The 72089-nt window shown below is 36.3% G+C and overlaps 1 protein-coding gene and 1 pseudogene across 7 annotated transcripts; one reads left to right on the forward strand and one right to left on the reverse strand.

Annotated features, from left to right (window-relative positions):
* Positions 1-23138: 23138 nt before the first annotated feature.
* On the forward strand, positions 23139-23653 carry LOC132609027 (LOB domain-containing protein 21-like; annotated as a pseudogene).
* A 2163-nt stretch (positions 23654-25816) lies between these two features.
* Positions 25817-32840, reverse strand: LOC132609026 (trihelix transcription factor ENAP2-like). 7 transcript variants are annotated; one of them, XR_009570648.1, is made up of 4 exons: positions 31978-32839; positions 27378-27484; positions 26841-26888; positions 25817-26215 (listed from the first exon to the last, which is right to left on the reverse strand). XR_009570648.1 is itself a non-coding variant. In XM_060322861.1 (3 exons), the coding sequence occupies exons 1-2, from the start codon at positions 32609-32611 to the stop codon at positions 26878-26880; spliced, it is 645 nt and encodes a 214-aa protein (XP_060178844.1). In that variant the 5' UTR covers positions 32612-32838; the 3' UTR covers positions 25817-26215; positions 26841-26877. The 7 variants fall into 7 exon arrangements, 4 of the variants coding, with proteins under 4 accessions (XP_060178844.1, XP_060178845.1, XP_060178842.1 ...); XR_009570649.1 differs by having other exon boundaries at positions 27378-27525; positions 31978-32838; XR_009570647.1 differs by lacking the exon at positions 26841-26888.
* Positions 32841-72089: the final 39249 nt, after the last annotated feature.

A 72089-nucleotide genomic window follows, 5' to 3' on the forward strand; every position in this document is an offset into this window, starting at 1 on the left:
GCGAAACCATAAAACTGGTTTCTGGTGTCTGTTGCAGCGGCACCGCTGGAGCGGTGAAGTGCATTTTTTGTCTAGACCGCCATAGCGGTTTGGGCACTGCTGGTGCAATACCGCTGGGGCGGCGCGATGGTCGCTGCAGTGGTATCGCTGCACCAGAATACATTTATATTTGGTAAAACCCTTAGACATTTCCCATAACTTCTAAACTCGTTGTAAGCACTCTTGGAGGCGACTTGAAGGTCTATAGAGCCATTTTCTTCCTAGGGTAAGTGTTCTAACCTTATATCTATCCATTATGATCTTCTAAACATGATTTCAACCTTGTAATGACTAGAATCAAAGGAGAGTCTATGGGGTTTTCATGAAAGAGTTCTAAAAACGAATTGGCTTCCTAGATTGTGAATGAATGATGTTAATGTTGCTATTTATGCTAGATAATGATATATCTAGGCTTGTTAACCAACAAGCTTCCATGCTAGAGTTGAATTTATTAAAGTTAGGGTTCTTAGACCCAAATTTGGGAGTTTTCATATTAATAATGATTTTGAGAATTAATTGAGTATTCCTATGATTAAAGTAATGGGTTTTGACCTTTTAGTATTGAATTTGGTATTTTGGTCGAAAAAATCCTATTTTGCCCTTGAGACCTGTTTTTCCTAAATTAAAGGTTGGAATTTGACCCGAATAGAAAGTAGCCAATATGGGTATAGAAAGTAGAATTCATATGTGATAGAGTTTGACTATTTGGAGACACTTCGAAAAACAAGGCAACGTGTGGGTTCGTGGCACATGTTGGGCTGCTAGGTAGGTTATGGCTTCCCTTCGGTAGACTCCGATTAGTTTCCCATACTTTTGTATTAGAAGGAACGGAGAATACATATATAGGAAATCGGAGATTTGGGATGCAATCCCAGGATGGTATTGTTGTGTGACTTGTTTGTTCGGGCTTGTGGCCTGTAGATTCCTTAGGTTGTTTGATGTGGTTTTTCTTGAACATCGGTGGATTTGTATGACTTGGGAGTGGCCGACGAAACTTAATTTTGTGCCTAATGATGATAATTTCCCATAATATGTGATTATTTGTGTTATGCCATTAAGACTGAATCTAATGGATAAATGGGAGGATAAAATGTACCAACGGTTGTGACTGAATTCTAAATGAATTGTGACGAAGGATTTTGAGAGTAGGGTGAGATTCGTGTTCTAAGCTAATAGGTTGATTTAAGGAAGTGGTAATAATGTATATCGATTGATTGACCTGTTGTGTGTTGGGACTAGCCACCCCGTTGTGTTGTGCTTGACAATTCTGTTGTGTAGCCATCAAGCTTTCTTCTCTTTTTTTCCCAAATATCTTTGGAATCTTAATTAGAATCATTAAGTACCCCTTCTTACTAGTAGGGACGCCATAACCACCTTAACTTGCGTTAGTCTGCTTACCGCGCAACAACCTGAATTCCGAGGCGTAACATTGCCCCCCCCCCCCCCCTAAGAACATTCGTCCTCGAATGTTAAGTTCTCGGGGATTCTACAAAAATTTTGCCAGAGTTTCCCCTGCAATATGGCACTACTGTCCTATCACAACAACCCATAATAACATCGTCTCACCGGGCTACAATACAATGGCAAGAAAATATGGCTACACACACAACCAAAAGCATTAAAAAGAAAGTATTACATACCTTTTGATAATGGTGTCTCGTCTTGAATCTTTTTCCGGAGGTGGAAATAAATGCGGATATTTGGACTTCATGTCTTCTTCCACTTCCCAAGTCATTTCTTCTCGATTATTGTTTCTCCACAAAACCTTGACTGAAGCCACCTCTTTGTTCCTGAGTTTCCGCACTTTCCTATCCATTATGACAATGGGCACCTCTTCATAAGCCAACTTCTCAGTAATCTGGACATCATCTATCGGCATAATTCTGGAAGGATCTCCAACGCACTTACGGAGCATCAACACATAGAAGACCGGGTGGACTGATTCAAGTTCTAGAGGTAAATCCAGTTCATAAGCTACTTGGCCCACTTTGCGTACATTCTTATAAGGTCCGATATATCGAGGACTCAATTTTCCTTTCTTGCCGAATCTCATTACGCCTTTCATCAGTGATACCTTCAGGAATACCCAATCATCAACTTGGAATTCTAAGTCTCGCCGACGGTTGTCCGCATAAGACTTTTTGCGACTTTGAGCTGCCAACAACAGTCCCTAATAAGCTTGATCTTTTCCACCGCTTGCTGGATTAATTCTAGACCTATTAATTGTGTCTCCCCGACTTCGAACCATCCAATTGGCGATCTACACTTCCTTCCATACTGAGCTTCGTATGGGGCCATCTAGATGCTGGAATGATAACTGTTGTTATAGGCAAATTCAATAAGTGGCAAATGATCATCCCAATTTCCTCCGAAGTCTAATATACATGCTTGTAACATGTCCTCCAAGGTTTGAATAGTGCGTTCAGCTTGCCTATCAGTTTGTGGGTGAAATGCTGTGCTAAGCCTCACTTGAGTACCCAAACCTTCTTGGAAAGACTTCCAGAATTTAGCAGTAAATTGCGCTCCTCTATCCGTGATAATAGATATCGGGACACCATGAAGTCACACAATCTCTTTAAAATACAACCTTGCATAATTTTCTGCCGAATATGTGGCTCTGACTGGAAGAAAATGAGCCGATTTTGTGAGTCTGTCCACGATCACCCATATGGAGTCATACTTGCATCAGGAACGAGGCAACCCTACAATGAAATCCATGTTGATCACTTCCCATTTCCAGGCTGGAATTTCCATGGCTTGTAACAACCCTCCTGGCTTTTGATGCTCAATTTTCACTTGTTAGCAATTTGGAAATTGAGCTACAAATTCTGCTATATCTTTCTTCATTCCATTCCACCAATATATTGACTTAAGATCATGGTACATCTTTGTCGCCCCTGGGTGAATAGAATACCGGGAATAATGAGCTTCTTCCAGATTCTGACGACGTAGCCCTGCCACATCTGGCACATATAGCCTGCCTCGATACTTGAGAACTCCATCTGCAGAAACTTCAAATGGAGATTTCTTTTTCTCAGAAAATGTATCTCTATAGTGACTCAACTGGGGATCTTCATATTGGCGCTCTCTCACCTCTCTGTCTAAAGACGAAATAGTTGGGTTACGAAGAGCAACCCCTGCATTGCCTGAATCAATTAAACGAACTCCTAGGCTGGCTAATTGATAGAGCTCACATGCTAATGCTTTCTTCTCTGGTTGAAGGCCACACAAACTGCCCATGGATTTGCGGCTAAGAGCATCGGCCACCACATTTGCTTTTCCCGGATGGTATAGTATACTTACATCATAGTCTTTCAATACTCCAACCATCGCCTCTGCCGAAGATTCAACTTCTTTTGCTTGAAAATGTACTGGAGGCTTTTATGATCTGTATAAATATCAACGTGGACGCCATACAAATAATGTCTCCATATCTTCAAAGCATGAATAACCGCCGCCAAATTCAAGGTCATGAGTTGGATAATTTTTCACATGTTTCCGCAACTGCCTTGAAGCATAGGCAATGACTTTACCGTGCTGCATCAACACACAACCTAACCCAACACCATAGGTATCACAATACACAACATAACCGTTTGGTCCTTTTGGGAGTGTCAGGACTGGGGCTGAAGTTAGTTTATCCTTCAACTCCTAGAAACTATGTTCACAAGCATCAATCCACTGGAATTTTACCGATTTCTGTGTTAGCTTCGTTAATGGTGCTGAAATAGAAGAGAACCCTTCCATAAATCTTCTATAATAGCCTGCCAATCCTAGAAAGCTGCGAACCTCAGTAGGTGTTGTAGGCCTCGGCCAAGTCTTCACAACCTCAATCTTTTGAACATCTGCTCGAATGCCATCAGTTGAGATAACATGGCCCAGAAAAGTCACAGAATTTAACCAAAACTCGCATTTTGAGAATTTTGCATACAATTCTCGAGTCCGAAGAATTCCAAGGACGATACGCAAGTGTTCTGCATGCTCCGTTTCTGACCGAGAATATACCAAGATATCATTGATGAACACGATCACGAATAGGTCTAGAAAGGTCCTGAGTACATTATTCATCAGATTCATAAACACCGCCGGAGCATTAGTCAACCCAAATGACATCACCCGAAATTCATAGTGGTCGTATCTCGTTCTGAAAGCTTTCTTGGGAATATCTTCTTCTCTAACTCTCACTTGGTGATACCCCAATCTTAAATCAATTTTGCAAAACCATTTGGCACCCTGCAATTGGTCAAACAAATCATCGATCCTTGAAAGCGGATATCTGTTCTTTATCGTCACCTTTTTTAGCTGCCTATAGTCAATGCACATCCGTAGGGAACCATCTTTCTTTCTCACAAATAGGACAGGTGCTCCCCACGGTGATGAACTGGACCTAATAAATCCTTTCTCGAGCAAATCTTTCAATTGTGCCTTTAGCTCTTTCAATTCTGCAGGAGCCACTCTGTAAGGAAGAATAGATATGGGTTCGATATCCGGCAACACATCAATAGTAAAATCAATTTCCCATTCCGGGGGGAGTCCTGGAAGTTCATCTGGAAATACATCTGAAAACTCATTTACTGCCCGGATGGATTGAAAAGTCGACGGCCTAGCTTCAATGTTATGAACTCAGACTAGATGCTAAATATAGCCTTTGGCTATCATCTTCCTCACCTTGAGGTAGGAAATAAACCTACCTCTCGGGGACGCTGTATTACCTTTCCATTCAAGCATGAGTTCTCCCGAGAATTAGAATCGAACTATTTTCGTTCTACAATCCACATTAGCATAACACGAAGCCAACCAATCCATGCCCATAATCACATCAAATCTAGCATTTCCAGCTCAATTAAATCAGCAATAGTCTGACGATTACATACCACCACACCACAATTCTTGTATACTTGTCTAGCTATTACGGGATCACCAGCCGGAGTAAATACCTCAAAGGGTTTAATTGGCTCGGGTTTCACCCCAATGCGGCCAGCAATATAAGGAGTAATATAGGACAACGTAGAACCTGGATCAATCAATGCATAAATGTCATGAGAGAATATAGATAGTATACCTATAACCACATCCGGGGAGGACTCAAGATCTTGACGTCCAGCTAGAGCACAAATACGGGGCTGGGTGCCACCTGAACTGGACGCTCCCCCTCTGCCCCTACCGCAGCCTGCTGGATTCTGGGGAGTCTACCCTATAGGGCGCACAGATGAAGAAGAATCGGCTACTGATCCTGTGGACTGAACCTTACCTCTACCGTACCTCGAGGGACAATCACACATCACGTGCCCAGTCTATCCACAAACATAACAACATTCTGAACCTTGGTGACACGGGACCGAATGTAACTTTCTTCACTGACTACATCGTGGAACCAGTGATCTCCTCTGGCTAGGATCACCTCCAAACTGGGAACCTGATGTTATGTCCCGTGTTTTCGTATAAGTGGAAATCGAGAAATAATTAAGATTTGTGCCTTATGAGGAAATATTTTGATTTTAGTGAATATGACCATGTTGGTTATGGAATCATTAATGTTAAGACATCGGGGAAGGCCGAGGGTAAATTTGGAATTTCGGAAATTAGTTTCGGGAATTACAAAACGGGACTTTTAATGGATTGGGCCAAGAAAGGATAGATCCTAAACTAAGGCCCAAAAATCTTGAAGTGGCCGGCCAAGGTAAAGGTCCAAGCCCACATTTTAAAGGTCATGTGATATACACAAGACCTATGGATGGATATATATCAACTCCACACTTAGTAATTATCAAGAAAAAGAAATTAGAACTCAACTTTGAACCAAGAACACCTCTCGGCCGAGAATAGGAGAAAGGGAGAAAAAAAAAATTCCCAAGCTTGGTTGTTGATCCAAAAATCTTAATTTCTACATAGTTGTGAAGTACTCAAGGCCCTCTTCAACGGGGTATAATTAGTTTGGCACAAGAACCTCATTTGCGACAAGTCGGAAATTCAAGAAAAGGTAAGAATTTTGCCCCTCTAATGTTATAGAATTGATATGAATGTGTTAAGGATTGGGAATAGACGAGAATCCCGTAACTTTGGTGTATATAGAAAGCTGTGGGTGTGTGTGTATATTGCATGTTGGCCGTGAGCCCTAGGAAGAAGAAAGTGATGTGAATTGATCTTGTTTAGTTTGTATAATGTGTTGTTGTGATCTTTATGTCGTAAATGATTGATTGATGAATTAAATTGGCGTTGGAAAATGATTTCGGACATTATCGGAAAGTGTATACCTTTGGTATAATTGTGTATATCATTGTATATTTAGGGTGCTAAAGACTTTAAATATGAGTTATAGTTGATATTAATGAATTCGGAATGAAACGACGCAAGTTAGAATGTTCGTCGTGAATTTTCGTTGTTTTGAAGAATTATGGAAAGTAATGGATTTTGGGGCAATTTCGTGTATGGCTTGGATTGTATTTGGGATGTGATTGTATAAGTTTGAATGAGGAAATGAATACAATTATGTAGACATAGAGTTGGAGTTTTGGAAGTTTGAATGAAAGTTGCCAACTTAGGTAACAAAGTAGAACTTTGAAGCTAGAGTGGTTTGATTATTACTTGTGTTGTTTGATGATGTGTGGGCTGTTGTTGTTGATATATTTTGGACCGAGCTAAGTCTCGGGGAGGTTAGATTATAGAGGAAATGCTGCCGAAATTTCGGTAGGCAAAAATGAAGTTAAAGGCATTCTTAAGCCTAAGAATCTCAATTGGTAACTTTGACCATTTGCAGATTTCAGACGAAACGGGACTTGACTTTTGGGAGAGCGTAAGACGTCTATAAGGTATGTAAAGCTTCCCACTTCTTCATTTGGCATGTCTTAGTGTGATAGGCGAATATTGGAACTTCCGGAGCATTTCTGCTCCTCGAAACCCGATCCACAGAAAAGTTACTATTCATTCAATTCAATTGAAGCCTAAGGGCTCTATTTTGGCTAGAACGCCACCACTCGTCCGAAACCTATCGAAATGTGGTCGGGTAACTTAGAAATGATTATGTATGACCCTTTGGCCTATAAATGTTCAGAAAATATGTTCGCCACCTCAATTTGACTCGAGGTGGGCCTGCTAACCCCGAGACGCCCTATTTGTCTTATTGGGCTGTCCTTTTGAATAAAGTTTGAAATGATACTTTCGATTTTGGAATTTCCTCCTACGGGATATGTTTTGAATATTACGATACGCTAAGTTACGTTTTGAGCTATACGTACTATTTTGGAAACGTCTTGTGAAATGAAACCTTATATCGACTAAGTATTCGATTATTTTGTATTATGAAACGACTTATGGGATTACTCTGTTTTGAAAGACTATTTTGAAGAATGATTTGCATTTGTTTGCTCACGACTCCGCTCGTGCCTTATTATGACTTCGTTCACCGGTTCCCGGGCCGGTTTTGATTCGTGCGCCTTATGATAATTCGGCTGTATGCTGTGTTACGGTTCCCGAGGCTTCGCCATAGGTCCGGGTTCCGTTCGGAGTTATGCTGTGATATGGCTCGTGATGCGATACTCTCACCTATGATTATGTTTGTGTTCGGGGATGTACAGAGATTTGAAACCTTCTGGTGTTATGCTATGTGTGGCACCAGCGTCGGAGTGGCGACCACGTTCCTAAGCGTTTGCATGATTTCGTTTGCATTATATATACGTATATGATTTTGATACGGATTTTGACATACCGATTTGTATTCCACTTTGTCATCTGGTTTGCTTTCGGTTTTGACCCATATTTCTGTACTCCGTGCTTTACATACTCAGTACATATTTCGTACTGACCCCCTTTCTTCGGGGGCTGCGTTTTATGCCCGCAGGTGCAGATATCGGTGATCCTCCACAGTAGGCTTCACTCCTTTCTATTTCGGAGTACTCCTCTTTGATCCGGAGTCCACTTTTGGTACAGACTCCTTTTGCTTTGTATATATATTCGGTATATTTGACTATTTGGGTACGGCGGGGCCCTGTCTCGCCATATGTCTTTGTTTTGAATTCGTAGAGGCCTGTAGTCATATATGTGGGGTGAGGGTCCTGTATTTGTTGGTTTGATTTCGTTTTCTGGTCTTAAAGCGGTCTGTTGGTTATGATGGCCCCAAATGGCCCTTAGGCTTATGTTTGCACTTTTGACCGGTGATGTCTATTCCGCCGCTCAGTTTGTATTTGATATGGCATTTTGATTTGGTGCGACCGCTTAAGACATATTTTGATATAAATTACGTTTGATATGATTTCGTAAAATTCGGAAATAAGTTTGGACTTGATAATGAATGTGTGATTCGGTCTGGGTACCCAGGTAGGGTGCCAGTCGCGGCCCACGGGGCTGGGTCGTGACACCTGAGACCCTCGAACTCTGATCAGGACCAAAATAAATGGGGTGCTCAAATCTCTTATCCGCGAACCGAGGAGGTGCACTAGTCGCGGACTGGACCGAATACCAAGAGTATTGTTGCTGACCCCCCCCCCCCCCTCTATACTCACTACTAGCAGATCTGGCCCTCTTTCTGCCCTCTATCAATATCACGCTCTCCCCTTTGCGGATGTTATTGCTCTTCTAAGTTCTGGGCATGGGCTTGAATACGGGAAATATCCATCCCCTCTTGCAATGAAGCTGTCAGGAAATCTTTGAACAAATGTGGCCCTAAGCCACTCACAAATCTGTGTACTCTATCTCCCATATCGGCTACCATAGTGGGAGCATACCGGGCTAATGAATTGAAACGGAGACTATACTCTCGAGCACTCATATTCCCTTGCTTCAGATTCAGAAACCTGTCAGCTCGGGCCCTTCGAACCTCAGGTGGCAAATAGTGACGAAGGAAAGCATCTACAAATTCCTGCCAAACCAGGGGAGGTGCATTTTCCTTTCTTGAAGCTATCCAATTATTATACCATAGAATCGCCACATCACAGAGCCTATGAGATTCAAACTCCACGGACTCCATATCGGAAGCATGAATAATCCTCAGTGTCCTCAATACCTCATCTATAAAACCTTGCAGGTCCTCATCCGGCTTTGACCGAAGAATTCTGACGGATTTAAACTTATAAAATCACGGGCTCTGGTACTAGTGGATCTATCACCCGGACCCGCACTTTGCCGCTTAACCTGGGAGGACACTAGCTGTGTCAGCAACTGAATGGCCTCGGTCATCTGCTGACCCGAAGCAACTGGTGGAGGAACGGGAGTTACTGGAGCTGGAGCTGAGGCCCGTTCATGCTCCTCTAAAACAGGTGGGGTGCGAGAGGTGTGAGATGGAGCTTCATTATGGGACTCACCTTCCTCTACATGTACCGATGGCTTCTGTTCAACCCGCCTTCCTGCCGCGGTCTTGCCCTTCTGGGCGGCTGTCGTTTTTCTCTTTACCGGCATCGCGAAAATCATAACGCACAATTAAGGAGGAGGAAATCTTATAACATGGCTCTATGGCACAATCTAATAAGAAGAAGGACAATCATTTTTCCTAAATGCCCCGCAGCCTCCTGTTTATAAGTGTGGCCCGCTTCACACCCATAAACAAGACTCTGCTAGACACAGCTCGTAGACATACCTTAGGACGGAACTGCTCTGATACCACTTTTGTCACGACCCAACTAGGGGGCCATGATGGGTACCCGGAGCTGACTACCGAGCACCACTCATTATGCTAATCATCATACCCAACCTGAGCATACATAATCTCGGAGGCAACACATACATATATATATAAGCCCTCACGACTGAAAAATGATATACAAAAATATACACTAATGTATCCATGAGATGACTACTACCCACGCAAATGTATCTATGAGCCTCTACTAGAGTACTGAGACATAAGGACTGGACAGCACCCCGTCATACCCGAATATGAATACAAAACAATATAACAAAACTGCACCTCCGGAGTAGCGGGGTGCTCCTGTAAACCTATTGAGTAAGCTCCTAAGCGTCTGCTCCGTCTCCCTATCTACCTGTGGGAATGAACACAACATCCATAAAGAAACGTACGACAGTACGAACAATGTACTGAGTATGTAAGGCATACACGATAACATCATAAGGAAACATAGAAGCATAAGAAGAAAGATAACTGTAGCTGCTTGCCCCTTGGGGCGGAATCATGCATGCTCACTTTTACCTTTCAAGCATATACATACATAATCTCTCTGAATCAGTAACATCATTAGCCCGCATCCGGGGTAATCATATCACGTCGCCCACTAGTGGTGTCATGTCCGGCCAAATAGGTACGGTGTTATCATAAGCCGCCCACCGTAGCGGTGTCATGTCCGGCCAAATAGGCACGATGTTATTATACATATATGTTTATCATGAAGCATGCATAAGAGCTTCAAATAAAATTTGTACTCTATCGGAGTAACGTAAGGTCGGGAACCTCCGATTACATTATGGAACATCATCATCGCTATGCCTCGCCTTGAAAGAACTAGTATCATGAGGTGAGGTAACCTCAAGGATTATACATCAATGAATCGTAGACATAGGATTCTTAAGCTCATGAAGGCATCATTATCATCGTCACTATCATAGAGCATGTCTCATAAGAAGCTCTTAAAAATCTTTAACTTTCATATTTAGAGATGTTAGAAGGTCATGGGAATATAGGGGGAATAAATTCACAATGTAAGAGTCATGCCTTTGAAAGAAGGGGAATAGCCTTACATACCTTTACATCTCCTCAACTTTATCGTCTAATTGTTTGCCTTTCAAGCTCGCGATTCTACCTTCAAGGGAATTCGTACAAAGATTAGACAACCGGAACATACTTAAGCTTAAGCTAAAGCAATTAAAAGAATATGGAAATTCGGTGACACTTCCTTTGTTTCGACAATTTCTTCCATGAAATAAGATAACCCCCAAACATTCATAAGAACACTCATGATAACATAATCAATAGGTTCCTTAAGTTAAACATCGTTTACTTCTTAAATCCACCTTCAAGATCATCCATAACCGCACCTATATTACAACATCATACTCACCCTCATAAAATACTCCTTTAATATCATTCGTACCATTCACCACAAGTTTGTACTAATAACATGTCAAGAACTATTATTCAAGTTAAGTCATTAATCAAGAGTATCACTATTTTCATATTTGTACTCCATATTCTCCTCCATTTCATAATCCAAATCTTTTCACCTCTCAATACTCTTAATAACATGAATTGAACATAAAGCTTACCTTTGATAATGTAGGAATGGACTTTGAATGGAATTACTTCACTTGGAGAAAACCCCACTTCAACACCAAAGAGATTCTTGGTTTCCACAAACCCTAGAGAGTATCCTTGCACTTGATTCCACAATTTCTTGGTGTTTACTCCTTGATTTCCCTTGGATATATCATAATATAATGTGAGGAATGTTCTAGGGCTTTCAAGACTTAAAGAGAAAATGAAATCTGAAATTTTCAGACAAGGGTTGTCTATTTATAGCTGGAACTGGAAAGTTCCAGATAAGCCGTTCGACGAGCGGATCGACGGTCACGTCGACGTGTTGACGATCCGTCGACTTGCTTCGTCGACCTGCTTCTGTAGACCAGAAGTTGCAGGGTCCTATTGACGGCGGAGATCGATGGCCCGTCGACGTATCCCGTCGATCTGTTCCTGCAGATCAAAATTCTCAGAACATAACGACGGTGCATATTGACGGGTCCGTCAACATGATCGACGGTCCGTCGATAATGTCTGGTGTCTGCAAACTTCCCTGAATCTGCTCAGCCTGCATCGGTTCAATCCGTTCAACTTCTAACCCCGTATATTACCAGGAATACCTGCTGGTACACTGTGTTCAATATTCTCTACCTTAACTTCCTCCATCAAGCTTTCTTCTCTTTTTTTTTCCCAAATGTCTTTGGAATCTTAATTAGAATCATTAAGTATCCCTTCTTACTAGTAGGGACGCCATAACCACCTTAACTTGCATTAGTCTGCTTACCGCACAACAACCCAAAATTTTGAGGCGTAACATAAACATTGTCGGCCTATGATACTTACTCAGTACGCGTGGTTTGTACTGATATTGCACTTGCTACACCCTTTTTGGGATGTAGATTGTTTCAGGTGATTGATCGAAGCATATGTGGAAATACGTAGTGCCTATCTGGAAGGCCTCCTCCCATTTCATTCTGGGACGGAGGTTGAGTTTTAGAATGTAGTGGTAATCTGAAATCATTAGTCGCTCTTGTACCAGTCTAGACCAGGTCATGGGAAGATGGATTGAGTCTGTAATCATGTATTTATTCTAATCATATGAACAATTGAGTTTATTACATAAATATTATGATATTCCACTGTTATTTCTAAATATCTATTGGTTTAAATGATCGTCCTTATTTAATTGATGTGTATTCAATGAGAGGGTTCGCCTACCGAGGTGGGAAAGGTAGGTGCCCGCGCGACCCCGAATTGGGTCGCGACAGAAAACGAGTTTAATTTTTATTTTTGGTTTAAACATTTAAGTATGAATATGAAAACAACGTTTGCTATTAAATTTAAGATATTTGGTTGTACGTATCCAGATAGGAGCAGCAAGATTTTAGGCTAAATTGATGCTGCCAGCATGGGAAAGGATAAATCAGGGGCTTAACCACAGTTTGAGATGCTTCTTTAGTTAATTAAATGCTGCCCATTAGATTAAAAGGTGAACAGATGTCTCAATATTAACTGTGCACTGAACCCACTGAAGCGGATTAGTACTAGAGATGAGTCGGCTCCATTACTATCACAGTAGTGTTGACCCTATACTTGAGAATATATTCTCATTCTTTTTTTAGGTTTAAATTAAATCCCACATCTTAAGAGAAAATAAATTACTAACAGGAGAGAAAAATTAGATGCAACTAATTAGGGAGTGCCACAATAGAAAAAAAAATGTTTAAATTTAATTGAAAAAAGGAAAAAAAATGTTTAAATTTAATTGAAAAAAGGGGAAAAAATGCTTCAGATGAAACTCAATCTTGAGCTTAATGAGGTCTAAGACTAGCTCACTTGATTAACTCCCTGTATTTTTCACACGATTAAATTTCATGAATGGTCACGTAACTATCAATTTTTTTCACCAAAGTCATTTAATTATATTTTCTAACACAAAAGTCACATAACTATCGCTTTTTTCACTAAAGTCACTTATCTATGTTTTCTAACACAACATCACATAACTATCACTTTTTTCACCAAAGTCACTTAACTATGTTTTTTAACACATAAGTCACACCTACTGAAAAATTCAACTTCCGATGGGTAATATTTTTAGGAAAAATTTCAGAAATATACAAGTTGGTCACTTACATTGCAAAAAAATAGCTCAAAACTTACATTACAAAAGATAGCCCAAAATATACAAACATATACAGACATATACATACACTTATACCAACATATATAAACATATAAGAAGGCATATAGAGAGAGAGAGAGAGAGAGAGAGAGAGAGAGAGAAGTTTGGATCTTTTTTGTAAGAATTAAAAAAATGGGTCAATTTTGATAGCATTGTTACCCCAAGTAACATACGGTGTAATTTTCTCATATTTTTATATTCTTTATTATTTTTAATCTAATAGATACAAACTCAATTAAAAAGAATCGACCCGATCCAAAACTCATATGTAGATGTTAAAATACCAAAGGGTGAATAAATTTGATTTTTTTTTTTTATCATGAGGTTATTTTTTCCGATGCAAATAAGAATAACTGTTACTCTGTATAATTCAATTTCCTACTATCCAACAACATGTAACACTTTTCAATATATATTGCACGGCAATAAAATACACACAATTTGGGCTTGAGAGCTCCTAGAGAGAAGGATCGTATATTTAGTGAAGGATTGGTTTTGTTTCTTTAATGTTTTAATAGTTGCATTAGTTTTGGATCGGGTCAGTTTGTATATATTAGATTAAAAATAAAATAAAAATTAAAAAATATTACCCATCGGAAGTTGAATTTCTCTATAGGTGTGATTTTTGTGTAAGCAAGCTAAAAGTTGTCACTTTTGTGTTAGAAAATATAGTTAAGTGACTTTGGTGGAAAAAAAAAGTGATAGTTATGTGACTTTTGTGTTAGAAAACATAATTAAGTGACTTTGATGAAAAAAGGCATAGTTAAGTGACCATTCATGAAATCTACCCTTTTTCACAGTTGAGGTGCCTGGTTTTAATTCCATCATCATTATAATATCCGTTTCTCCTTTCCCTCCTTCTCTTCCCTGATGTAATAAAAAAATCTTGAGCTAAATTATGAAATCAAGAATCTCACACTTGGTATTCAAACCTGCAACCTGCAAATGTAGATAATTTTTTAGTCACTTGGGCTACTACGAAACTTTCACATAAAGGTTTAAATTCCATCAATAGTATAATATCCGTTCCCTCTTCTCTTCCCTGATCTAATAAAAAAAATCTTGAGCTAAATTATGAAATCAAGAATCGCACACTTGGTATTCAAACCTGCAAATGTAGATAATGTTTTAGTCACTTTGGCTACTACATCACAAGCTTTTCTTAAATAAAGGAATTCAACAAGTTATTATATATGTATATATAAGGGGAAATTTTAATAATGTACAATCTAACATATAACATTATATTTGTGTAGTCATATTTTTAAATTACACCCCGCATAGCCATTTTTTCACAATATATAACATTATAAAACAATATATAACTTTATGCATCTGGAGTAGACAATGTATCAACCTTGTATAATAATGTATAGAGTGTATAATATTGTATAAGAGGTGTTTATATCCAGTGGCGGATCTAGAATTTTCATAGAGGGGGTTCAAAAAATAAAAATGTAGTGATTGGGTTTTGAACTTGGAACATCAAGGTGAATTTTGAACACCCTGAACCACTGAACCAACCTCTTCTCTTATTTTTTAGGGTATTTAAAATCAATATATCTACATAAAAAATGAAAAACTACCTTATATATACGGTATAATGTTTTGCCGAGAGTATACGGGTGAACACCCTCGGCGGGTCCTAGATCCGCCCCGTTTATATCCAAGAAAATTCAATTGTATACAACAATATACAACATTGTTTTTTTTCAATTATATTATCACTTCTGTTATATCCAAGGTATCCCAGCCTGATGGAATCACATTCCATTTGGGGTAATATTACAAACATGAGTGTAATTATTTTTTTCTAAATAGTCCTAGATGGTTATTTTCCCTATATAAATTACTCTATTAATATAATCCTCTGATAAGTGAACTCGATTGAATGTCCTTTGAACCGTTTTAGCTTCCGCACCTGCTCATACCAAGTACTTGACGGAGTGCTGAAATATATTTTAGGAAACACACTAATTTTTCTTAAATAGAATCTAAAACGAACTTAGCGAGTAGTAAGTTTTTTTTTTTTTTTCAAATGGGTCCAAAGCAAATTAATTTGTTTAATGAAGCATGTCTACTTAACCTAGAACTAAGCAAAAGTTAACTAGAAAACAAATCATCTGTAACTAGGTTACGAAAGTTGAACATTATATTTATGTAGCTCAATTCTTAAAGTTGCCAAAGAAAGTAGTGATAAATGAATTGAAAGAGTGATTGACCGATTGACAAAAATGATACCATGCGCCCGATGTTGTAAAGCAATTTAGGTGGTGGAAAACGAAATGGCATTATATTGATTAGAATCGTTCCTTTTTGAAGATTGAGAACATGATCATTATGATAGATTTGGCTTATCCCATTGTATATAACCTTCGGTCGTTTGGTTTGGAAGCAAATTATTCTATGATTAGTTATATAGGAATATAGAAGAGGTAGTAATATGAAAATTACAATATACTTTCTCCAGTTTATTTCATGTGAAAGTGTTACCGTTTGGGAAGTCAAATAGTTTTTTTAAAATTATAATTTCTTCAAATATTTGTAGATATTTTGAATAATTAGCTACATTGATGTGTAATACTTTTCGTGTAGTTTTTACATATGTAAATTTTCATTTTAAAATTTTGAAGAATCTCTACTCGAATTGATAGTCAATACTCAAAATCAAGTTTTTTGATCCTAGTACTCGGTTCACATAAATTTGGGCAGAAGGAATATGAATTAGTAATGTAGGAATTATGAATAAATTGATTATAAAATTGATGGTGTAATGTAGGAACTTTATTATAAGTATTTGATTTATTGTATAAAACTACATTTATAGTGTATAATTAAAAATATTACACAATTCCTTAACAAAATTGTTTACTATATGAAGGTCATTTTTTTGTCATTATTAGCTTTAATTCATGTATTGTTAATATATGCATTTTCATTTCACATTCTATTTTGCATAAAATAATATGTAAATTTCCGCATGACTTATATGTGTATTAGTTGTGCGAAAAAAGAAAAATGCCAAGAAAACATTATTTAAATAAGAGCAAAGGGGCAAATATACCCTTCAACTATGGGATATGAGGCAAATATAACCCTCGTTAAAAAAGTGAAGCAAATATATCCTCGTCGTTATAGAAAGGGCGCATATATACCCTTTTGTTAACAGATCTATATTTATTGAGATAAAAAATTCTAAAACTGATTTGTTAATCCCAAAAATGCCACATGGCATTTAAAATATCACAATACCCGTTTTTTACTTTCCTATACCCGACCCAGACCCAACCTGACTAAAATAAAACCTAATCCCATAATCTTCAATTCGGTCATCACCCAGATTACTTACAATCAAATAGAGAACCTGAAAACTCTAGTTCCGAAATTAATCAAAATTTAATTAATTGTACAACTGATTAATCATAGTAATTCTTTCAACGTTGGAAGTCTGTTACAATCCAAACAAGTAAACAAAATTTGGTGCTTCGAACAAAGGCTAAAGTAATTCTCATTAAAGAAGGCATCCAAATGATTACAAAGTTAAGCGATGCAAGTTCCTTTTCTGTTTTTTTTTTTTTTTCCTTTCTCATATTTGTTGTACAAGTGATTAATTCTGCATAGCTAGACGTGCTAGCTCTAATTTGATGACGGAAATTTACCATATCTAGCCAACTTTTTTTTTCCTTTTTTTCCCTAGTTGAAGTGAATTGTTATTCTCCTAGTCCAGAATCTCATACACAAAGCCAAATCATCAAATTAGTTTCAGCTTGTAGCCTCAGATATGTTGTGGAGTTTGGGATGCCATGTTCTTGGTTTTGCACCTGTGAAGTGAATCTTACCTCGGGTTTTTCGAAACCAGTAGAAATGGGTAAAGTCGTAACCCTAAGGATGGGTAAAGACAGGCAGATTTTTCTGGCTTTGCGCTTGTTCTGCATAATACAATGAAGAATTCGTCGATCTCTTTCTTATGTTGATCGGTTTGGGATTAGGTTTTATTTTAGTCGGGTCGGGTATGGGGAAGTAAAAAAAAAAAAAGGGTATTGTGATATTTTAAATGTCATGTGGCATTTTTTTAACTAAAAAAATCAATTTTAGAATTTTCTTTATCTCAATAAATATAGGGTTGTTAACAAAAAAGTATATATGCACTCTTTCTATAACGGCGAGGATATATTTGCTCTGCTTTTTTAACGAGGAATATAGTATATCCCATAATTGAGGGGTATATTTGCCCCTTTGTTCTTTAAACAATGCGAAGTTTTATGTGGAGAAGGAAAAAAGTAACCAAACATGATATATACAATGTTATATTCTGTTTGGAGATTATTTCTTCCTATTTTGTAACCAAGCGATACCTCCTAACATGGATATGTTCCACATAAAATCATTTATGATAGAATAATTAGTTGCATAAACATATTAAATAGTACTTCAAAGATGTGAAGAAATTAATATTTATTCATAAAAGGGAATGATAAAAACGAAAGGCACAATGAACATGTTTTCACATTATTCCACGTAACTAAAAGTTCAGCTCCATATACCATAGTGCAATTCAATTCTTTTGAATCATTGTGGAGGCTGTGAAGCCATAGGGTCTTAGATTTCCATATTTAGGATAAAATACAACTTTCTCTAGAAATAGGCTGTGAATCCGTAGTTTCTTAGGTTTCCATATTTTATTTAGGAGAAAATACAACTTTCGGTAGGGATTTATATTTTTGTGAAACCTCTTTTCTTTAATAATCAGTTGGAACATCTTATCTTTGCTTTTGCTGAGGAGCCATCTTGTCCACTTCCCCCCACCTCAATCAACTTATCAGACATAATTGTCTCTTCTTTTTCTAAAACATCACTGTTTAAAACCAAATTATAAATGAATCACACTTAATTTACACATACACTTTTTTAACTTAATTATTTTTAGTAGTATATATAATTTTACCTTATTAGATCAGTTAGTCATAGTAATTTGATACGATTTGGTGTAATCACTAAATTTCACTTGAATTGATATGCATGTCTCATGTTAAACTTGCAAGCAAATACATCGACAACTCTTAAAATTTGCTAGCAAATTTCATTTAGATACTTGAACTACAACTTGTTCTAATTGAACACCTGATGAACACATGATAAAGTGTTTGGATTAGACACTTTCGGTTCAAAATTTGAATTTTTTTACGCATGTTCTCAAGTTCCTATCATGTAGATAAGTTGATCACTGAAAATATGTCATCTTCATTAATTATACGAATTAACCTCAATAAGCAGTGAACCTCAGGCTTGTTCCAATTGAGGATGATGTGTATAGTTAAAGACGTTTGAGAACACACGTAAAAGTTTTTTTCAAAATTTGAACCGAAAATATCTAATAGGAACAACTTATCATATGTTTTAGGTGTTCAACTGAAACAAGTCGTAGTTCGAGTATTTAAATAAAATTTGATGGCAAGTTCAGGGGTCTATTTATTAGTTAAGCCTTCATGTACGAATACACGAATACATACATACCCCACTATTTCCTATCCACTACCCATCGTAAGCTCAGCAATGGATCAGTGTTTTCATCTGCATTGACTTCTTTTCAAAAAATAACAAGAGAAGTTGTTGCTACTTCATGGAATGACAAAAATATGGCCTATGCAGGTCTCGAACCTGCGACTTTGGCGTTATTTGCACGACACTCTAACCAACTGAGCTAATGAGCCTGATGACATTTCAGTGCAAGAGATATCGAAATATTTAATTTTGTGTCTTATTTGACTAACCACGAAGGAAAGACTTTTGAATAAGTAAATATGTGTCTAATTTATCAAAATATTCTTTGAAATTTGTGATCCTAAATGTGCTATGTGGGATATTAGAATTAAAAAAAAAAATTATCTTTTTTAAACATACTAAAAGAAAATTTTTAGGCATAAACAGAAATAAGTATCTATTAAGTTAAGATATGCTTAGGCCTACAAATAGGAAGAGCCAAAACGGTGTTAGAGTGAAGTTTTTACTACTATATAGAAGCACCAGTTGGTGCCTTCGTCGTCCATTTTTCGTCATCCGTTTGTGGGCAAAAAAAAATAAATTGCGGGCTCACATATTTTAAACAACTACTAATATTTTTTTTTTTAAATTGTGGGCCCACATATTTTAAACAACTACTAATATTTAAAAAAAAATTGTGGCCCACATACTTTAAACAACTACTAATATTTAAAAAAAAATTGTGAGCCCTATATTAAACACCAACCAGTAATAAAAAAAAAAAGTGAAACTCATCACATCCAAACTCATGGAAAAAAAAAAGTGGAAAAAAAGTGGAACCCACCACATCCAAACTCACGGGAAAAAGAAAGTGGATCCCATATTAACAAAATCAAGCAATATTAAAAAAAAAAAAGTGAATCCCATATTAAAAAAACAAACAATGTTAAAAAAAAGTGCTTAGAAAATCAAACAATTAAATCAATAATGATGGATTCATTGCCACATGTGTATCAACCCATTAGAGGGAGCAAATGAAATTATTGTACAGCAACATACTTAAAATACAAAAATGCTTAGAAAATCAAACAATTAAATCAATAATGATGGATTTATTGCAACATGCGTATCAACCCATTAGTGAGAGTAAATGAAATTATTGTACAGCAACATACTTAAAATACTTATATATATATATATCCGTTTTCTCCACATATTTTAAACAACTACTAATATTAAAAAAAAAATTGTGGGCCCACATATTTTAAACAACTACTAATATTTAAAAACAACTACTAATATTTAAAAAAAAATGTGGCCCACATAGTTTAAATAACTACTAATATTTTTTTAAAAAATTATGGGCCCCATATTAAACACCAACCAGTAATAAAAAAAAGAGGAACCCACCACATCCAAACTCACGGGAAAAAAAAAGTGGATCCCATATTAACAAAATCAAGCAATATTAAAAAAAAAAGTGAATCCCATATTAAAAAAACAAATAATGTTAAAAAAAAAAGTGCTTAGAAAATCAAACAATTAAATCAATAATGATGGATTCATTGTCACATGCGTATCAACCCATTAGAGGGAGCAAATGAAATTATTGTATAGCAACATACTTAAAATACAAAAATGCTTAGAAAATCAAACAATTAAATCAATAATGATGGATTTATTGCAACATGCGTATCAACCCATTAGTGGGAGCAAGTGAAATTATTGTACAACAACATACTTAAAATACTTATATATATATATATATATATATATATATATATATATATATATATATATATATCCGTTTTCCAATTTTTGAAAAAAATAAAATTGTGGGCCCATATAGCCTGATGGATTCATTGCCACATGCGTATCAACCCATTAGAGGGAGCAAATAGAATTATTGTACAGCAACATACTTAAAATACAAAAGTGCTTAGAAAATCAAATAATTAAATCAATAATGATGGATTTATTGCCACATGCATATCAACCCATTAGTGGGAGCAAATGAAATTATTGTACAGCAACATACTTAAAATATTAAAAAAAAAAGTGTGGTCCCCATATTAAACACCAACCAATATTAAAAAAATTCAAAAAAACACCAACCAATTAAGCATTTAAAAAAAAAGTGTGGTCCCCATATTAAACACCAACCAATATTAAAAAATAGAAAAACACCAACCAATATTAAAAAAAAAAAAAAGTAAATAAAGTGGAACCCATCATCTCTAAACTCACGGGAAAAAAAAGGTGGATTCCATATTAACAAAATCAAGCAATATAAAAAAAAAAGTGAATCCCATATTAAAAAAAACAAACAATGTCAAAAAAAAGTGCAGACTTTGTATTCATAGCAAACACTAATATAATAAATTTTTAGATACGGAGCACGAACTATAATGTTATATTAATCGTGTTTTGAACATATATATATATATGCATAAAAATAGTGCAAACTAATAATGTCCAAAAGGATGGGCCACATACTAAACAATACCAAGCAATATAAAAAAAATAAAAAAATAAAAAAAATTATATAAAGCATGGGTTTAGACCCATCGTCCGTTGTCCCTTAAAAAAAAAGGGGGGGGGGGGGGGGGGGGGGGGGGGGGGATACTAAATAACATCGAGCAATTAAAAAAAAAGAAAAAAAAATGGAACTCACCATCTCCAAACTCATGAGAAAAAAAAATGGACCCCATATTATCAAAATCAAGCAATATAAAAAAAAAAGTGAACCCCATATTAAAAAAAATATACTGTTAAAAAAAGTGCAGACTTTATATTCGTAGCAAACACTAATATAATAAAGTTTTAGATACGGAGCACAAACTATAATGTTATAGTAATCGTGTTTTGAACATAGTATATATATATATATATATATATATATATATATATATATATATATATATATATATTATGCATAAAAATAGTACAAACTAATAATGTCAAAAAAAAAAAAAGTGCACCCCATAAATGGTGGACCCTATACTAAACGACATCAAGCAATATAAAAAAAAAAAAAAAAAAAAAGTGGATCCTACCATCTCCAAACTCACGATAAAAAAAAGTGGACCCCATATTAACAAAATCAAGTAATATAAAAAAAAAGTGAACCCCATATTAAAAAAATAATGTCAAAAAAAAAGTACAGACTTTATATTCGTAGTAAACACTAATATAATAAAGTTTTAGATACGGAGTACAAATATATATATATATAGGCATAAAAATAGTGCAAATTACTAATGTCAAAAAAAAAAAAAAAGTGCACCCCCTATTAAAAAATCAAATAATATTCATGTAATTTCCAATGTATCTCATTAAGTCAATAATGATGAATTCATTACCACGTGCATGTCAATCCATGAAATTACTTTTCTTCAAAAGGTTAAGTAATCAAACCATACAATTTTTTTTTTTATATTAACCTGAGATCTAATCTAGCTATTAAACTGTTGTATTTGCTATTCCGCCATGTCATTTATTTGTTATGTTTACTAAAATAAATATACTTAAAATATTTATATTTTAAAATAAGATAGAATTTAATTACTTTTTTATTTTTATTCTTACTCTAATAAATGTGAAAAGAAATTAATGTCGTAAAAAAATATATATATTAAATGCAGATCAAATAATGAATAAGGTAAATTAGTCAAATTATAATTCTAATCGACGTTTTCTTAAAAAACCATGCAAAAGACAACATGACAAGTAAAATGAGCTAAACCGAGAATATTTACTAAAAATTAAAAAATAGTATTTTTTCGTTTAAATAAAAAATAAATTTCTACTTTGTTTCGTTTTAAACATGTAAAATTAATTTAATAATTTGAATTAGAATTGTCCAAATCAAAATTTGATAAAAAATAATAAGTATTTTACATCTTTAAATTAGTCGAATTAAAATTGAAAGTATCAACTGATGCTTAAATATTGCTATTGTTTTATCTCAAATAGAAGAAAATAGTTTCCTTTTAAACAAGTCTTCTCTTTTAAAAAATATTAATAAATTTGCCGATTTTGTGTTCATAGCAAACATTAATATAATAAAATTTTAGATACGGAGCACAAACTACAATGTTATATCAATCGTGTTTTGAACATAATATATACTTTATATATATATTATTACTATTTAAAAACAACTACATATATATAAATGCACTATAATCTAAAGTGTTGGGCCCGTGCGCAGCACGAGCATAGGCCGTCTAGTAAAGAGAGAAAGAGGAAGGCATGAAGAGTCACGAGCCACGTTCAAGCTCTTCTTGTGCAGCTTGCAAGTTCTTAAAGAGAAGGTGCATTCCAAACTGTCAATTTGCTCCATACTTCCGATCCAACGAGCCCAAGAAATTCGCCAACGTTCACAAGGTGTTTGGGGCTAGTAAGGTGAGCAAGATCCTTAACGAAGTACCCGAGGAGCAACGAGAAGATACCGTTCATTCTCTCGTTTATGAGGCTGAGGTGAGGCTGAGGGACCCTGTTTACGGTTGCATTGGTGCCATAGCTTCGTTACAGCGGAAGATGGTGAGCTACAACATGATCTGATGCTTGTTCGAACTCGCCTTGCTTATTGTGCTGCTAACCAAAACATAGCCACTAATTGTTATGACCCTTTCAATCCCAAAATGCCTTGCGATTTTCTGGACGTTCCTGTCTCCAATAAGTACTTGGATTGCTATGCTCAAAGTTCCTTTAGCATGGACCATGGTGGATCTACTAATGAATTTGGCCAAGTTCCATTTCCTTGATCACTACCCCATGTCTTTGCTTCTGTGTCTAGTGTTATTATTAGTTCTATTAATAACTTCAAGGACCTTACCAGAATGGTAATAGAACTCCATGCTATTCGTTGTAATTATTAAAACAGACGTGATGGGGATAAATAAATATAAAAGAAAAAAACAATTTTGCTGACACATGGAAATTTAGCGTAAAATTCCAAATTGGGTAATTGATTGTATTAGATACTTTAAAAACTCGGTAAGCTGCTAACTTTCAGCTTTAGCAATAACTACGTTTCTTTTGAGCCAAGGGTCCACAAATGGTGTTAGTGTTTCAATGAGTTGACTTCCTTTGGTATAACACGGTCTACAGTTCACACTGCACAGCTATGTTACTCGGACTATTCAAAAATGTCGACGGGTATATGTCGGATTCTCCAAAATTAGTGCATTTTTAGAGAATCCAACATTAGTGCGGCGGTATTTCTGCGTACTATAATGTAGGTTCAATACATCAAGGATACGTAAACGTTCGGATCATCATTTTAGGGGTTGAAAAGGTACCCGAAGTAAGTTTTGTTTAAGGTTTAAGTGTTTTATTTTTTAAGGTTTTGATTTAAGCGTGTTATTTTTTAATCTAAAAAATATAGGGGGAAAAACTAGTTGTAAAGTAGTCAAACTTTAGATGGTCATAACTTTGTGCTCGGACGTCCGTTTTACGCGTTTTTTTTAACTTGCGTAGTTTTTCGAGATCTACGCGGACAAACCGCCTTTAGCCGAGCCGATTTTAAAAAAACACCTTTTATCCCGTTCAATTTCAATTTTTCCCTAAATTGGCGTGAGATTTTCAGTTTTATTTACTTATAAGATGATGATACGCAGTAGATTTCAACGTTAAAATCCCGGGGTAATGTAGCTGTGAATGTCAATTTCACTTCTGCGGTTTCAATTTTTGAAAATAAAGCTGACTAATTTTCTCGACATAGAAAGTTGACTAAAATAACCTTACAGTCAAACACTAAGTTTTTTCAAACAAAACTTAATTCGGGCGCCTTTTCAACCCCTAAAATGACGATCCGAACGTATACGTATCCTTGATGTATTGAGCCTACATTATTGTACGCAGAAAAAATATCAGGTTCTATATAAAATATTAACATTTCGGAGTCTTGACACACGACTAATCATTAGTCAAAGTATGGAAAAAAACACTAAGTGTTGAAAAAAATAAATTTGGCCAATTTTTTTTTTAGTGCTCGCTATTTTACTGCGCTATACAAACAAAAAAAAAAATCTTTAGCGCAGTAAAATATTGCGCTAAAGCAGTTAAAAACCTTTTGGCAACGGCTTTATTTTCAATAAATCTAAACCCTAAAAATAAAAAACCTTAAGCTAATGACAACAAGTCTTCAAACAAAAATGGACGTCGATGTATATAGAACATTTAAACCTAAAGTTTACAAATAAAACTTACTTCGGGCACCTTTTCAACCCCTAAAATGACGATTCGAACGTTTACGTATCCTTGATGTATTGAGCCTACATTATTGTACGCAGAAAAAAATATCAGGTTCTATATAAAATATTAACGTTTAGGAGTCTTGACACACGACTAATCATTGGTCAAAGTATGAAAAAAAAACACTAAGTGTTGCAAAAAATAAAGTTGGCTAATTTTTTTTTTTTTGGTACTATTTCTATAACGCAATATTTTACTGCGTTATAGATTTTTTTTTTTTTAACAGCTTCTATAACACAGTAAAATACTGCGCTAAAACAGTTAACGGCTCCGTCTCCGTGAACTGCTTTAGCGCAGTAAATTACTACGCTAAAGGTAGTTTTGTAACATTTTTTTTTGTTGGGGTATTTTGGTTCAAAGTGATTTTTTTGGGAGCATTTTGGTTCCGAACTCTATTTATGACGCGTGACCCAGGATCTCCAGCCTACGGTTTCTAGTTGAAATGCTCCAGTGATGTGCCAACAACAGCAAAAACAAAAACGACATATCCAATATAATTCCACAAGTGAAGTCTAGAGAGAATATAGTGTACGCAGACCTTACCCCTACCTTGAGAGGTAAAGTAGTTGTTTCCGAAAGAAATACGGAAGTGGAGATCCAGTGATGTGCGATGACATAGAAACCTGCCAGAGCTTCTGAGCTCTGCCCCAACAATACCCCAGAGGCCTGGGTTATAATAGAGCAAATAATGCAAGTACGTACATTAATCATTCAAGAGAAAGAAGCATCAATGCAGTTGAATGATTCACACAGCCTCAATACTCCGAGAGAAACCCAGTCATTCTTTAGGGGTACTTATCAAGACGTCATAAAACATCAACTAATATGAAACCTACTTAAAATTAAGTGCAACTTCACCCTAATAAATATTACAACTAACCTTGTAGCATAATAACATATAATGTACACAAACATGGCAGATCCAAGTACAAACACACTAAAATCTTAGTTTCTTGAGCTTCTTCTGTTAACTAGACGGAAATTTTACAAGAAACTTCCGGGTGACTTTAGCCCTTGGTCAGCAGCTATTAATTGCCCTAGTAGATGTAACCGCTGCAGAAACTATTTTCCTGTGAAAAGTACATGAAGGTTAGCAAAAGGAACATCTTTCTAGAAAATAGGCAAGTAATTAAAGCTTCGAGTGTATAGCAACATCTACATCATTCAACAATACAAACACATGTGACTTCCAATCATTAGGTAAAGACCAAAAGTAAAGAGGAAGATTTTCTTACCAATATAAAAGCAAAGGGGAATATAAAAAAAGCAAATAGAGAAACAGCTCAGTATGTGTCATATGTGGGTGAGAGAGAGAGGAGATAGAATCCTATGCTAAAAAAGTAGTGCAAAAATTTGCATTACTGTTTCCAAGTCAAATTTTCATAAATCTTGTGCCTCAGATGGCATACAATCAGAGAACATAGAATCTCACACTCTTACCCTGGCAATTCATATGCACAGCAATGAAAGATAAGCATGAATCTTTTTCCACACCATATGACAATTTCGTATCAGGAATTCTGGCAATTAGTCATGATTATGTTCAATATAAAAAGTAAAATCAGAAGCTCCGTTTCATAAGGATGATAACTGTTTTCAAGTAACCCTAGCTTATCCTAAAGATCCTGAGTAAAATACGGCAGTACATTATACAAGTCCATGAAACAAAGCAATGTGGCTCAAGAGTCGCACAACCTTCAACATAACGATGTGTCTTCTTCCTTTCTCTGTCTTAAACACTCACTGGAAGAAAGAGGTAAACTAATTAAAACAAACATCATCAAATAGGATGACAACAACTTGCAACTCCCGCCAAACACAATAAGAAAGCAAAAACTTCAGAAAAATGCAAAAGCTGGTACTTACATTTATTAACAGTAGATCCCTGTAGATTTTCTTGTTATTAATTTTCCCTTACAATTAGCCTGCTCGCAACTAATCACATTATCTTTTGAATAACCAGAGTAAGTATGAGGCAAGTTTAGCCAGAAATGAAGCACACCACTTTGCTCATATCACTCTTAGCTCAGACAAGCCAATGCTCTCATATAGCCACATCTTTATGATGTTGCGATGAAGGCTTACTCAAACATCCAACAAAGAAGTAAAAGGTACAGTTATGGTTCCCTTTCCTCAAATGTTTTAACTGAACAGTAAGCTCCAGATTTTGAAGAATAAAGTGAGTGCCAGAATTTAGAGTATAAACTCAACCATTTAGATTCAAATGTATACCTCAATTTAACTTCTAAAACAATTCCCATTAGACCATGTGCACCTGCTATTTGAGCTCCAGTTGTCTTAGATATCCCATAGTACTTGCTCATTACAAATGAGAAACCCTGCGATCCTTGCATTTATGTTGCAGATCCAAGATAAGCAGCTAGTCCCAATGAAAAGTTGATTGAGATGCCACAGTATACGATCTATCAGAAGGTGTACGTGGTAACCATAAATTGCTTCTATTAACCAAGTCCACAAAATTAATAGGACGAAAAGTTAAAGAGAATGAGGTAAACTGGAAAGTGCCAAAAAAGAATTTTAGGCCAATTTTCAAGGAGAGGTAGTATTGAGGGTGATAATCACCAAGGAAAATGTTGAGCGCCAAGAAGAAGTGACAAGTCACTAAGATGGTCAATATATTTGACAATTATTGTCAATTGAACTCGATGTAGTAGGATTTAGTAAGTAAACAAAGTGCGAACATTCTGGTCAAAATGAAATAGACCGAGTCACCGAGATAAACCACATCTGACTAGCTTCAAATTTGAAGTGTCAAATATACAGTTTTGCTTACTATGAAGGAAATACCAATCCAAAATTTCTACTGTTTTCTTACAAGTAATAACCATGTTGATGGTTGTAAATAGATTATACTCATATGTTTTTTGATGAAGGTAAATAGATTATACTCATATGTAATCTAGAAGATTTGTATAAAAGTGTTCCACATCACGAAATGCGACTATAAACATTGAAAGTGTGAATATTACATTTGTCTTCAGATATTTCCTGAATCTGTTCTCCTTTTATCTCTCTTCTATCTCATATGGTATCAAAGTTATTGTGAAATTACTCCTTGTCAGCCGATGTCTAGCAGAAGAATTTTCCTGGTGCGTGCATTTTTTCGGCTTCTTTTCATTTATTTATTAACCGTGGTGCCTGGGATGCTATTGTCGCATCTGTTAAAGTTTCTGTTGCTTTCTGTGAGTGCTGTACATAAACCAGTAGTACCTATCAACTCAAAATTTTCATGTGAATCAAGCCCAAAAAGCCACGCTACAACAGGAGTTCCCATGTGCCTCCACAGGCCACCAGCAGTCATTCTTCAGCGCCACACCATGTCATACGCCTGTATGGAAGTTTTTGACGATCTTTCGAAATTGCTTTAGTACATTGGGGATCGATTGGTCCATCTCCTCGGACCCATCTTGATCCCAAGAGATACCAACATCAAAAACTCCAAGTATTGACAACACAATAAACTCTGAAGAAGACTTTCTACTGTCAATCATTTTTTTTAAAACTTCTAGGCTACCTGAAGGCCAATTAATGTTTTGACACTTCCCTTCTGAGCTTTTAAACTTCTGGATGAACGAACAGCTTCCATCATCTATTCATTTTCTGCTCTGTCAGCACTCCAATATCTCACCCTTCCCAACCTCATTGAGGCACCGCTGTGTTGCTGCACACACATTCCAGTGACGAATTTCCCTCCGGCTTATCTTGTCCGCCCACGCTTACGATTCAACCCATAATGGCACCTCGACTTCAAGATCATCAACAATAAGCTTCAGTGATCCCAAAATTTGATGCGGGTAAATCTCACACATCCTATCGTATGGGTTCTATTTCCGGTATCTTCTCAATTTCTAAGAATCCAGGGAATCGATCTCCAATTGTCTTGAGGACTTCTCTGATAAGAAGGAAAACCAGCAACTTTATCCAGACATGACTGGGACCATCACTCCAAATGCAATTCATATTTATTGAAGTTTCACCTCCCATTTTTAGATCTTTTCACCTCAACCCTCGATGGAAATTCAATCAAGAAATAACCACCACTCATTCCTTAATTACAACACCTGCTTGAATCCTCCAAGTTCTATCTACCCATTGTTGTAGTTCAATGTGATTCGGAGGAATCAAAATCACTGCGGCCAACAGAACTAACTAAACATCTACTCAGACATTCCATTTTGCCTTTAATAAAGCATATGTCGATCTTGAACTGATTGCACTCAAGATTCATTTTCCACGATCTTGATATTGTGTGGGCCATGCCTTGATTTGAGCTACTTGGGCATCGGTTCCTTTCTTGTTACCTGTTTGCGAATCTTCAAGCTGATTCACCCATTTATCAAGAAAATTCCTTATTTTATTCCCTGAATATTCCCATCCAGCATTACCTTCAAGGACATCAAGGACTCTAATATACCTTCCAAAAGAATTAAAGTTTTGGATGACATGGTAGGAATATAATTGATTGGTGTTTCTCCATTTTTGATAACGTTATTTTTTTATCAGAAATTTTTTTATTTTTCTGATTAGGTTGATAGGTGTTTCTCCATCTCCTACATATCTTGTGTTTCCCCTCAGAAGCCCATTTCATATATTGAAAGAGGTCAAGAATGCTGAAGTTATCAATAGTAATTCAGTTGATAAAACTTTTCCTCCTCTCAACAGTTGCAAACACATTATCACTTAGCTCCAACAACTTGAAACTTTTGTTTCCAGCCAAAAACACCATATTCCTAATTTCCTACCTATTTTATCTTTCTTTTTTTCATGAAATAAGTGGTAAATTCCTACCTATATTATCTTGCCAACCTTGCAACAATCACCTATCTCGTCATCGTATGCTAAAGTTCAGTTACTTAGTGATTGCTACTCAACTAAACAAGTAGACAAAAAGAAGATGGGTAGCAGATAAGAGCACGAGTAAACAGCTCTAGGGGAGTTAAGAGAGAAGGCGAAGATTTCAAAAGAGGTTGAGATGAGATAACAGAGGGTTTAGGAAAAGAGAGAGAAGAGAGATTCAGAAAAGAGAAAGAAGTTTAGGGATATGAGAATAGTCAAACAATCTCCCGCACAATCAATTGGAGAAGAGGTTAATGAAAGTTGCATGCCTCCCAAGACAGAGAAAAGACCCCATTCCAAAAGTGTGTGAGATCTCTATAGTGTTACCTGCACCAACACGTGGAGATCTGATTAATAACACTCCTACAACTCTACAACATTACATCCTGACCTATCATTGTTGTCGGCATCCCACATAAGGGTCGAATGATCCAAGCCATGCATCAAATCTTTCACCAATTGTGGACTTATCTCCTACACATAACGCACTTGTGGCCATTAGGAAAGGCAAAATCCTATTTCTATATATACATCTTTTAATTATGCTCATTGTAATAATCCAATTATGCTTTATTATCGTCCTTATCCCCTATTGTTATCTTATTCCTAAGTCAACGGGCAAAGATATTTCTCATTTAGGCAGGCAACATGCTATGATGTAACTGTAAGAGATATTTGTTTTACACTGTCAAGAAAAAAAGAGCCTAAAACCCTAACTTGCCTACCAGCCAGCTTACGTATCTTCTATCCACATCTTCCAAACATATGAACTATACACTCTAATATGCTGGAGAATGCACAAGGTTCTTGAAAATCCACGAAAACTATGGAAAGCTAGGCTGCATACGCAATCTGTCAAGGAACATCCTAAAGTCTAAGACCCAGTCACAATCACAAATAGTAAGAAAGTTGAAAATAAACATCGCTTACATAGCAGTAATTATAAAGACTTAATGGTTTAGCCTATGAAGCAATAAAGAAGCATGACGAAAAAGGCTGGGAATTATGAGGATTTGTAACATAACAACGATGTAATATATACAGCCAACAACCAATAGCTTGCATTAATAACTGCAGACATGATGGGTTATGCACTCATGAGAAACATCTTTAGTGGACAATTTTACTCAAAACTGGACCTCGGGAAACCATAGTAACTGATTATCAGTGATCTCTTAAGGATGATTCTAGTCTCTAACTTCAAGTATGATCCAATTGATTGTGTGAAGAACATGATATTCTGGTTTTGGTAAATTTCACTGCTTTTAAGGACATAAAAAACTTGGTTTGTGAAGCACACCAAAAGAGCCCCTTCAAGTACTCAATTCAGACAGATTATTTTTACTATTTCTTCAGCAATCTATGACAAAATTAGTTTCGTCTTAGGAAATTCCCAGATTCCAGACAGAAATTGATTCATTTTTCCAAACTTTAAATAACCTGTTTAACCCTTGACAGACCCAAACTCCAACATTCTAACACTCTGTTTGGATGGTTGTTATGTATTGTTTCATAATGCATTGTATATATTGTATTGTGTTGTATTGTATCGTATTGTGTTGTTTCGATGAATACAACATTTGGATAGATTCTATCGTTTTCTATCGTTACATAATGTCACACATCAACAATTTGAAGCATAAACCTACAAGAAAAGTAGGGTACGGGATAGAGATACTAGAAAATGTAGGGTAAAAGATAAATTAGTATTATTATTATTATATAATATGTTAAAGGTAAAATGGGCAAAAAAAAAAGGTAATGATGCGACCGCACCAAATCACAAAACGGAACTTTTCTTCGCTACATAAATCCATCGATACAATACAATAGAATTTAAGTAACAATCAAAACAAACATTGTATTTAAACTAACAACACAATACAATAACGTAACAACCATCCAAAAAAGCAATAAAGAACAGCTAAATCAATAAAGGCAAAGCCAAGAGCACAGTAATTATCCGAAAATTCACCTGTCGAACAAGGATGCTTGGCAGGACGTTGTTTAGACCTCTCGATCTTCAACTGAGTTTCCATAAACATATTCATCCTTTGAACCTCAAGTTCCTTAGTGAATTCCATCCTCTCCTTCTCCAATTCCATCATTTTTTGCTGCTTTAAGCTTTCAATCCTTTCATATATCTCTCCAAACCTCAATATTGCACGCGATAATTCCTTATACGCCATATTACTCTCCTCATATAACCCTACATACTCCATCCTATTGTCATTTGAACCACTCGAATATGACTTAACGGTAACTGATGATGTGGCAGCCGGTGGTCTAGTAATGAGATAATCAAGGCGGTTATAAAACGGCCATTTTGACGGAATTGACTTGGTTTTCTCAAGTTTGTATTTCTTCTTTAAAGTATCGATACGGTTCTTACACTGTAGATGAGTGCGTTGAGGCTTAACGCCGTTTTGACGTGAGTTAACGGAGTTAGCGACTTCTTTCCAGTCGTGTTGACGGAGATTACCGCGGTTAAGAGTGAGATAGCGGTGGCCCCATGCTTCGATTAGGGTTTCAGTAGCACCTTCACTCCAACAGTCTTCACGTCCACCCGCGTGAAGCCTAGGGGTAGGTGTAGGGGATTCGCTCTCCATAGAGGGTGCTAAGGTGCGCCGGAGCTGAAAGGGAGAAACATCGGGCAGATGGGATAAGGAATGAGTTGGCCGTACATCTGACCGGAAGCATTAGGGGACGGTCAGCAGCTGCTTATTGGAGGATTCGATGGAGTGGGTTTCCTCCCAATTTACTTACCCTCTCACTTCTAAATTTCCCCTTTTTTAAGTATGGATTAATTAATAATTACTTGGGGCTCGTTTTAGTTCGAGAGAGCTAACGATTAACTAATGTCATAATTGAATTTGAAATGAGTTTATCTTTATATTACTTAATCAACCCGCGCCTCGCATACATCTTTTTATTTTTTGTTTTTTATTTAGTTGATAGAAAAGAAATGAAAATCCTATAAGCCCCAAAACTAAAAAATATATGACGACAATATGCATATGAAAAAATAAAACAACTATTAAGCAACACATTTGATAATATTGATCAATAAACACTTCTAAAATAAAAGAAAATAGTAATTGTACGGCTTTTCGGAGTCTTACTGTAATTTTCTTCATATTTTTACCGCTAAATATAGGAAAATATTATGACAAACAAACCATATGGTGAGAGGCTTGTACCTTCGCGTTTTGAAATTGAATGGGACCACGATTTTCTTTCTTATGCTTTCTTTTCTAACGAACATAGTATTGAAAGGGTAATCCTATAGAGTCAGATTAGAAAATTGTCTTTTAAGAGTGTGTTCGGTACGAAGAAAAATGTTTTTCTGGAAATTGTCTTCTTGGAAAAAAAGTGAATTTCTACTTATTTTCTCATATTCATTTAGATAGCGAAAAATAAGTGAATTTCTTACTTATTTTCTCATGTTCGTTTGGTTGGTAGAAAATATTTTCAGGAAAATACCCACCCAAGCCCCACAACTCCACCCCCACCCCTTTTTTTTTTTTGAAGTATTTAATTTTTTTCTGAATTTTCTAAACCACCACATCCCCCTCCACCCCCCGGGTGTGGACCCATACCACACCAACCCCCACAACCACCCACACCCCACCCCCACCCTATTTTTTTTTTGGAGGAGGTGGTGGGGTGTCGGGAAAGGGGGGTGGGGGTTGGGGCAAAAAACCAAAAAAAATAAAAATTCAAAACTTTTTTTCAAAACATAATTAATTTTTTTGGGGGTGGGTAGGGTGGGGCAGGGCAGGGGGTGGGGTGGTGCAAAAAACCAAAAAAAAAAAAATCAAAACTTTTTTTTTCAAAACAATTTTTTTTTTGGGAGAGGGTGGGGGTGGAACGGGGTGGGTGGGTTGGGAGTGCGGGCAGGGGTGGGGTGGTGCGAAAAATTAAAAAAAAATCAAAACTTTTTTTTCAAAACAAAATTAATTTTTTTGGGACGGGGGTGGGGGTGGGGCAGGGTGGGTGGTGTAAAAAACAAAAAAAAATATTCAAAACTTTTTTTCAAAACAAAATTAATTTTTTTTGGGGAGGGGGTGGGGTGGGGGCAGAGTGGGTGGGGTGGTGCAAAAAACCAAAAAAAAATTCAAAACTTTTTTTTCAAAACAAAATTATTATTTTTTTTTGTGTAGGGGGTGGGGCAAGGTGGGGGGCAGGGGTGGGTGGGGGTGGTTGGGGGGTGGGCTGGGTGGTTGGTGGAATGCACTTATAGACTTGTTTTCCCTACTTTTATTAGAGAAGCCATTTTCCCCATTTTTGAGGAACTTATTTTCCTAAAGAAAATGTTTTCCAAAATTTTTACCAAACGAACATGAGAAAATTGGAAAACATTTTCCGGAAAATGTTTTCCTCCATACCGAACACACCCTTAGTTCCAAATTGTGCCAGATGAAAAACATCAAAACCCATGCAAAAACGAACAAATAACAATGCCCCTTTGCTGAATAGCACATGACTTCTTAATACCAATGGCTTTCAAACTGAAAGAAATGAAAAAACCAACTAAAATATATTATCTATAGGTCAACCCATGGAGTATGGCTCTTCTCCGGATTCTGCTAACACGAGATGCTTTATGCACCGGGCTGCTCTTTATTATTGGACGTGTTTATAAAGTGTGTATCTATTATCTAAAAATATTGTGGGGGGAGAATAATCCACTAGTCATTTGATCCGAAGAAGATTGATTGTCGTTTATATCTTTTATGTTACTAACACTTTAATTTCTTCACCACCTATTTAGTAATGAATAAGAGCTTTTAGGGTCTTTAATGGGGAATTCCAATGCACGTGCTTGTGAGTTTTGATTTTCAATAAGGATTATAAAACATTAGGACAATAAATAATAACAATTGTGACTTATTTTTATATACTAATACCAATATTATATGCTTAATGGGGGAAAATAAGGGAAAGGTCAAAAAAATGAGGAAAAAAGGAAAATGTCATTGCTGGCCATAGAGAAGTGTCACATCATCTCAAAGAGAGAGATTGAGCTTGTTTCAATAATAATACACGGACAAAAGTTATAACACTTTTTCGTTTTTCATTTTGTAAACTCCTTATAATCTCAGCAACTTTTATGCGAAGGTTGTTCTCTATTTCACCAGTGTCTCACATTCAGAATAGTTGATTGTTGCTTTGGAGAGTTATTAATTGCATGTACGGTTGTAGACCAATTATCGTATCATATATCCAATAATATAACCAGCAATAAATCTGTTCACCTGTCAAAATATTATACTAACTTAACTAACAAATAAAGAATATTTACACAAAAATGAAGGGAAATTCTCGCCCTATATGATATGGTAAGACGAAAAGGGGGTGTCGATCGACATCGACTCATGTAGTAGAAGCTTCATGTGATTTCTGCTTTTCACTCGTCTTTCTTTGCTCTGAGAAAACCTTCTCCCCCCTTGTTGCTTCGACGAATGTGATGCAAAGTGGCGTAAAAAACAATATAAGCCCCAGGATGAGAAAGAAACAAAAAAGTATTTTAATTTTTTTTGACAAAAAATGTAAATCAAGCGTAAGTTGAGAGGGTATGAACCTTTGGCTAAATCTTTTGCCCGAACATTGGATACATTTTCTACCATTTGGCATCATCTCTCCCATACCAATGCCAATGCACTGCCTAGAGTACACTCTTCCACGTCAGGGGCGGGTGTAATTAATTTATTTTATTTCTGCTATGTGTAAGAGTGGATACATGACCATTTGTTGAAACATTTGGTATTTACTCTAATTTCAAGAACATTCTTAAGAGGAAAAAGGATTTGAAAACTGCCACAATGTAATTGGAATGTGAAACCAGAGACCACTATATATAGTTGATCGGAAATTGGATGGTCAAGTAGACAATTAGAAAGAACAAAAAGTAAGTAATAAATTAGATACTACTTAATACTCATGACTGTATTTATACATGACTGTGTTTATAATCGTTATTACTTCTAATAACGATTGGAGAGTGATACAAAGAGCTTTCATTGGATTTATGATGAAAAATAGACAAGCTGTTTCTGGTGTAGAATGCTAATGCTCCCTTATCAGCTTTATTTTATTCAACTAATAAACTTATCCGTGCTTCGCGCGGTGATACTATTGACATAGTCTCTGGTCCTTTTTCTAATGCTCGGAGATAAAAAATAAAACTTTTCATTTAGTGACTTTTTATATGTATATTTTTCATGCTTAATTTAAAAATCAGCTTTTAAGTTGGGACTCTCTCGCTGACTCGTCCTCTTCTTTCAACATTATCTATTTTCATTTAGCTAATAAAAATTACATGCCAATAAATTACATAGCAAAACACTTTAATATTTCTTGAAGGAGTCTTTTCTTAATGATCTTTGTTCTTATAATTTTGTACGTCTTTTTTAGATTTGTTCTCCTTTTATATACTTTATTTTTTACATTCAACCACAAAATAGCCTTATAAATTTAGAAAGCTCAAAACACATCAAATTTTTTATCAACCTCTTTGTCCAATAAATATAATTTTGAAACATCTGTTATGGATTTACAATCTAATCTTTATCTATATAAATCTAATTTTAAGAATAAAATATAGATATTTAAATATTTAAGAAAACATATTATATGTTGTACACCATAATACACATTTTTCATTTTTATGAAACTATTGGCGAAACAACATCTTTAAAACACCATAAAAAAAAATTCTATATAGCAGATTTTGAGGAAGTTAAGTCCTTTTTGTGGTTCCGACTTTTTTCTATTGTTTGCATATGCGTAGGAAAACAATGACATACTTTTCATGTTATCATTTGTTTGGGGGGCATGTAAAGATAATTACACACACACACTCTCTCTCTCCCCCTATTGTGAGCAATGAAGAGATAACGAAAATCAATTTGAATTTAGAAAAATATCACCCCTAAAATTCAAAGTTACTAAATATGAATTAGCACTATAACTATTAAGTTTGGAACAGACTAAAAGAGTAACAACACGTATATAATATATATACCCTTTTTTTTCGAGCTCTTGAGGAGTGGATACCTTTCTCTCTGATATTGTCGTCACCTATCAGAAACTCAAAATCATTTTAAAAGCAAACACAATAAATAAAATAAAACATAATCTACAACAATGTGCTGTTAGAAAAATATTATTTTTTATTTAATATCTCAAAAATAAAAGGACTATTTCTATAACGTTTTTTATTGGCTTTAATACAAAGACTTGATTCTATTTTATTAGCCTTAATTGCAGAATTTATTTGACATTTTCAAACGGTATTATTATATTCAATTTGTTAATTAATGGTCTTAATGGCCAAATATTGTCTTTATGGTTATTTACTACTCTTAATATTTTTGGACGTTGGCATATGATTAATACAGTGGACGTTGGCAGAGATCCTTCTAGTGCTCATGTTGTTGGATATGGAAATATCAAGAGACAACTTCTACTATATATTCCTATGTTTTTTCTTTTGTGGAGGAGACAGAGACAGAGAATACGATAGAGCCAAACATACTTCCTCTCATATATTTTAGTATAACACTTTATCATATATTTTAGCTGGGTTGTATAAGATAAATCTTTGTTAGATTCTGGCTCCTAGTTTTGTACTAGAAGAGCTTGTTGAATCCTGGGGGATACACCCATACCGGGTGAAATATCCTTAAGGACAGTGCCATTGGCATGCCTCAAGCTACAAAGAATTCTCTACAAGAGTTTGTGATCAAGTATTTTCCTCAAGCTTAGAAGAAGTTCCTACAAGTGTTCGTGATGAAGATAAGTCCCTACAAGTGTTCATGATAAAGAGAAGTCCCTACACTTTTCGTGATGAAGTATTTTCCGTAAGATTTCCAACATGTGCATCACGAAAAAATACCTCGAAAGATTATTACCTTTGTTTTGTAATTCTCACTGTCTTGTGAATTTACCCTCCAAATCAACCTACATAAAAAGAAATTCTACAACAATGTGCATCACTTCTATCTTGTTTTGCAAAATTCATTTTCTCGTGTGATTTACCCTCCTACTGAACCTACAACCATTTTCGTTCGCCTAAGAAGAGTACATACATTTTGTATTTTCAAAACGAAATACGTGAAAAAGCTCACTGACTGTATAGAAGAGTCAGATAAGAGAACGAAAAAAAAATGATGAGCAAAAAAGCACTCACGTTGGGGGAAAAGGAAAAGAAAAGGAGGAAACTTTCTATAAAGAGATTTTGGGATGAGGAGAGTGCAAATGATAAATGAGAAAGAAGAGAAAAAAAATTATGCAATGAATTAGATATGTTTTTGTATTTATAGTAATAATAAAATTAGTATTGATAAATGAATACATCAATTGATTGTAATAAAAGTAGTATTACGTGCACTAATATTGAATGCATTAACTGATCATTGTAACAAAATTAGTATTAAGTGCACTAATTTTCATAAAAATCATTTGGGAAGAATGTTCTTCTTTTCAACGGAAGGATTGGCTGACTCTTCATTGTCATCCATTTCCTGCAATTCTTAATTGCCTTCATAACTTTTCATTTTCCTCTCTATTAAAACAATAATAACGAATAGAAGAGCAAGAGAGTAAAATAATTAAGAGGTATAATTAAGAGAATTAAGTGAGTAATGTTTTGATTTTTTTAATATAGAATATTAATTTTTAAATAAGGAAAAATTCAAAAAAAGGAGAAAAAAGATAAATGTCAATGGAGGTCATAGAGAGGTGCCACATAGAATTGTTTATGTCTAGCTTTATATTATTTATAGATTGCTTCTACGTGGGCTGATTAAGACAAAAATTGTTCTTGGGTTTTATTGCAAAGGTTGTTGGCTTATTTATTGATTGAGGCATTTATTAGTAGAAATGAACCAAAAATGCAATTAAAAATGAGAAAAATATCAAAAAAGGGAGAAAAAGGATAAATGCAAATGTTGGCCATAGAGAGGTGCCCCATCACCTTGTCTATGCGTAGATTTATATTATATATAGATTTCGTTGGAATAGAGTTAATTAATCTTGAGATTAGTTACTCGGGGATTGTGGTGTTATTTTTATCCAACATTAAATATGAAATAACTAATTCTGATATAGCTTGTTGTCCAACCAAACGAGCCTTTAGGAGTTTGGTCATAGATTTCAAACTAGTTAATTTATTCGTGTTTCGCGCGCTCAACATCTGAATGGATAAACTTGATCTTTTTATAAACGGAAAAGGGCCAAATATACCCCTGTACTTTTCGAAAAGGTCAAATATACCCTTCGTTATACTTTGAGTCCAAATATACCCCTATCGTTATACTAGTGATTCAAATATACCCTTCCGCCATTAAAGTTGTCCAAGGTGGACATCCAATCCTACATGACACTACACATTTGATGAGGTGGATGCCACACCCCTAACCCATTTTTACCCTTCCCCTCTATTTGTTCTTCCACCATTAAAACTTCCTTCCCCTTCACCATCATTGCCATTAATTGAGCCTTAAAAGTTGGTCATAGAAACCACATGTAGTTTAAACGTTATCAGATAGCAACTATTGTTTTAGTTGAACCATCTCAACATAAAGTGTCATAGCAGAGAAAACATACAGCTACTCAAGATTCATGAGAAGTGGCAAGTGATCCAAGGACCAAGTTTCAGATGGAAAAAATGAAAGTTGAGATCCAGTTCTGTTGCTAATTTTCATCAGAACATTTAAAGGAGCTATGTGTTAGTACATTGAACTAATAAAGTAGCAGACCTGTAACTAGTTAGAAAAGATCATAGCAAAAAGAATCAAAGACAAGCTTATAGAATAAACATATTCAGTCTGAGTCGATCTTAAGGCTCAATTGGTGGCAATGACCGTGAAGGAGAAGGAACTTTTAGTGGTGGAAAAACAAATAGACTGTTGGGCGGGGGGCGGGGGGGGGGGGGGGGGAAGGGGGGTAAAAAGGGTTAGGGGTGTTGAGGTGGCATGCCAGATGACATCCACCTCTTCAAGTGTTAGTGCCATGTAGGATTGGATGTCCACCTTAGAAAATTTTACTAGAGGAAGGGTATATTTGAACCAATAGTATAACAAGAGGGGTATATTTGGACCCAAAGTATAACGAAGGGTATATTTGGCCCTTTTCCAATAGTACAGGGGTATATTCGGCCCTTTTCTATTTTAAAAATTTAGTCGAGCTGAGAAAATTAAAATTTCCATAATACGAAAAGTAAAACCAAATATATACTGTAAGACTACGTAGAAAAGAAAATCAAAACACAATCATTCTGATATTAATATTTGTATATTTCTTTTTTGTTTAATTCTAATTTCAAGCTACACTTCTCTTACTTGATCATGGTTAAATAATGTATTCTCACTGCATTAATTACTTAATTACGGCAAGTTAATGTAATTTGATATAAATGCCCGATATAGATAAGTTAGTATACGTTTACCTAAAATTGAAAATTGAAAATAGAAAGCAAAATCCAAAGGATATACATCATCACTGGCTGATTTTCGAATACCATGCGAATCACTATTGTAACTACCCCACCAAATTATGTGTCCCCACTAAAATTAGAAGATTCCTTATCAATTACCTCATTGTTTTTCTTTCGTAAAATCAAGAAAGCAAAATAATAATTTGTACTCCTAAAAATGTTGAGAAACACGAATTATAATTTTTATTATTTGTATAACAGTATAAGCATGTGATTGCATATTCTTTTTTTTTTTTTCTTTCCTTTTTGTGTTGTTTATACTTAGAGAGTATGGAATCCGCAGGCTTTTCTTCGCAAAATTTATCCTCTACCCGAAACATAAATGTCGACTTCCTATATAAAGCTTATTCGCTTCTTGGAACGTGTTTGAACACTACATTTCTCTACTACTCTCTCTTTTTTTTTTTTTTTTTTTCATTTTCTCTATGTTTCTATTGAAAACCAAAATGAATATGCTAATATTTATATGCAAAAATCTGTCTGAATCCGTTTTTCTTGAAAATACCTTGTGGCAACATAGATGGCATTTAATCTTGTAGGGATGAAATTTCAATTATAGAGTTTTAATAAAAGCTTTGCCAATGTAAAATAGCATTCATGATCACAAAAATTCAAGGAAATAAAAAGAGACATGTGGCTTTATAATCCATAAATAGTTTAAATTATTAATTAAAGATGTCACGACCCAACTCGTGGATCAAGCAGGCACCCAGGCTAACCCCCTGGTGGGCGAACCATTCTCTTTGCTTAACCGTTTTCAGTTATCCCATGCAGAGATTAAGTAATAAAGGCAATCACAATATTAAAGATAACTATTAAGTGTGGAATACAAACGACACCCCAAGGATCTGATCAAGTCATAGTACAAGAGCCACCACATAACACAAGTCTGAATATGAAATACATTAGCCTGAATACTGTCTCGAAACAGAAAGGACACATATAATAATAGATAGTTTTTCGGACTGCGGGTCTGGAACGAGGCTCACCTTGGAAACTCGAGTATGATGCCTCGGGAATCACTCATGAATACGATCTCATCTTGACAATATAACTCTAACCTTCAATTTATAGAGATTCCCAAAATTCATTCTCGTTAGACAACTCTAGCCCATCCAATGAAGAGTGCTACGAAATTACCCCTCTTGGTATAACACAAGCCACCATTCCATAAACCTTAGCATGTCGGTCAGCTAATATTTGTTTCTCACTAGTCGCTGATCATGAAACCTCACGGAACTTCGTCATAACACTTAGTCCATTTATGTAGACTTCCTTCTTTAAGCGTACTTAATAATCACACCTCATCTGACAGATGCAAGACAGCAACACCACAATCCATACCTGACCCAAGCAATCCCGAAGACATACCTTACTTCTACCGATTCTTGAGCAACTATACCTTTATCTTAATTCTTCACTTTCTCTATTTCTTTCAGATCACATTCACCGCCACCGACCGACCATCACTCAACCCCACTCAAAAGTATACCGCAAAATCATAAATCTTGCCAAAAAGCCGAGTCAATCCTGGAGATAGTATTATGCCACACGCTCAGACAACCGAGAGTTTCCTTTGTCTCACTCGAACTTCAAACTGGGAACTACTCTAAATCTGGCGTATCACGTAAACCATTCTTCAAGAAGTCTTTCTACTAGAACTTACCGATCGACCCTGGTCATCCCAATGAGAATCAATCATTATCAATGCAATACCCCAAACCGCCACTGGATCGATTCATAATCTGTAAGGGGATCCTTAATTACCGAACCAGAACATCTCTAATCAAATCGTGTGATTATCCCTCTCATCCGATCAACCCAGCAAAGTCATAAGAATAGTAGTAGTAGGAACTAGCCGAAACTTACACAAAAGATACAATGCCTACACCCGTTGTCCAAGATTAGATGCAACACCCATCCTTGAGTGCTAAAACTTAGCTCTTGCCCATCACTGAGTCATTTCTATTAGTTAACCACTAGCCCCCATTATCCTACGACATAATTGAATATACCAACTCATCCATGAACCCTTACGTCCACTCTACATTATATAACCGCAACATAACTCTCAAATCCACAAGCTCTTGTTTCAAACGATCCCCTCACCAATCCTCTAAACACAACCACCTTGCGAACACACCCTTTACTAAAGGACCACAGCTGCCCACTACCTCGAGTTCTCACTCGTCATAATTAACCATGCCTTCTGATCTAGAACCGACAACCATTTCCCTGAAAGAACCCACAAACCACTAGTTCTTATCCACCACTACCATTCTGTCACATCGAAGACCAACTTAACTCCCCACAACCGAATACGAATTCCGCCCTTGCATATCTTGCAACCTTATCCTGACGAGCACGTCAGATACCAATTGTTCCCTTCCTACAATGGAGATTGATAGATCCAAATTCTCTTCATTTCTCCTTCGTCCCATATCTCACCAATATACCCTATGAAATCTTACTTCGTTACACCTTACCACAAAAGTCTCCTTTCTTGTCCTTAACCTCAACTTCTTTTCATCATCATAACACGATCACCATCCTCTTGTAGAATCCGATGATCCTCCGCAAGTTACACTTGCTTCCTGATGTCAACATCGATACTCTTCCATTATTGAATTGCTGACTTGCCATTGATACACTTGTGCCACACATCTATCTTACTAAACTTTAGCGATGCCGAAACCTTTCCATACCAAATAGAGAATCCCGATTGTGGCTGAAAATTGGACTTGGCCATGCGCCCATATCAGAATGACACATCTCATATCTTACCGCGCCATGCCATGTCAAATCGCTAGCGTAAGAATTTAAGGATGAGTTTCCACTATCCGTGAGAAATAAGACAAAGAAATTCAGATACCCATTTGAATCGACTAGATACCAATTTGAATGAAGTAGCACGAAAAGAATGAAAGAATTGAAAGTTTCCTAAATGTCCTATAGCCTTTCACAGATAAGTACGGAGCTCATCATACCGATCCACAAGACTCTACTAGACATGCTCTTATACTTGTAAGATCGGTAACCTAGGGCTCTGACACCAACTTGTTACGACTCAACTCGTGCGTTGAGCGAGCACCCACGCTAACCCTCTTGGTGGGTGAACCCTCCCCTTTGCTTAACCGTCAGTTATCCCATGCAGAGATTAAGAAATAAAGGCAATATCAATATCAAAGTGATGTAGGCTGTGCGTCCACCAAACAGTATATAGGCGAACCTAGTTGAGTACCAGTTCCCTTATTCAATACAGTAAGTAAAGAAGACACTGTTTTTACCGTGGAAAACTCCTTGCTCAAGGGATTAAAAACCACGACCTACCCCAGTAGTATTTCAACTCCACTACATGAGCAACTTCAAATTACAACCTATCGTAAGCTAGGAACTAACTCACATAATCGCTTAACCCTTACAATAGTAGCAACTTAGGAACTAACTTCTGTAGTCCCTCAACCTTTGCAATACACCGATTACAAACACCTCCACTTGACTAACTCTAGCCAAGGAAACTAAGGTTGACTACCTATAGCCAAATCCAACTAATACACCTTAGACTAAACTAGCCAAGGGTACCACTTACTAGATTGAAAGGTAAACTGCCTAACAACTACTAAGAATTTGAAATACCTACAACAGCTTCTTATAAGAGAAGAGTAGGTTTAAAAGTTAAAGCACATGAGACAAAGCTTTAAAAAAACTAGGATAATAAAACATCTTCAGTGTTGGAAAAAAGTCCTTCAGTTTGTGATAAGCTTTGTTGAACACTTGGAGAGTCTTGTAACGGCTGCACCTTTTGGGTGATTTTTAGGTTTTTCAAGTGTTGCACAATATGTTGCAACATGTTGTATATATAGTGGGAAGAATATGGATGGATAAAGACCATTCATTCAATATTTTACCTAAGGCATGGGCCAGCTCAACTGCTGTACTTATGTGCAGTGAGTAGCTCGGCTTTACAGCTTTCTATGCTTACCGTGCAGGATGCACAGAGAGAAGATCATCGACATGTCTTTATCTAGTTTTGAATTAGTTTTACAATCATCAAAATACGAATGCACTTGAGCTTATCAATTTCCCCTTTTTGATGATGACAAACTCATATACAATGTTCCCCCTAAGAACCAGATTCCACTTGTTCCCCTTACGATGCAAACCAACATTTTCAGTGAACCTGCAACACGTTAGAAACAAAAAAAGGTCCTTCAATTTTGGCACATATCAATCTTCCAGTTCTTCCCCCTTAGTCACAGCATGTCAGCCAGCACATTTACTGCATTCTTTCTCACTCACAACAGAGTGATCCCATCACCATATTTTCACTACATATGCACAATATTCATCATCTTCCCCCTTTTTGGCATCATCATAAAAACAACCACAGTGCAGCTAGTAAGAGGTACAAGCAGAGAATATTACAAGCAGAATGAACACGAGCAAGCAGGCAATAGTGCATCAAAACAATGTAACAGCCTAAGAATAGAAAGTAGTTCAAACAGTACAAACATATGTCAAAGTAAGCTACTAATGTGGCAGTTAGACAAGAAAGATAAAGAACATGGGGGTTAAGACATCAACCAAGGGAAGATAAGGAAAGGGAACAAAATTGGAGGAAAATGCTAGGAACTGATTACTGGGGGTGATCCAAGGCTTGAAGAAGATTTTCAATTTTCTCAATATATGCGCCCTAATCTTGGAGCATTTGGTTCCTGAGATCTTCCACTTTGATCTTTAATTGATCCCTTAGAAGAGCATTCTCACCTTTCAGCTGCTTAATTTCTGCATGAGCTGCCTTCAGGCTTTGGTGAGAACATAGATGGTGGAGCCTGCTCCTTTAGGCTCACACTCATAATCTTCCAAAGTAGCCATGGAGATCATATTCTCTTATGTTCCCAAAGTGTCTTTGCTAGTCCTCACATTAAAATGCCCAAGGACCTTTGTCAGGAAAAAGCCATAAGGAATACTAAGATCATTTTCACTAGTGCTCACTGCATTGATCATGTGATTGATCATGATTGTTGATAGATTGATCTGTTCAAGAGTTGACAAATCTTTCATGAGTACCATATGTTCTGAAGTGACACTCCTATCCCTTCCACTTCTTGGTATGAGCACCTTATCCACAAACTTGAAAACTAGTTGAGAAGTGGGCTCGAGATCCTTTTTGAGGAGTTTCCTGGACGGACTGGCCTGCCTTCCTTAAAAATCACATTTTTGAAGGAGGTGGAAGCCCTTCCAGTCACATCCCTCAGCCTTTCGGTTGGTACTCCCAAGATTTCAGCTGGTACTGCTTTAGTCAGCATAAAGTCAGTCACATTCACTGTTAAGGCCATGGCACCGTCATCAAGATGAAGTAGATTTGCATATAATTTCATTACTTCAGCTTCATACACACAAGGAGCCGATGGAGTAAGAAGATATGTCCACTTTTGAAGTTCCACCATCTCCCACAGTTCTTTCATCCTAGTCTCCTCTTTCAGGTTTACATCAATCATCATCCCAAAGAGAATCTTCTATGTTTGGAGATGCTCCTTTTCTGTTCAATTTCATGTCTCTCAACGGCACTTTCCCTCCGTTTCTTTTGCGAAGAAGATTGAGTATCACTTTATTCTCCTCTCCTCCTGTCATTCCCTTTTATTTCTTTTTCTTATTTTCCTTCATACCCCCAGAGTTCTGACTGCACTGAACAAAGTATGATATCACCATCAGAGTCAACATTTTCTCTTGAGTTTTCTTTTGAGGCACCAGGTGCTTCAGCACAGATGTGACACCAAGTTTTCTTCTTAGGGTGAGAGACGGGTACGACATCTGTAACCTTTTCTTTCCTGTTAAGATTTTCGACCTGTTTTCCTTCAGAGTTGTCGATGTTATCTCTTCCCATTTCAACCTATCCACTTGTTTCGTCTGATTCTTTTGAAGAGGAGTCTGACGATATCAGCTATATATCTGCATCACTGTCCTTAAGATTCAAGGGTCCTCTTAGTTAGAAGAAACCAAATAGAGATGTAGATATACTTTGGTTAGAGGAGATTGTGTGCTCTGAGGATGATAGTTGGGAGTTCATTTTGATTTGGCTTGAAGAAAGGTTTTGAGATATTTGTACTTGGTAAGAGTGATGATAGAATAGAGAATGAGCAGTTTGATGGTCTGTCAATTTTGGTAAGTGAAGAGAGAGAAAGACACGAGAGATACATTTAAGGTGTCCGAGATGACATTTTAGGATAGGTGTGAGAGACGAGACATATTGGGTCAGAAGTGAAGCGTCGATTGGAAGAATTAAGATGCTTAACCGACTTGGCACTCAAATAGTTCAGAACATATGAAGGTACTGAAAGAACTACTAAATTGAGTCACAAAGAGACCAAGTCTCTGGATAGTCTTGACAGTGCTGAGCAGCAGTTCTGTACTTTGATCATATGCTGTCCTGTGCCTCCCATATGTGCATACACCTTCTTCTGTCACATCCACCTTCTTCTTTTTTCTCTTCTCGACCTGCACATAATGTCAGTGTTTAGATCTGGGAACCCAAACCAGCTTGGGTCACTTATGTCACGACCCAACTAGGGCCGCGACGGGTACCCGACACTTGTACCGAGCACCCCTTATCTCGTATCATACTCTTACTACTAAGTGGGCCGTATAAATGAATACCGTCATTCCTTTAATTAACACTATCATTAATAGCATTATTATAAACATGTATTAATAAACTTTACTAACTTAATATACAACGACGGGGACAAACAAGGTTATGAAACATCTAACTGTACATATCTGTCTACGAGCCTCTAAACAAAATACAGATAATAACAAGGAGGGCCGGGTGCTGCCGTGCCCGAACATGTAGACAAAAGTAGTACCAATAAGCTGGAGCTTCGGAACGACTGGAGCACCCTCAAATACTGCTGACGAAGCTCCTAAGAGTCAAACCCGTCTACCTGTGTACCTGCGCGGCATGAAAACGCAGCGTCCACAAGAAGGGACGTCAGTACGAGTAATGTACCGAGTATGTAAGGCGTGAAAAACAGTACAATAAATAACATAAGATATGAATGACAATGTCATAGGATTATGGAACATATAGTGAGATAAGAGAGTAACCTGTACATATCAGTGCCTTATAGGCCGGATGCCATGCATGCTTATCTTTCCTTTGAAAACATTTCTTTTTCATATACATAGAAAATAGAACATATCATCATGTCATAGCGCCGAATACGTCGGCTCCCCCACATATGTCCCGCGTCCGGGCATCCCGCGTCCGGGATGAATTACGCCAGCTGACCAGGTGGCAATGCGTCTATAGCGCAACATATCTCCCTTCCCCACATATGTCCCCATGTACATATACATATCATATACATATATCATATAACAGCATGCATGAGAGCCCAAGGAAAGTCATGTATCCACCGGAGTGACGTAAGGTCGGTAACCTCCGATTACATTATGGGATAACCATGGCCGCTTTGTCTCGCCTTGAAGGAACTAGTACTATAAGGCGAGACTATAAACGAAGAATAGTATTAAGAGAAACATAGAATAAAATCTTAAGCTTCATAAAACATCAATTCATACACTTTGGGGTCTTTAGAAAATAGAGTCATAACAAAGGAATGGGATTGAAATCAAGGACTAGTTCATTATTCTTATATTCATATGAAATCCTTAACTTAAGACTTTTAGACATAAAACCATTATTGTCATAATCATTCTAGACTGTTCTCTTCTTTGACTTCACCATTATCATAACAAAAGCATATTCATCATTGTAGTCATAGAGTTTACAAAATCATAAACCTTTGTTTGGAAAGGTATAGACACTTGGAAAGCACTTACGGGTTATTAGTAAGAGAATCATACCATAGAATCATAAGTATCTATCTTTTGAAAACAAGTAAAATACGAGAGCGATTATGAAATCATAACCTCGGGATCATAACATCTAACTTTCGAAGTCAAGGAGATATGGAAACAAATGTGAAATCTTAACGTCGGAATCATGCCTTGAAAGGAAGGGACGAGCCTTACATACCTTGTTCGCTTCCTTAGTCAATCCAACTTAACTCTTGGCCTTCCCAAAATCTATAACAATATTAATGAATATAAACATTAGCTATAGATGTCTAAGAACCACATTCTAGACTAACACTTTGTCTACCGAAATTTCGGCAGCACTTCCCCTGTAAATACACCATCTCCAAAAATCTAACTAGGCCAATTTCAATCAACAACAATCCGGGAATTCAACCCGGCCAATCTATCAACAACAATGCTAATAATCATACTAACAATTTCAACAAACAACCCAAGATACATTTTACCATTAGCAATCTTCGTCATACAATTCAATGACATTTCATTCACATTCAATTCAATTCGCATAACATTCAAATGACTCAATCGACATACTACTTCACCCGACACCTTCTAATTCTACAAGAACAATAACAACCTAATCCCTTCTTTCAAATTTAATCACAACAACCCAACAATTTACACACTAACAACATCATACCAACAACCTTATCTTCCATACATGCAAGAACATTATATTCAATTCACATGAACTTTTAAAACAAGTCTCCAACTACTACAACTTCACTAAGCTCATTAAGCTTTTATTAGCAACATAAAATCCACAACAACAACAACCAAAACACTAAATAAAATTGACTCATTCTCTCCTATGTTTCACCACAACCACACGGCCACTCTACCACATATACACGACCAACCCTTAACCCACCAAATGTCACAAATTTCATTCATTTCTAGATAATACAACATACACAAACATCCATAACATAAAAAAGAAGAATGAATTCTTACCTTCTTCCTTGATTTCTCACTTAACTAAGACTTGTAACTTGCAAGAATATGGGTTTTTCTTGCTCCAAGGACCACTCCACCTTGCTAGGAACCCTTCAATTGGTAGAAAATAATTTTTGAAGAAATATTTTGCCAAGGTTCTTGTTGGTTTTGCACTTGGCCGAATGGCCCTTAAGTTTTTCTCCTTCTTTTCTTGTTCTTTAACTTCTTGAAATTTCTAGAGAATTATATGAATATTATGAAGACTTGGTATTCTTTTAAATTGTTCATTAAACTTTTATGTGGGCTTAAGCCCACACCAATTTGGACGGCCAACTTGGCCCAAAACTCAAGTCCACTCTTTTTTTTTTGTTCTACAACTCATGAAAAATTATTTTTTCCAAATTCCAAATTTGCCCTTCGTCTTCCTCCATATTTCCACGAGTCATATTACGAATTTCCCTTTTTCCCTTGACTTTTCTTAATATTTCCACTTCAAAATTTTCATAAGCAACTTGTGTGCCCAACAAAATAAAAATATAGCCTTGCTTGTTAACTTCCCGCGATTATCGTGAATTATCCGAACGCACAAAATGCGGGATATAACAACTTATAGTTATAGAAGAGATGTATCAAGTTCCTTTTCGCCCAAACAGGCAGCACATTCACTTTCTTCTTTTGAGGTCCTTTCTTTTGAGAACCAGTTCCTTTCGTGCCCAAACTTACTTTCCTTTTGATGAAGTCTATGTTTCTTTGAAAAGATTCAATTCTTTCTTTGCAAGACTCTTTGTAGTGACCTGTTTTCCCGCAATGAGTGCACAACCAATTTTCAGTGATGGAGGCATACTTGTTGTGGGGATTGTAGGTTGTCTTCTTGTATCCAATCCTTTCCCTAATGCTTCCTTTACCCTTGTTCACGGAGGTAATTACATCAGAGGACCAGTTCCATTTGAGCGTTTTATCGTGATCAAACTTAATTCTGTTCAAGTCTTCCTTCAATTGCTTGCTCCTCTTGACTTCAATAGTGAGACTTAGTTTTTCCTTTTTGATCTCATCTTCAAGCTCCAAGTAAGTTTTACTAGCTTCACCCTTCCCTTTAAGAGACGCTCTTATATCCCCTTTTATTTGACCTTCTAAGATAATATTCAGTTGATTGGTCTCATTAACCTGCTCTCTCATCTCTCCAATGGACACCAACAGATTGTCTCTTTCAAGTTCGGAATTACTGATTTCAAGAGTTAGTGCATTCTTTTCAGCAATAAGGGCATGATAGGCATCAATTAACACACCTGACAGTAACATGAGTTTATTTAGAGAGTAGGATTTTAGTTTTTTCTTTACCTCCAAGAAATTTACCTCTTCCACTTTTTCAGTCTCGTCAATATCGTCCGAATCTGACTTTGACATGAGTGGAAAGATAGACTCATACTTGGATGCCTCATCTTCAATGACCACCATGGATGTATCCCCTCTGTCGTCCTCATCTTCAGATTCACTGCAGGAGTCCCTTAATGCAGCAAGTGTCTGCCTTACTATTTCATCAACAGTTTCATTTCTTTTGAACCTTTTATCAGGAGGCTGGTTTTTCCTTTAAGTTCTGTCATAACTGTCTTGTTTACTCAGAGAACACTCTTTGGTGAAGTGACCAGGTCTACCACACCTATGGCAGAGATAGTCATTTTCTATAGAGTCTCTACTGGAGATTCCTGCCTTCGCAATTCCACCACTTCTTCAGATCAGTTTAATAAATCTTCTTGTAAGATATGCCAGCTCAGATTCATCATCACTTGAGTCTTCTCTGGCAGCTTTGAGAGCAAGACTCCTTTCTCTTTTTTACTTCATTCTTTTCATTTTTCTTCAAGATCATCTTCATCTCATAGGTTTTAAGGTTTCCAATGAGCTCATCGACCGGTAGCTTGGTGAGGTCTTGGGCTTCAGAAATAGCATTTACCTTACTATCCCATGAATCCAGAAAAACATAAAGTAACTTCTTCACCAGTTTAGTAGTTGTGATGCCTTCTCCGAGGGAACGAATCTCATTAGTGATAGAGGTGAATCTGGTGTGCATATGATGCACAGATTCATTCTCCTTCATTTTAAAAGCCTCATACTCTATGGTGAACATGTCGATCTTGGAGTTTTTCTCCTACGTTGTTCCTTCATGAGCAGTTTAGAGAGCTTCCCAGATCTCTTTAGCAGTTGAATACGCTGAGACTTAATTGTACTCATCAGGTCCTATTCCACACACAAGGATCTTCTTTGCTTTATAATTTTTCTCCACTGCCTTCCTGTCAGCATCGTTGTATTCTTTCCTTGTTTTGGCAGTGATTTTAACACCATCTTCACTTGTGTGTGCTGGAATATGGGGACCATCATAAATGATATCCCGCAACTCTGAATCTTCGGCCATGATGAAGTTGTGCATTCTCGTCTTCCACCACCCATAGTATTTTCCGTTAAATCTAGGTGGCCTGGTGAAAGATTGACCTTTTCCATATTTTGTGGGGCTGCCATTTCACAGATTCTTTCTAGGTGTTACCTTTTAGAAAACACCTGCTCCGATACCAATTGATGTAGGCTATGCGTCCACCAAACAATATATTATGGAACCTGGTTGAGTACCAGTTCCCTTATGAAATGCAGTATGTAAAGAAGACGCTCTTTTTACCGTGGAAAAATCCTTGCTCAAGGGATTAAAAACTACAACCTAGCAGTAGGATTTCAACTCCACTACACCAGCAACTTCAGATTACAACCTATCGTAAGCTAGGAACTAACTCGCATAATCTCTCAATCCTTACAATAGTAGCAACCTAGGAACTAATTCTCGTAGTCCCTCAACATTGGTAATACACCGATTGCAAACACCTCCACTTGACTAACTCTAGCCAAGGAAACTAAGGGTGACTACCTCTAGCCAAACCCAACTAATACACCTTAGACTAAACTAGCCAAGTGTACCGCTTAATAGATTGAAAGGTAAACTGCCTAACAACTACTAAGAATTTGAAATATCTACAACAACTTCTTATAAGAGAAGAGCAGGTTTACAAGTTAAAGCACATGAAACAAAGCTTAAAACAAACTAGGAGAATAAAGCATCTTCAATGTTGGAAATAGGTCCTTCAGTTTGTGATTAGCTTTGTTGAACACTTGGAGAGTCTTGTAACAGCTGCACCTTTTGGGTGATTTTTAGGTTTTCCAAGTGTTGCACAATATGTTGCAACATGTTGTATATATATAGTAGGAAGCATGTGAGATGGATAGAGACCACTCATTCAATATTTGACCTAAGGCATGGGCCAGCTCAACTGCTGTACTTGTGTGCAGTGAGTAGCTCGGCTTTACAACTGTCTCTGCTTACCGTGCAAGATGCACAGAGAGCAGGTCACAGACCAGGTCTTTATCTGGTTCTGAATCAGTTTGACAATCATTAAAACACGAATGCACTTGAGCTTATCATAAAGATAACTACTAGGTGTGGAATACAAACGACTCCCTAAGAATCTGGTCACGTCATAATACAAGAGCCACCACATAACACAAGTCTGAATATGAAATACATAAGTCTGAATACTGTCTCGAAACAGAAAGGACGGATATAATAATAGAGAGTTTTTCGGACTATAGGTTTGGAACGATGCTCACCTTGTAAACTCAGATATGATGCCTCGGGAATCACTGACAAGGGCCTGGTGTAGATCCTGTAGTGAACTCTGCATTCCGAAAAGAGTACAACAAGGTAGTATCAGTACAACCACTATGTACTGGTAGGTATCATAGGCCGACAACAATTAGTTCGTGTATACAAATAAAGAAATCAACAAGTAGACATGCAAGCAATCAAGGACAGTTACTAAGAATTTTCAAGTAAGATTCACAGTAATAGGAACCACAATAGATCTCAGTAGTCTACAGTCATAACGTAGGTGAAAGTCTCTAATTCTCGAATCCATCAACTTTCTAAGTAAGTACTTAGCAAGCACACAACAACTTAAATGATCATCAACCAAGGAATCAATGCGAAAACGTACCATGCAATGCAATGGCCAATACCTCAAACCTGTACACACATGCTAAGGACGAAAATCTTGACGTCTCAATAGTCGTGTCCCATGGGGGACCCGCGAAGTCCATGTACACCCTCGACCCGGAAGAAACCTTAGGCAGCGAGTACAACACATTCCGCTCCGGTAACAACCTTGGATGATAGATTCTCATCTCTCTTTTACACAATCTGGCAAAGACCTCGGATGTTACACTTTCTAACTTCTCATCATCAGTACTGTAGCGGTACTATTTTTTTCGATTCAGATTTGTACTTGCATCATTTAAAAAGGAAAGTGTCCCGGGAAAGTACGGGTTTAATCGTACCGGGGAAAAGGAACAAACATATTTCTTCGTGGATGGTGCTCTAAATGGATATTGTTTTAGAGTCGCCACCTAACTTATAGGTAAGTTAGGAAAACCAGTTCGAAACGTTTCATTTAAAACAGTTAAATCTTAAAAGAAACCAATCTAAACCAAAGTATGAGTAAGGGTTCTAGTGATCCCCCGGGGAAAATGTTAGGCATCCCGGTATTAAGGATCCGTAAAATACGGTTGACCTATGAGTTCTATTAGTATGCCTTGTGAATATAAATTCTTTTTGATAAAAAACTGCTTTTGTTTTAGATTCCCGCAATAAAAAGTTAGTCATTTATGCAAAGTACAACACTTTCAAGAAATAAAAGTGGTAAAATTTATCCCAAAATTGGGCGTTTTGGGTTTCAGACTAGAACACCTAGGTTAAAATCCGAAGGCGTTAACCTAAATAGAACACTATGTAAGCCCATCCGAGTTTAAAAAGATTTTTTAGTTAAGTTAGGTTTTTAAAGAAAATCGTTTTTTTTTTTGGCATACTAATATTATCCATATTTTAACCATGTTCCATATTTTAGATTTTTTAGTCATTTTTAGTCTAAGTTACTCAAAATAGTCCAAGTCCAAATCTTGTCCAGACAGTCCAATAGTCCACGGGTCCATAGCCATTTTTGTTTTAAAAATTGGTTAAGTTCGTCAATTTTTATCCCAAAAAGTCATTATTTTTCAAATTTAAAGATCTCTCAATAGTATACAAGTATATTAGTCCAAAAAGCCGTTTTTTCACAAGAACTTTCCAAAATATGTTTTAGAGCTTTAAAAATGGTTTTTGCGACTCTAAATTTGTGATAATTTGAAAGGTTCCAATAAATCATACACAAAATGAATTAAAATACAAAAACTGTATAGAGTAAGGAGTTGGGTCGACCAAGCCCAACAGAAAAATGCACAAATTAATATTTTCCGCTCCAATAATGCGTTCCAATGCTTATGCCATCCATGCTAGGGGTAGGCTCGATCTAGAAATGTTAGTGGGCCTCGATTGACCCACCAACGTATAGGGGTGATCACAACAAAATAGGTATACATAATATTAGTAAGTGACCGAGGATGATAATTAAATTACAAAGCCAAAAAATGAATTACAATGCCTTAGGGCCAAGCCTATAATTATTATACTCGTAAAATAGCAGACAATTCATGCAAAAGCCCATCAGTGGCTAAATATAACAATTATCATATCGCCAAGGCTAAGGACAGGCCCAAAATTGTGGCCCAAAACATCTTCTTCTAAAATTTTCTAAGTGTCAGGCTGCGATATACATGATATACCGCTAATATACTTACTAAAATAAAGAGCAAAACCCATGAAGGGCATACCCTATATACACCTCAATATACACTATATACTCAGCTGATATCAACTCTCAAACACTATATTTAGCTCACATAGAAAACTTCAAATCTACCCAGCAAATGCCACAGGTTCAAACTTAAGTATTTAGTTACCAATTAAGACTAAACAAACAATAAAAAAAACTCTTTATTATACACAGTTTTAAGGCCAGCTATCAACAAATAATAATAAAAAAAGAGTGTCACAGAGTGATTCAACCAGCACAGGAGGAAAAAAAAACCAAGCAGTTTCAAGCAAGCAAGTTATTCATGAGCCAAGTTCAAAACTTTTTGAAGAAGTGTTAATGCAAGAAAGTGGTATAGAGATGAATCATCACCTAAACTAAGGCCATCATATTGCAGATTCAAACAAAAGTGAAACAATGCCAATTTAGTCTCAATATGCTGCTCAGCTTCCAGATTTTCCAAATCACGCTTTAACAGGTTTTTGAAAATTCATTTTGACAGTTAATATGTCCCAAACCAAGTCTCAAAACAAAGGTTCCAACTTGCATTTTTCTCCAGAAATACAAAGAGTTTGACAGGTTTAAAATAATGCCCAATAGGGTCTCCAAACATAGGTTAAGGCAAGTCACAAGCAACTCAACAATGTCAAGTTCTGTGAGGTGTTCAAAGGCCTCTAAATAATATTTGAAATCTCAACTTGTTTTCCAATTATCTTATTAAATTAGTGGGAGAAAATGACAGTTGCACACATAATCCTAGAGATCAATTTTTAGACAGAGCCATTTATACATATTTCAAATATTTTCCAATATGAATCAGGTAAACATGGGCAGTAGTTTCAAATGTAAGTTTAAACCTAAATGATCATGGAGGGGTTACACTCATAGACACAGCAATATCCATTAAGAAAAAAAACAAAAGGGGCAGAATTATAATAACCTAATATCCATTCCCTAACCAGTTAAGTGTGCCAATTCAGACAAGGTTCAAAAAAAGGATTCTCAGCAATATTATTGAAGTTCAATAGGGGATCATATATCAGTCAAGAAAAGAAAAAACATCCAAGTTAAAAACAAGCAAATGCAGTTTTTAGTTTTTAAAAAAAAATATATATTTATAGCTTTCTTTTAAACTTCTATAGTCAACATAACACATTTCAGAAAAGTTCACAATTTTTGTACTTAACACCTCTCCAATCATACTTCAAGAAAGTTTAAAAGTCTAACTATTCCAATGTAGTCAAGAAGGAAGAAGCAAGAGGGGCAAACAAACAAGTAATCCAGTTCAGCTTTGGAAAAAGAAAGAACAGTTCACATAAGACACTAATACAAGATTTTTCTTCCCCATAAATCAGTTTTTTTGTCTCAAAATCAAATTGTAATGCACATTTAAACTAACAGAAATGCCTCATGGCTTCAGGTAAAGGGAATTCAAGTAAACAAAAGGAGAGGAACCTTTTCAAAATCCTATTTCTATCCTAGACTTCTCTCAACACCAAATGTTATGTTAAAAGGGGTTTACCTGCCAAGACCAGCTTTATAAGCTAAGTTTTGCACTATTAGAAGGGCTTATCTAGGTGTAAAGTAAAAAATAATCATTCCAATGAATCCTGGAACACACAGTCCACACATAATAGATTCATACCTTCCAGTTTTATAGCTTTTAGACTATTAGTCAACAAAAGTTTGTGATCAATGGTAAGCAGAAGCGAGACTCACAAGTTTTGGGTACAAATAGCTGGTACTAGGTTCAATGTGCACCCTAACCACTTAGCAAGAATCACAAAAGCAGTTTTATATAGGAAATAGTTTTACTCAACTTTTCAGATTTGGAAAAAATAACAAAATGCCAACTTAGCACAATTGCAATCATGGTCTACTGGTTTTAAACCAAAACAGGTTTTCACCCTTTTTCTTTTCTTTCAAAATTTCAGTCTTAAAGATTCCTGTTATTTAAAAAGGTCTATTTCCTTCCAAAATAGGTAAAATTACTCTAAATAGTGTACTAGTTACAAATACTATCACACAAAGAGGTATTCCAAACTAGGTTGGTTTCAAGAGATGTAACAGTGTCTAAGCAAGACTGATAAGGGGCATAGTCTAGTCTAGGAAAGATTTCAAGTCAAATTTCTCACATTACAAGTCACACAACAAAGGCAGTCACAAAACAAGAAATTCAACAGTTCAAAAGGAACTAGAAGGAACTCATAGAGGGTATATGGTACCTATACTAGAATCATCAAGGTAGATAGTGATTAACACAGTCAAGACAACACATAACAAGATGGACAATGCACACTTTGAGACTTATTTTGGAACAAAAAGAGGACTGATTGAACTAGTAAGAGACATGATTTAAAGTCAATTTCTACTTAATTCCCAAGCCTTTAACTGTTAAAATTCTTAAAACTGAGTGCTTTAGAATCAGTGATCAAGCCAAATTGGTTTTCTGAGAACTCAAGTCATAAAACAAACAGTTTTGCACAAATTGTGACTTACAAAGAAAGGAAAGAAACTTCTATAGATTCAGGAACTACATTCAACTTTAGAACTGGTTTGAACCTCTTACACTTATTTCTTGAAAGAAACTATTCAATTTCCAACTTCTTATAACATAAATGACCTCAAAACAGGACAAATGTTAAAACAAGGGTATTTCTGGCCTACTTCAGTTTTTAAACTTCCAAAGTTTCCAAACAAGAACAAATAGAAGACTGCACAAGATTATAAGACCATAGTTTAGCAAAAACAAGTTCCAAAATTTAGGCTTAGCATTACTTATTCAAGTCTAGAATCTCAACAACTCTATAATCTACACACAAGACTAACTTATGACCATTTCTTTTACTTTATTTTGAAAAAGTTAAAAACTAATAAGGCATCCAAATTTCATTTTTAAACTATAATTCATACTTAGCCAAATTTAAACTTCAAATCTCTAAACTACATCCCAGAAGTGACCTTTACTTCTTAAAAATCATTTTTCTGGCAAAACAAGAGGCTAACAGACTACAAATCAAGTTATAAGACCTTCTACTTTGCTAGATTATCAAGTTTAGCAGTTTTAAAGTCAAGAGTGACTTGCAAATCCTGTTTTTTCAAACTCGAACTAACAGGAGACATTCAAGTTCCATAAATTACAATTAAACTTCAAATCAAGACCCCATGATCTGATTTTTCAGAAAAAACTTACTATTTAAAACAAGTTTTAACATTCTTAGAAGCAGTCATGTAGTTCTAAATGAATCAAGCTATTGAAACAAGTAAACATTCACTCAACAATGAAGGAAAGAAGTCCCTTTTAATACTTTGAGGCTAAAACAGGTTCAAAAGGCACATTTTTAGACTTAGAGGTGTTTTTCACTTAATCATATTTTCCTTTCAAACCATCCAAACAGTGTTCCAATGTAAATTATAATCTTAAAATATCAAAAAAAGTCAAGAAGGTATAAGGTTATAAACTAGGGAAAATTTCCAACTAACTAATGTTACTTGACAAGAACTATCAAAAGTGGCTAATTTAGATCAAAGATATCAACTTTACTAACTTAGTGTCAAGAATCCTAACTTAAATGATCTTTTCTTCATTTTTATCAACTTAACCAATTCAAAACTACTTTATATTGTCTAAGTTTAGACTTCCTAATTCATTTTTAATTTTCAAATAACAATAAGGAAATAGAATACTCACTTAATCACTTGAAACAGAATCAACTAATACATAATCATTTTTCTAACTAACAAGCATTGCAAATAATAGATAATCATAGTTTGAAATGAAAACAAGGATTGAAATGAGAATTTACCTTTTGTTGAGGCAACCTAAAAATCAAAAGGGGATTGGTTCAACACTCCAAGCAACAAAACTCTTCACAAATCCTTAAATCACCTTTTCTTCTTATAGTTTTATATTTTTTCTCTATATATTGTATTTTTGTATATCCTTATCAATTGTATATCTAGTATAGTAGTATAGACGAAACATTAGTTTTTTCTTTAGGGAGTTAAAATATGGACCATTTTCTTGTTTTTTCACTTACTATTTATAGCCTCCATTGTATAGGAATCCTTAGGATGAGAATGAAGGACACCTGTCCTCTCATTTCCCCCCAAAAAATTCCTCAAATTGTATCTCATCACGATTTCAAAAATAAAACAGATAGGACAAATAAAAATCTAACAAACTTGTACCCTAAAATCAATAAAATCCACAAAAATCAGATAAATACATGGAATAGTACACTTGTCAGCAAAAATCACCTTATGGTACAATTCCAATGGTGCAATTGTACCAGAATTGTACCAATGGGATAAAATCCCCAAAATTCGTAACCAACCGATGAAGCTTCGTGGAAATTACCCTAGGTTTCCACACAAGTGAGTGTGGTGCACAAGATGGCTAAGGACTCGAGGTCCTGCCCATGGCAACCATCACGCGTGGAAAAACCCGAGCAACATCCACGAGGACATAACTCAAATGATGTAAAAACTAAAGATTAAACGAATTTAAACTTGGTAATTGTAAAGCATGTGAGAGGACATAAAAGCCCTCTCAATTTGGGTCAAAATGACCAGCAATCCGCCTTGAAACACCACCAGAGGCAGCGTAACCCTAATCGTCACATTGCCTCTATTGAGAGGTAAAAGGGGTCGGGTAGATGAAATGAAACCGAAGGGGTGGAAGTTTGTTTTAACAAACTTCCACTCCCTTTTTTTAGAAAAAGAAAATCCCCCTCCTATTTATTAAAATGTCAAAAAGAACCCCTCCCTATTTAATTAAAATATAAACCAATATTATAAATGCATATATTTCCAAATATAATAATTATTTAGGCTAAATAAAAACTAAAACTAGTAAAGTTAAAATGCAAGTTTTAAAACAAGCACAATATTGACATAGTTTTGAGCAACATTTTAAATATGAAAAACTGTGGGAAAAAATGAGCGGTAATTTATACGTCGTTTTAATTAACAATTTTTCCGAATTAGACGGAGCAGGATGAAAGTAAATAACTCATATTTCTTGTAGTTGTCAGTTTTTTTTTTCAGGAAATAATAATTAACCGTCATTTTGCCATTTTCTCGGGATTTTGAAATTTTAACCTTTAAAGGGTGTATCCTTACTCCGTCTTTGACTTGTGAAACTTGAAAACTAAAATACACATCTTATGAGGTGAAAATTAGGTGTCAACAAGTACAACCCCTTTAAGCGTCACACCCCTTCTTTCGCTCCCCACGCGTAGAACGCGCAAAGGTTTTACTATTAAGGGTTTTTCCAATTGAAGTGACGGTTTTGAATATGGATTAATTATTTACAGAGTCGTCACTTGGAATTGAGTTTTGGTGTTCCAAGTCACCTTATGAATCTCTAATCAAAAGGAAATGACTCTTTTATTATTGGTCCGCGAAAACAGAAGATCGGGTAAGGAATTCTGTTGACTGAGGAGAAGGTGTCAGGCATTCCCCGAGTCCCGTGGTTCTAGCACGGTCGCTTTATTGAATTATACTTAGCTTAAGCCAATTTTGGATATATTATGTTCCCGAGCCTTGATTTGCTCGTATTTTTATTGTTGAACTTTTATTAGTCTTAACCCGGATGCGTAACCGTATTCCGGACCTTTAAGCGGCTCAGAATAAGATGCGTAACCACATTCTCAATCAAAACAAGATTAATTATTAAAACGAGATTGGCCAAGGTGCGTAACCGCATCCTTGAGTTGTTTAAAGCGTCTCGAAGTAAGATGCGTAACCGTATTCCTAATCGAAACAAACGTCTTGAAACGTGCCTAAAGCTCATCTAGCGTTAAAAGCAATTATTTGTCTTTATAATCCGAGACTTAAAATTATTTGGTTAAAATTTCACTCTTTTGACAACGGATTTTGAATAACTTTGCAACGCATCTCGCTCCCTCACAATTGTTTTTTCCACACTTTTCTTTTCAACTTGACAATGGGGTTTGAAATAATTCGCACCCCATCTCGCTCAACAACTCACACATTTATTAATTAATTAGGCCTTAAATATTTGTTTAAACCAACAAATGTTCCTTTCCGTGCTTAAGATCGATCCCCTTGCCCAGTTAAATGCATCAGACCAAATTAGACTGAATAAGGCATTTACAGAAACATAACTTACAGAACGGATTGAACGAAGATAAATAAATGCAATATACCAATGAGTCAAAATAAGACATGAGTTAATTACTATTAAATCTACATAACCAAATGACGTTATTTCCTCATTTATCAACCCCAGAGCTTTTTTTTTGTGTGTTTATTCAAAAAATCGTTTGACAAATCCATATATCTTTCAGTTACCATTAAAGGCAATAGCCAAATAAAAATGAGAACTTACATACACATTCGGACATTTAATATCAAATCAGATTGCATTTAACTCGCTAAAAGAGAGATGGAAAGGCAATCACAAAAAAAATCATAAAATTTCCCCTTATAAATGAAACAAATCTTAAACATTTAGAGTCCAAGTTATACTAACCCAGCTGATAAAGGTATTGTTTTAAATGAATGCTAAACATGGCAATCATTTTCACGAAAGAAGAATACCAAAACTAGTAGTTCAAGATAGCTTTCATGAATCAAAATAAGAGAGTAAGATATATAAACATGAACCTTTACAACAGCCAAATGCCTTTAATATATTCGATGAATCTCCAAGTACATCAACATAAACCTTTGTTCGGAAAAAGATGAGAAAAATCGTGACAAATGCAGGACCTTTAATGGAGTCCAACTTAAAATCGGAAATCACGTCGGCAACCTCGAACAAGACATATTACCAATGGTGGAAATCCAGATGTTGTTTGGTGGTGGCTATGGAGTTTTAAGAGCTTGTTTTCATGGCTATGGAGGTTTAAGAGATGCTAGTTTTGTGTGTATGAGCTATTGTGATTGCTTAATGTACGTAGTCTAGGTGCTTAGTCTAGAAAAAATGAAGGACTTGTTGATCCATTTTTATGTGCGGGTGAATATTGATGATTAGTCCAGGTGCTAGCTGCTAGGTTTCTTTCTACATATAGTGTGTGTGTCAGCGTGAAAGTAAGGGGAAAATTGAGCTGTCACCTTAGTGGATTAAGGGATAAGGAGGAGTACATTTTTGGAATCCTATGTGCCTATGTGCATTTTGAATGGCTGAACAAGTAAAAAGAAATTCTGAAAATTAAGAAAGAGTTTAAAGTAAATAAAAATATTACTCCTATTTATAAAAGCAAGATTAAAAATACTCAGTTACTCCATATTTATTTATTACAATCTTTAATTTAAAAATTAACTAAAATAGACAAAACATGTTTTTTGGGAAATTTTCTTTCTTGTGTTGCAAATTAACACAAAACTTTGTACTCTAAAGATGAGACTTTTTTTTTTGCGATTTTCAAACGTCCGGAGAGGGTAAAAAATCACATGTCTACAACAAGTACTAAGTCACAATTTAATATCAATGTATCATATGAAATAGGGATGTAGTACATGCATGATATCATCATCAACAATAAATCATAATCAAGATCTCATTCTTGTCTTATCATAAGTACACGTCACAATTCAATTCTAGTTTTCATTATTCTTCCTTTTTCTGCTGATAAGTGACATAACAAGAGAGAGAGGAATGCAACACAATCAAAACATAGCAAATATGGTGACAAGCCCAACATATCAATTATGGCGACAATCCCAAATCATAACACGAGGCGACAAGCCCACAAAACAACAACAAAACCAACCTAATCGGAATTCACCTCCACACCATACCCAAAGTCCTAACATGCTTCCCCGTCAATATCTAACTCCTACATATGCTTCACTAATTGGAGTCTAATTGAAAGGTAAACCGTAACTTACCTTAATGTCGAGCAGGTGCCACGTACTATCCAACGAGAGCCTTGCCCTTTTGAAGAGCTTGCGAATGTTCAAAGCTTGTTCAACACTTGTAATCTACATTAGAAATCAGAACTAACAATACCCATATTGCTATAATAAGATTTGAATCTAAAAACAACCATTTAAAGAGAACCCCGAGCCCACAAGGGCAAAATAGGAATTTCAAGTAAAAATCGGTTACCCAACACTTTGGAGTTCAATACCATTCCCCAATCACTAATTTAACTCAATTTATCATCACTTGCATCATTTAATCGAAAACCCCCAATTTAGAGAAAAACCCTAATTTTTCCATAGTCAAATTCCATAAAGGCACAGAGAGATTCAACATAGTATCTAGTAATCCCAAGAATTTCATGACAAGATTAACAAGATTTACCAACAAGATCCATTTAGGTCGAAAGAGGTTTATAATCATCATCCTAGGGTTCATGAACCCATCTTCCCCAAATAACTCATTAACACCACCACAGATCCCTTCTGAATCATAAAGAAAACACAAATAAAGTGAAGAGACTTACCTCCAAGCTCCTCAAAATCACCCAAATATTGCTCTAGGTTTCAATTTAGTGAATGGGGAAAGAAATGGTTCGAGTTGGAAAATATAAAGTTTATGATTCAGTGATTTTCGCTTACGCGAAAGAAACGTCCGCCTACGCGATCCCGCCTAGGCGGATACTCGTCCGCCAAGGAAGAATTTATTAATGATTCATCATCTCACAGATAAGGAGAAATGCTCGCTAGCGCGATCCCGCCCCTGCGGAAATAACCTCACGGGTGCGGATGAACCCGACCCAGCAAAGGCTCGCATCTACTAACCATGCCTCACCTAGGCAGGCCCGCAGAAGTGGCCAAACAGTCGCATACACGACGCATCAGAAAACCAGAAAAATCTGGTTTTCCCTGTTCATCCCAAAATCCCGACGTCCAATCGAGACCTGCCGAATATAAACTGAATATGTAGCCACATGTAAAACCGCGCTATGAACTTATCCATGGCCTCGAAATTCCCAATGGTGGTCATCTTAACCCGGTCAACTCTCAAACAGCTAAAATCAAGTTTCCAACCAAGGTACAAAATGATCCGAAATGCCTCGGGAACCTAAACAAGAATCCCACCAAGTCATAATCGACCCTCCGGACCTCATGGAATCGACGGAATTCCGAAAAAGGTCATTTTACCCAAAGTCAACTATTGGTCAAACTGTTTCACTTCAAGGCTCTCAATTCCTCAAATCCTACCAAAACTCGGCCGATGACCTCGGGAACAGTTGTTACGATTTTCTTTTACCCGGGCTTAAGGCATAAAAGTTACTACGAAGTTGTTGGTGCTCTAATTGGATTTTAGTATGTTTAGAGTCGCCACCTAATTTATTTATGGAAAACTACAAAAATCAGATTTAAAGAATTTTTTCAAAATAAGAGAAAAAAAGTCTTTTGGACCAAAGTTCGAGGTAAAGGTTCTGGTGATCTCCTAGGGAAGGTTTTATGCACCCTAGTATTAAAGATTCGTAGAATACGGTTGACCTAGGAGCTTCAATGTGTGATTTACTGTATTTATTTGCTTAAAAGTGTTTAGTTTTGGGAAAAATGTCAATTCATTCATATCATAATTTCAAGAAAAAATCCGGCAAAAAATCCCCTTTATAAAAAGGGGTTTTGGTTTAGAAAATCCGCGTAAGTGTTCAACTCACTTTGTTGCCGGAATAGGACACACTCGAGATTTCTCCCGAGTAGAGTCGCTACTATTCTAGTCCTAATAAAATGAGTTTCGTTCTTACGGGTATTTATTATACATATATATAAAAATATGAAGTATATCTCCGATTTGTATACATACATACATATATATATATATATAAGAAAATACAAGTTATATTTAAGTCTATTTTTTTCTGTGCCATTGAAGCCCATGAGGTTAGTCCGCAGTCCACATCCAGAATCCAACTCAAATTTTGGTCCAACAAGATAATTGTCTCATTTTTCAGTCCGGTCTCAATATTTTGGGATTCTAGGTCCAAAGGTCTTCTCTTTTCTCCGAAAATATATTCAAGTTCAAATTTCCAGCAGTTCAAGTCCAATACTCATTTCAACATATGTTCTCTAAATCCCAACATGTATAAATAAAGTTCATTCGGCCCAGCCTTGCAAAAATTATTTTAGTCCATTTTTCACAACAACCTCGAAGTTCCTTTCCAGTTGAAGTGAGATTTTCAAACAAAATTTACAATCTGAATCCATCACTTAACGATTTTAAAGAGAGAATCAACACCCATTGAAAATCCATTTACTTCAAGAAGATTCCATTTCCTTGTTATACTTATCGTGACCTTTGAGAGAGAACAATTCTTAAAATTATCAGGTTAAAGGATGATTATTAGCCGGATTTAGAAAATTAGTTTTTGGCGACTTTCCTAAATTATTATGCTTTTTTCCTAAGTTCTAACATACATAGTGGGTTCCAATAATTTCACATGTCTTTACAAATACATTTTACACATAATGAAATCAAATAAGAGGGAGTTTAGGCTGGTGGGCCTACCTAAGCTCACCAGTTACTATTTTCACCCATTGTTGGGCCTTTATCATTTTCGATTGGGCCTTCAATATATTAGCTTCCCTTGCTTTCTATCAGCGGACTCGATTTAAGAAGTGATGTTAGGCCTTTGGCCCAACAAGGTCTTAATGCAAGGAGGAGGGGACCAAGTGGTCCAAGCGGTAATAACATAAGCACAGAAAGAGGATGAGGATTAGTATCTACTCAAGCACTCGCATTAATCATATATAATTTCATAATTAAGGGAAATTAAATACGTAAACCATTCTAAACATACGATGCTTCGACAAAACCAAATCGAATGGACAAGAAAGACTTTGAGGCCTCAAATGAAACTACTTATTAACATTTTGACAAGTTAAGCCCAGTACAGACTATGTTCAAATATGCAATCAGAGGCCCAACGATTATAATGGGAGAAACAGGCCTAAACGCTATTCAAATAGGAAAAGGATAGCAGCAAACAGTCTAAGACCCAATTAAAGCAAGATGAAAAAGTCCAACAAAGAAATGGACTCTTTTAAATACAAGACTCAATGTAATGCCAGCTATATCTAGTATACATCAAGTATACCAGCCTATATACACCAGAGGCATCTAGGGCTTTTTGAATATACTTAATGTATTCGAGATATATCTTCAGTATACACAATTTGTACTTGTCTGGATCCTCATACCCAATTAATAAGAAGAGAACATATCATGGTATCATACATTTAAAAGGATTCCGAGACCATTTAATTATGACAGTGATATACACCACATGTATTTGAATATATAGGTCTTCTCATATCAAGGGTAGACAAGAATGGTACACTCCAAATGCTTAGCCTTCATATACTAGATCCTCAATCAAGTGCATAACTCATATTTTCAAACAAATGATGTGACAGACATGATAGACAGGGTATACAAAAGATGCACATAAACAATAAGGTGTTACATGCTTCAAGTATGCATTTGTTAAGGTTCCTCCTCATACTCGATATGCAACCTCAGCTATGCCAAATAACAGAGCCTAGTTGCAAGATCTCAGAAGATAAATCACGACAAAGTCTTTAATAATATTTGATCAATTTAGAGGCATGGTAGAAATGCAGAGCAGGATAGCATAAACACATCAAGTAGTTCATCTACAGTCCACTATTATCATGGATAATGGGGGAGGCATGCTTCCACAAATAGTTTAACCAAACACTGGGACACTCATGATGACACAACACTATTTAAGTTAAAGAGAGTATGCACATTATTCAGATTCAAATAACTTTCACATTGTGTTTAATTTAGGAACCACTGGTTCAAATGGCAGGTTTTCAATTTTTCTTTTCTCAGGCAGGGTCTTTAGCTACCATTCTCTTTTAAGATATAGTACCACATGAGCATGAGTGATTTTAAAACAAGACAAGCCTGGCTGGACTTTCCTTTAAAAGATTCATGTTTAACAGACAATATATCCACAACCAGCAGAGTATAATGCAGAGGATTAAAGACATAGTTTCAGAATTTCAAAGGACTACAGACTCAATTAGCTAAGATCAGAATCACACAATATTAGACAACAACATGCTCTGGGATCCTTAAATCCACAGAAAAAACTAACATACATAGACTCAAATAGGCATATACAATACTTAACCGTAATCAGATGGGTTTAGAGAAACATGTAATACCCCATTTCATACTTCAATATCATGCTTGATGATGAAGAACTAGACATAGGTAGTTTGGCCATAAAGCAGGTAACACATATAAACACAAATGCCAAGCTACACAAGTTAAACCAACATGAATTTGACACTTAACTTAACCCAGACAGCTAAGATAATCTCACCAGGTTTAAACGAATATTTATCTCATGTAATAAAACTATCAGAACAACATGAACATATCCTGAAACCTACCTAAGGTAAGCAATTAACAAAACTCCGCAATTAACTAAAACTAAATTAAGCTAAACACAACAAACAAGTTTTAACTTACTAAACAAAGTAGGGGCCTTGATAAGTTGATTATAACCAACATGCCTAACAACCAACTAAGCCAACCTATATAATCCTATTAAGGCAAATTAAACTAAACATGATATAACTCTTATGTCTAGAACAAACTAAACCAGTAAGCATGATTAGCAAAGTAACTTATCATCATACCAAATCACATAAACTGCAAATGATGAACTAAACTAAGCTATCTACGTATAGTTAACTAACTTAACTAGAACAAAAAATAAATGCCTAATACAAGAACATATTAATCTAAACAAAACCAAAATAAACACATAAACAAATAAACACCTAACACAAATAGTTAAGAAAACTAAATAAAATGCTTAAAAATAAAAAAGAGAGAGGATGTAACGACCCATTTGTTCATTATAGTCTATCCGACATTTTCGCCCCTTTCCGAGCTTGGTTATCTCACTTTTGACCCGAGGGGACCGTTGACACGCTTTTTGAGGTGTCTAGACTTGATTCGGGCAACTCTTTGTGAAATATGAGCTTTAAGAGAAAGAGAGTTGATCTAATGTTGACTTTTGGGTAAACGGACCTTTTTCGAAAATTCATCGATTCTGAGAGGTCCGAATGGTCATTTAGAACTTTGTGTCTATCCGTCGATTCCCAATGCACTCGGATGCATTTTGGGATTGTGGTTGGGAAATTGGAAATTGAGGTATCGAGAGTTGACTCGGTCAACGATACCTCCGTTAGGAATTCCGAGGCCATGATCACGTTCGTAGTGTGTTTTTATGTATATCTGTGTATGTGGTTTGTGAGCAGATGGCCTCGGGAATGAGTCAAAAATTCGTGTTGAAGTGTGAAAAACTTGGTAAGTTTCTAGTGTCTGGTGCTCGCTTTGGCGGCACCAGCACCGAGGCAGCGGTACCGCTGAAGCGATCACCCCACCGCTGGAGCGGTCACCCTACCGCTGGAGCGACCATTGCCATTTGGGCATGACCACTGGAGCGGCAACGCTGAAGTGGCCTTGGCGTCGTAGAAGCGGGTGACAGGCAGTGAGTTCATTTAATGAAGTGTTAAAAGCCCTTAGGCTATCATTTAATACCATTCCGAAATTTGAGCTCTTGGGAACTATTCTTGGGGATTATTAGTGAAGATTCTTGGTGGTAAGTTCTCCTAATCCTCTTGCTATTTCATTGTTCCTAATTATTTTAGAATTCCTCTTTCCTTGTTAGTCCCTTAGTAATGGAAGATTAAAAGTGAGTTTTGATGAATTTTCTATCTAGGCTTATTAATGATGGAATTGATTGAGATTATGCTAGATTATGATGTAACTAAGGTTGTTAATCATAAATATTCCATTATTAGGGTTGGATTCTTGATCTAAGAGTTAGGGTTTATAGCCAAAATTGGGGGTTACTTGAAATTCGAAATTAGGTGAATTCTTGAGTTAATTTGGCAATTAGTAATTGGATTTTGATCACCTAGTGCTTAATTTGATATTTTATCCCCAATATCCCGTTTGACCTTGTGGGCCCCGTTTTCTCAAATTCTAGGGTTGGTTTTGACCTAAATTGAATGATAGCAATATAGGTATCGATCTTCATGATTTGTAATCTAGATTTCGAATATGCCTAGACTTTATTGATCTTGAGGCTCAGCGGAAGGGGAAAGCGAAGGAGTGATTGTTGGTGTTTTCTGTTCGGCCATCCAGGTAGGTTATGGCTTACCCTTGGTGATACTTTGTGTAGCAAAACATATATTTAGATTATATTATTGGAGAAAGCATGTAAATCTTCGGGTATGAAGTTGGGTTGGATATTTTATTAGGTTGGGGTTTGTTACGTGTTTAGGGCTAGCCACCTCATTGTTTTGGGATTGAGTTGTCTTATTGTTGTGGGCTTGATGTCGCATAGTGATATGGATATTGGAGACTATTGTGATATCTTGTTCATGATATCGTGGTGCCCCACTTGTTGGCATTTGATTTGGGGATGGTACTCTATATGACTTGTATAGTCTTTCATGATATTATTGGCATACCCATGTTTAATACTTGTGATATTGATCTGATTATTCATGTTGACTCATACATCGCACGCATTCACATCCTTCATGATATATTGTTGATACATTTTTGATACTTGACGAAACATTGTGATGAGCTGATCTCAGTTTGCATGAGAGTGATGTGAGTAGTATGATATCCGATGGTTGTCCCGGATTCGTAGATTGTGTGCAAGTGATGTGAGTAGTCCGATGTCCGATGTTTGTCCCGGAATCGTGGATTGTGTGATGTGAGAGTTCGATGTCCAATGATTGTCCCAGAATCAGGGATGAGTGAGTATATAGACTTCACGGGTCCTCCATGGGTTGTGCTACCAGGACGTCGATACTTCCGTCCAGAGTACATGTGTACACTGCATTGCATTGGCATTCTTACATCATTGCATTGCATTGCATTGCATGTTGGATTATATTGTGATGATCCGATGTTGTACTTACATTGATTGATTCAGATTGTATATATATTGAGACTTGGCATACTTGGATTTAGATGCTTCAACCTAGGTGATGACGGATACTTGTTTCTGAATGTGTTTGACTTATACTTATTGATGTATCTGCCTATCCTGCTTTATTGTCTGAATTATGTTAGCTATACTTATCTGCCTATACTAGTACTTTGTTTTTGTACTGACCTGCACTTGCTGCATTCTTTTATGAATGCAGAGTTCCAGGTTGGGTTTGCATTGTCACGACCCAGCCGGAGGGCCATGACGGGCACCCAGTACTAGTCTACCGAGCACCTCTAGTCTAACATTCCATAACCATTTCAGTGGGCCAAATAGACAGGTTATGAATATCATACTCGGTACAACCATCAATAACAGTGGTCATAACCATAAGCCAACGAGATTACCGAAATAATATACAACAATAAGAACTGAAGAAGCTATTGAACATCTAACAGCATACACGTGTCTACGAGCCTCTAAGTAGAATACATGAATCCATAAGACGGGGCAGGATTTCGCAATGCCCAAGTGTATATGTACAAAAGAGCAGTACCAAAAGACTGTAGCTCTGGAACAACTGAAACGCTTCTGAGATGCCACTGATGGAGCTCCTAGGGATCAGGTCCGTCTACCTGTCTGCCTGCGGGCATGAACGCAACATCCACAGCGTCCACAAGAAAGGACGTCAGTACGAATAGTGTACGAGTATGTAAGACATGAATAACAATATAATAAGAAATACAGAACAAAACATGGGATAAGGATAACCTGTATGTCTGATTGCCTCTTAGGACGAATATCATGGATGCTTAGTCTTTTTCATAAAAACCTTTCTCATACTTGTATAACATAATAATGCTACGGAACGTGCAGCCCGATCCATAAATATATTATACTGTTGCGGAACGTGCAGCCCGATCCATACCCATATATCCTGCGTCCGGGACAATGTCATAATCTACCAACTGATCAGGTGGCTATGCATATATAACGCCTCGCCTATTTTCCCATATCCCCTATATACATATATATAAATCATATACATACATAATATAAGTAGCATGCATGAGAGCCTAAATAAAAGCTACGATTCTATCGGATTGATGTAAGGTCGGTAACCTCCGATTACATTATGGAGCAATCATCATCGCTATATCTCACCTTGAAAGAACAATAATTATAAGGTGAGGTCAACAACAATGAATAAAACCATGGAAATCATGAAATAAGCTCAATAATCTCATAATAACATTAAAACCATAACTTTGGAACTTCTAGATGTAGTGTCACGACCCGACTAGGGGCCGTGACGGGTACCCGGGGCTAACCGCCGAGCACCACTCGTTCTACTACTCATCTGCTCTCATTCATGCATCTTATGCTCATAACCATGGTAATTATTATCATTTGAAACATATTTACTTTATATGCATGAGCCTTTCGGCTATCAAACTAACATACATACATATATATACAATGAGGAACTTGTGAGACCATACTACCCACACTGCGCATCTGTGAGCTTGTATTAGAGTACTAGACATATGGACAAGACAGGACCCCGTCGTGCCCACAACATACATATACATATATACCAAAATAATAATCAATGGCACCTCCGGAAAATGGAGTGCTCTTAAAATCAGCTAATAGCTCCTACGAATCTGGATCAAAATCACCTCCCTCTCTACCTGTGGGCATGAACACAGCGTCCAGAGAAAATGGACGTCAGTACGAACATTGTACTGAGTATGTAAGGCATAAACAATAATAAAGCATCAATGAAATGAGGAGACATCAAATGAGGAGCAATCTGTATCTGACTGTGAATCATGAAAGAAACAATGCATGTTGGCTTACTTTCATAATCATCATCATATCATATATGCATAAATGTATAAGCTGCCCGTCCATATCGGATCGGTGTGATAATCATTATCCTGCGTCCAGGCCTCCCACGTCCGGGGTACCATCTATGCCGCCCACTAGTGGTGCTGCCCGTGCCATATAGACACGGTGTAATCATCTATAAGCCGCCCGCCTTAGCGGTGCTGCCCGGCCATATAGGCGCGGTGTAATATCATCAATCATGTAATCATCATAATGCATGCAT

Source organism: Lycium barbarum, chromosome 9 (assembly GCF_019175385.1).
Source record: "Lycium barbarum isolate Lr01 chromosome 9, ASM1917538v2, whole genome shotgun sequence".
Classification (NCBI taxonomy): Eukaryota; Viridiplantae; Streptophyta; class Magnoliopsida; order Solanales; family Solanaceae; genus Lycium; species Lycium barbarum.

What these genes read in the sequence shown, in the direction of transcription:
- LOC132609026 (XM_060322858.1), bottom strand. Translation starts at nt 32,611, where the DNA reads ATGGAGAGCGAATCCCCTACACCTACCCCTAGGCTTCACGCGGGTGGA. An exon ending in CAAGCATCCTTGTTCGACAG is followed by an intron (nt 30,477 to 31,977) that starts GTGAATTTTCGG and finishes CGTTATGTGTAG; the next exon opens with GAGATAAGTCCACAATTGGT.